The sequence below is a fragment of the Tachyglossus aculeatus genome, chromosome X4 (genome assembly GCF_015852505.1).
Source record: "Tachyglossus aculeatus isolate mTacAcu1 chromosome X4, mTacAcu1.pri, whole genome shotgun sequence".
NCBI classification, from domain to species: Eukaryota; Metazoa; Chordata; class Mammalia; order Monotremata; family Tachyglossidae; genus Tachyglossus; species Tachyglossus aculeatus.
This window is the reverse complement of record NC_052098.1, coordinates 61,519,317-61,591,405: the sequence shown is the minus strand read 5'-3', so window position 1 is coordinate 61,591,405 and position 72,089 is coordinate 61,519,317. Positions and strand designations below refer to the sequence as shown.

Sequence of the window (72,089 nt, the reverse complement as noted above, 5' to 3'; positions counted from 1 at the left end):
TGGTAACCTTGAAGAGCACATTCGGGCTTTTTTTTTCTTTTTAGTTGGAGTGAAGAGAGAAAAACCTTAACTTCAATGGGTCGAGAAGAGCTGCAATCATACCCACAGTGTAGCCTCTCTAATTTGTCCACTTTCAAACATTGTATGTCTCTTGTATCTAACTGTTGTATTTTAAAATATCTTTTCAAAATATGAAATTGCCCTGAAAACATATGCTGTGAGATGAACCTATCGGTCAAGGAAGCAATCACCAGGGTGTCTCTCCTGTGTGTTCCACCAGAGATGTCCAAGGAAGGATAATTAAATGGTAACTCCTCCCCAGTAGTTCTTGTAGCTCTTCCAGAAAAGAGACTTTCTGTTGAATGAAATAAAAAGCCTCTGTCAAATCTTTTATATGTAAAGGCTGAAGGCATTTTCTACTGGGGAATGTCACTATTCTTCCCAACAAGCACAAATCCTTTACACAACTTTTCCCTTCTCTCATTCTCAGAGATAGATATGAGCCTGAATTACTTACTATCCCTCCCTTTTATGAAACAGAGAAAATTTCTCTGTAATATTGTACCTGGCATGTGAGCAATAGAGAATTTGCCATCAATGCCAGATTTAAATTTTAGAATTTGTTTGATCACACCCTTATAAGACTGTTGATGAGGGGACTTAGCTGTCTATTGTGGGGCTCATTCTATTGTGGGGTTCATTGATAATAATAATAATAGTATTTGTTAAGCACATATTATGTTTCAAGCACTATACAAAATGCTGGAGGAAGATACAAGATATTTAGGTTGGACACAATCTCTATCCCACCTGGGGTTCGCAGTCTACGTAGAGAGAGTAGGATTTAGTCCTCATTTTATAGATGAAGAAAGTGAGGCACAGAGAAGTTAAATGATTTGTCCAAGGTCACACAGCAGGCAAGTGGCAGAGCCTCCATGGAAAAGATGATTTTGTTGACCAGGTAAAATTTCCTCACTTCTGAGTCCTGGTAAAGTAATACAATTTATTGCTTTGTGTTACTGTGTGTATCTCCTTCATCTATTACAATATTTACTTTTCCAAATTGAAGATTTAAGGGATTTACTTGCCCTTGTATGTTCAGTGGAAATACCAAATGGTTTCTGCTGCCATCCGCATTAAAGTTTTACAATATGTATTTCTAGACAATGGTCTTAAAGGTCATAGATTAACCCAAAAGGGTAACTTAAAGGAGAATTAAACCACACTGAACTGCGTTGTTCAAGTTTTGACTTTGTATACTCAGGCTTTGACTATCTACTCTCCCTGGCTATTTCCCTGTGAATTTTATGCTACATTGCTTTCATGCTCTGAGAGACTCAAAAAGGAAGTCCTGAGTGTTTATAGTCTAGGATGATTTAAATAATAATAACTGGGTGTGTCACTCTTGATTCAATACCTTTTGTTTAGCCCTTAATCCAGGATTTTAGTTTCCATAGCCATAAACCTAGCAATTCTGATAATTTATCTTCCTCCACTCCCATACCACAGTTCTTGAATTCTAAATTCAGAGGTCCTCCCAACAGTTAGATCTTTTTGGCTACCCAGTAAACCCTCCTTAAACTACACAGTAAAGTTGGACATTTGCTTAGCAATCAGTAATTAGCTGAAACCTGAAAAGAATTGTCAGGGAATTGAAGATTTGACTTTACTTCCGGCCTCTCTACCCACCCACTGCACTCTTCTCTGTTTCCCTTTTTGCTTGCTTGTCCTCAGCATTCTCAGCTTCTGCCACCCTCTTACCTGTCCTCTTCCTCTTCATTTCCCCCATGTATTTCCCAGCAACCCATCAGTTTTCTTCCACTCTCTTGTTCTCTTTTTTAATTATGGCATTTGTTAAGAGCTTACTTTGCATCAGCAAACACTGTTCTAAGCGCTGGGGAAGGTACAAGTTAATTAGGTTGCACAGAATCCCTGTCCCTCATGGGGTTCACAATATAAGTAGGAGGGAGAAGAGGTATTCCCATTTTACAGTTGAGGAAACTGAGACACAGAGAAGTTAAGTGACTTGTCACTTGTCACGGCAAGGAAATGGACTGAGCTGGGATTAGAACCCAGGTCCTTCTGATTCCCAGGCCTGTGCTGTCTCCATTAGGCCATGCTACTTCTCTCAGGCCTCCTGAAGTGCCCTGGTTGTTACTCCCTCCTCTCCGTCATTATCATCATCAGTATTGAGTGCCTACAGTGTACAGATTAGCATTCTAGGCACTTAAACTACTAGTACTACAGCTCATCATCATCATCATCAAATGCGGTTGAGTCATTTCTGATCCATAGCCACTCTATGGACATATTTTCTCCAGAAAGTCCTACCTTTGCTCTTCTGTAGTCATTCTGGTATGTATATCCATAGAGTTTTCTTGGGAAAAAAAATTACGGAAGTGTTTTACCATTGCCCTCTTCCATGCAACAAAAACTAAAGTCTCTGCTGCTGTCTTTGATCAACATTTTGATCACTTGATCATCTGCCTTTGACTCTTTCCCATGCTGCTGCTTCCCAGCCCAAGTGAATCAACTTTGAGGCTTCAGCTTAGACCTTTCCATTATGGGTAACCCTGATGAGAGACTATCTCTCAATGGCATAGCTCTAAGCTTCATTGGCGTACACAAACTCTCCTGCCATGATAAGGTATTGATTCATAGGAGATCACAGCTCAAGTGCTTAGTAAATACCACTGCTTCTAGCAATTAGTAATTAAAATTAGTAAAAAATTAACAATTTTTGAGTACCTGAGTGCAAGGCACCATACTGAGAGCCTGGGAAATTAAAATGCAAGACCTGTACCAGACCTCGAAGAGTTTATAATACTAATAGGTTTTGTGCAACCGCATGTCCTAACAGACGGGCACCCATTTAAAATTATGTATTATATTTCATCCATTACCACTTTTCCTGGGATGGTTGGGGGCAGAGGGGAGGGAATTTGATTTAGGGAGTTAGAGCAACCTCACCTACAACTTTGAAACTTCCCTAACCTTACCATGACCACTCTATCCCCACCCCCCAGTCAGTTTATCCCAGTCCTCACCTTCCAACACACCTCCCCACCCACTGCCTCCATTTTACCCTTCCCCAACCCTTTCACCATCCCTCTCCTCCACCCCATCCCTGTCATCCTGCCCCAGTGCCACCCCTTATCCCCCTCCCCAAGCACTTAGCAAAATACTTTGCACACAGTGAGTGCTCAATAAATACCACTGAATCAATGAATAAATGCGACATCTGGAAACTTGGAGATTGCACTACACACTCTCTTCCAAAACATTTATGAAGATGCTAAACAAAACACATCCTGGAATCAGTCACTCTTCCCTAATCTTTTTCACTTCTGTAAAACAGAAGAGTTTGTTCTATAAAGGCAATTTTCTAAAATGTAGTGACCATTCATTCATTCAATCATATTTATCGAGCACTTACTGTATGCAGAATACTGCACTAAGTGCTTGGAAAGTACAGTTCAGCAATAAAGACAGACAATCCTTGCCCACATCAGGCTTTCAGTCTAGAAGAGGGGAGATGGACATCAAAACAAGTAAACAGGCATCAATAGCATCAATATAAATAAATAGAATTATAGATATATATACACATCAAAATAAGTAAACAGGGATTAAATGTAGTAAGTCACATTGCCCAGGTGGGACACCTATCACAACCTGCTGCATGGAGTTAGGACCCTTTTATGCTCATGCCAAAAACCAAAACAGCACCTAAATCAATCAATCAATGCCAAGTTTTGAACTAAGAGCTGGGGAGAATACAACAGAAGTAAGATATGTGATCCCTGCCCTTAAGGAGTTTGCAATCTAATGAAGTGGACAGACATCTAAGAATTATTTAAGAGTAGAGGCATCAGGAGGAAGAACAAGGATATGACCAAAAATAGTAATAATAATAATAATAATAATAATAATAATGGCATTTATTAAGTGCTTACTATGTGCAAAGCACTGTTTTAAGCACTGGGGGAGATACAAGGTGATCAGGTTGTCCCACGGGGGGCTCACAGTCTTAATCCCCATTTTACAGATGAGGTAACTGAGGCCCAGAGAAGTTAAGTGACTTGCCCAAAGTCACACAGCTGACAATTGGCAAAGCCGGGATTTGAACCCCTGACCTCTGACTCCAAAGCCCGTGCCATACTGCTTCCCTTACAAATATATTGTGCCTTTGAGTGTGAAGAACAACCATTTATCTAGGTTAGTGGGATAAACTAGTACTCATACATCAGGGTAAAATAGCCAAATAAAAATGGAGTACACAAATTCATTCATTCATTCAATCGCATTTATTGAGCACTTACAGTGTGCAGAGCACTGTACTAAGCACTTGGGAAGTACAAGTTGGCAACATATAGAGACGGTCCCTACCCAACAGTGGGCTCACAGTCTAGAAGGGGGAGACAGAGAACAAAACAAAACATATTAACAAAATGAAATAAATAGAATATGTACAAGTAAAATAAATAACTGGAGTAATAAATACATACAAACATATATACATATATACAGGTGCTGTGGGGAAGGGAAGGAGGTAAGGCGGGGGGAGGAGGGGGAGGGGAAGGAGGGGGCTTAGTCTGGGAAGGCCTCCTGGAGGAGGTGAACTCTCAGTAGGGCCTTGAAGGGAGGAAGAGAGCTATCTTGGCAGATGTGGGGAGGGAGGGCATTCCAGGCCAGGGGGATGATGTGGGCTGGGGGTCGACGGTGGGACAGGCGAGAACGAGGCACAGTGAGGAGATTAGTGGCAGAGGAGTGGAGGGTGCGGGCTGGGCTGGAGAAGGAGAGGAGGGAGGTGAGGTAGGAGGGAGCGAGGTGATGGAGAGCCTTGAAGCTGAGGGTGAGGAGTTTCTGCCTGATGTGTAGGTTGATTGGTAGCCACTGGAGATTTTTAAGGAGGGGAGCAACATGTCCAGAGCGTTTCTGGACAAAGACAATCCGGGCAGTGGCGTGAAGTATGGATTGATGTGGGGAGAGACAGGAGGATGGGAGATTGGAGAGGAAGCCGATACAGTAATCCAGATGGGCTAGGATGAGAGCTTGAATGAGCAGGGTAGCAGTTTGGATGGAGAGGAAAGGGTGGATCTTGGCAATAATAATAATGATAATAATGATGGCATTTGTTAAGCACTTACTATGTGCAAAGCACTGTTCTAAGTGCTGGCGGGGATACAACGTGATCAGGTTGTCCCTCATGGGGCTCACAGTCAATCCCCATTTTACAGATGAGGTAACTGAGGCTCAGAGAAGTGAAGTGACTTGCCCAAGGTCACACAGCAGACATGTGGCAAAGCCAGGATTCAAACCCATGACCTCTATGGCAATGTTGCGGAGGTGAGACCAGCAGGTTTTGGTGACGGCTTGGATGTGAGGGGTGAACGAGAGAGCGGAGTTGAGGATGACACCAAGGTTGTGGGCTTCTGAGACAGGAAGGATGGTAGTGCCATCAACAGTGATGGGAAAGGCAGGGAGAGGGCAGGGTTTGGGAGGGAAGACAAGGAGTTCAGTCTTGGACATGTTGAGTTTTAGGTGGCGGGCAGACATCCAGATGGAGATGTCCTGAAGGCAGGAGGAGATGCGAGCCTGGAGGGAGGGAGAGAGAGAGCAGGGGCAGAGATGTAGATTTGGGTGTCATCAGTGTAGAGATGATAGTTGAAGCCGTGGCAGCGAACGAGGTCACCAAGGTAGTGAGTGTAGATCGAGAACAGAAGGGGACCAAGAACTGAACCTTGAGGAACCCCCACAGTAAGGGGATGGGAGGGGGAGGAGGAGCCTGCAAAAGAGACTGAGAATGAACAACTGGAGAGATAAGAGGAGAACCAGGAGAGGACGGAGTCTGTGAAGCCAAGGTTGGATAGCGTGTTGAGGAGAAGGGGGTGGTCCACAGTGTCGAAGGCAGCTGAGAGGTCGAGGAGGATTAGGATAGAGTATGAGCCACTGGATTTGGCAAGCAGGAGGTCATTGGTGACCTTTGAGAGGGCAGTTTCTGTGGAATGTAGGGGATGGAAGCCAGATTGGAGGGGGTCAAGGAGTTGGTTTTGAGGAATTCGAAGCAGCGTGTGTAAACGACTCGTTCAAGGAGTTTGGAAAGGAATGGTAGGAGGGAGATGGGGCGATAACTAGATGGTGAGGTGGGGTCAAGAGAGGGTTTTTTTAGGATGGGAGAGACATGGGCATGTTTGAATGCAGAGGGGAAGGAACCAGTGGAAAGTGAGTGGTTGAAGATGGAAGTTAAGGAGGGGAGAAGGGACAGAGCGAGAGATTTCATAAGATGAGAGGGAATGGGGTAAGAAGCACAGGTGGCCGGAGTAGCACTTCAGGGGAGGGAGGAGAGCTCCTCTGAGGATACTGCTGGGAAGGATGGGAGAGTAGTGGAGAGCATTGAGAGCCTGGGGGTTGGAAAAGGGGGAGAGGAGAGTGACTTTGGGGAGGTCAAACCTGATGGATTTAATTTTATTAATGAAATAGGAGTCCAGATCGTTGGGGGTGAGGGAAGGAGGACGGGGAGGAACCGGGGGCCTGAGAAGGGAGTTGAATGTACGGAAGAGCTGACGGGGATGGTGGGCATGGGTGTCAATAAGGGAGGAGAAATAGTTTTGTCTGGCAGAGGAGAGGGCTGAGTTAAGGCAGGAAAGGATAAACTTGAAGTGAATGAAGTTGGCATGGTGTTTAGACTTTCGCCAGCAGCGTTCAGCAGCTCGAGCATAAGAGCGAAGGAGGCGGACAGTGGCAGTGATCCAGGGCTGTGGGTTAGTGGTATGAGAGCGGCGAAGGGAAAGGGGAGCTAGCGAGTCTAGCTGAGTAGAAAGGGTAGAGTTGAGAGCAGTAATCTGATCATCAAGAATGGGTAGAGAGGAAAGGGAGGCGAGGTGGGGTGTGAGGCGCTCAGAAAGATGGATGGGGTCAAGAGAGCAGAGATCTCTGTGAGGGAGTAATATGGATTTACAGGGGAAAGGAGTGTGAGTGAGGAGGCAGGTGAGAAGATTATGATCAGAGAGAGGGATTTCAGAGTTGGTGAGGGTGGACACGGTGCAGCGGTAGGAGATGATGAGGTCAAGGGTGTGACCAAGGTGGTGAGTGGGCGAGGTGGGGTGGACCAAGAGGTTGGCAGCATCAAGGAGAGATGGAAGGCAGGCGGCAGAGGAGTCATCAGGGATATCCATGTGGATGTTGAAGTCTCCGAGGGTCAGAGTGGGCATGGAAAAGGAGAGAAGGAAGGTGAGGAAATGATCAAAATCGTTAAAGAAGTTGGAGGTGGGGCCGGGGGTGGTGGTGGTAGATGATGGCTACAAGAATCTGGAGGGGGTGGTAGAGGCGAATAATGTGGGCTTCAAAGGAAGGGAAGGAAAGTGAAGGGGGAGGAGGGATAGTGTGAAAGCGACAAATAAAATCAGTCAATCAATCAATCGTATATATTGAGCGCTTACTGTGTGCAGAGCACTGTACTAAGTGCTTGGGAAGTACAAGTTGGCAACATATAGAGACAGTCCCTACCCAACAGTGGGCTCACAGTCTAAAAGGGGGAGACAGAAAACAAAACCAAACATACTAACAAAATAAAATAAATAGAATAGATATGTACAAGCAAAATAAATAAATAAATAAATAGAGTAATAAATATGTACAAACATATATACATATATACAGGTGCTGTGGGGAAGGGAAGGAGGTAAGATGAGGGGGATGGAGAGGGGGACGAGGGGGAGAGGAAGGAAGGGGCTCAGTCTGGGAAGGCCTCCTGGAGGAGGTGAGCTCTCAGTAGGGCCTTGAAGGGAGGAAGAGAGCTAGCTTGGCAGATGGGTAGAGGGAGGGCATTCCAGGCCAGGGGGATAACGTGGGTCAGGGGTCAATGGCAGGACAGGTGAGAACGAGGCACGGTGAGGAGATTAGCGGCAGAGGAGCGGAGGGTGCGGGGTGGGCTATAGAAGGAGAGAAGGGAGGTGAGGTAGGAGGGGGCGAGGTGATGGACAGCCTTGAAGCCGAGGGTGAGGAGTTTCTGCCTGATGTGCAGATTGATTGGTAGCCACTGGAGATTTTTGAGGAGGGGAGTAACATGCCCAGAGCGTTTCTGGACAAAGACAATCCGGGCAGCAGCATGAAGTATGGATTGAAGTGGGGAGAGACATGAGGATGGGAGATCAGAGAGAAGGCTGGTGCAGTAGTCCAGATGGGATAGGATGAGAGCTTGAACGAGCAGGGTAGCGGTTTGGATGGAGAGGAAAGGGCAGATCTTGGCAACGTTGCGGAGCTGAGACCAGCAGGTTTTGGTGACGGCTTGGATGTGAGGGGTTAATGAGAGAGCAGAGTCGAGGATGACACCAAGGTTGCGGGCTTGTGAGACAGGAAGGATGGTAGTGCTGTCAACAGAGATGGGAAAGTCGGGGAGAGGGCAGGGTTTGGGAGGGAAGACAAGGAGTTCAGTATTGGAACTGAGAAGGGGGGGAGTGATTTTGGGGAGGTCGGACCTGATGTATTTAATTTTGTTAATGAAGTAGGAGGCCAGATCGTTGTGGGTGAGGGAAGGAGGAGGGGGAGGAACTGGGGGCCTGAGAAGGGAGTTAAATGTACGGAAGAGCTGGCGGGGATGATGGGCATAGGTACACAAGTACTGGAAATAAGAAAACAATACATAAATTCTGCATGGGTGTAGAGTTGACATGACAGAGGTATTGTGAATTAATTGCGGAAGGCTTCCTTGGAGAGGCGGGATTTGAGAAAGTTTTTGAAGGTGGATAGAGCTGTGACCTGGTAGATTTGAGGGGGAGGGAGTTCAAGGCCAGGAGAACAGTGTGAGCAAGGAGATGAAATACAATTAGATTAGACCCAATCTGTTTCACATGAGTCACAAATCCTAAGAGGGAGGGTGAACACCTAGAACCCTCTTGTGACAAATCCCAAGGCCTGGACTTCATTTTGTTTGGCCAAGACACCATTTGCTCAAAGTGGGCACGGCAAGTACGCCACTATCCCTGGGTTAGGAGATGTGGCTGACAGTCCTCGACTGCATCTGCTGACCCTGAGGGGATAAGGAAGTGGTATTTGCTCACCCCTCTTAGAACCAGGTAATAATAATAATAATAATGGCATTTGTTAAACGCTTACTATGTGCAAAGCACTGTTCTAAGTGCTGGGGAGGATACAAGGTGATCAGATTGTCCCACGTGGAGCTCACAGTCTTTATCCCCATTTTATAGATGAGGTAACTGAGGCCCAGAGAAGTTGAGTGACTTGCCCAAAGTCACACAGCTGGCAATTGGCGGAGCTGGGGTTTGAGCCCATGACCTCTGACTCCCAAGCCCATACTCTTTCCATTGAGCCATGCTGCTTCTCTGAGGGCCGAGCAACTACCCCAAGTGGAAAGAAAATGACTGCACTTGACCAGATACACCTATATGAATCAGCAACCCAGAGTGTAGGATGCACACTCTGTGATGGCGCTGCTAGGAAGAAGGGGCAGCTGGCTGGTCATTGTGCATATATATGTAGGGTCTGATTTGACCAGGGTGTCCATGCTGCCTGTTGCCACTGGACAGGGTTTTACATAGCCCTAAGGGGTCTATGGTTTTAAGTAGAGATGAACTAGGTGAGCCCAACCTAATGGCCATGTTAATGGCCAGCTCTGCACCAAATGTGCACCAAATCTGCACCAATCCAGTCCCCACTGTTTTCAAATCTACAGCAACAGCAACAGCAGTATATAAGCAGCAGTATATATGATCAGCAACAGCAGTATATAAGCCCGTTGTATCAGGCACTTGGGGCCTTTTCCCTTAAGGAAATGAGCCCGTTGGGTGCGTTACCCCCTATTCGGTCTTCGGCCTTACCAATAAAACTTTATTAAAACTTTCAGCAGTCTCATGCTGTCTGGCTAATTCTTTAGTCGTCCGGCGATCTTGGTGGCCATACGGAACAACCGCCGCCATCATTATTATTATTCATTCATTCAAACATATTTATTGAGCGCTTACTGTGTGCAGAGCACTGTATTAAGCGCTTGAGAAGTACAAGTCAGCAACATATAGAGACGGTCCCTACCCAATAATGGGCTCACAGTCTAGAAGCAGCGTGGCTCAGTGGAAAGAGCAAAGGCTTTGGAGTCAGAGGTTATGGGTTCAAATCCTGGCTCCGCCACTTGTCAGCTGTGTGACTTTGGGCAAGTCACTTAACTACTCTGTGCCTCAGTTCTCTCATCTGTAAAATGGGGATTAAGACTGTGAGCCCTACGTGGGACAACCTGATTACCTTGTACCCCCCCCAGCGCTTAGAACAGTGCTTTGCACATAGTAAGTGCGTAATAAATGCTATCATTATTATTATTATTATTGGAAGGGGGAGACAGACAACAAAACAAAACATGTAGACAGGTGTCAAAATCATCAGAACAAACAGAATTAAAGCTATTATTACTTGAGAAGGAAAATATAGGGTTAATCAGAGGAATGTGAGGTGTTGTGTCTAAGTGCTGAACACACATCCTAACACTCAGTTTACCTAACACTTTGATTTGTGGCCTTACACAAAGGCACTAAGCAGTCCTGCAGACAGTTGAATGGACCCAGGACAGGACTAAATGTTTGTCAACTGATAAGATAAGCAGGGAGGTAACTGGCTGATAAGCCTTGGGGGCCCAGCTGCACATGTAAGCTGGACAGCTAAATGGTACATAAGACCTCGGGAAGATCAAGGGAGTTGAACCTCAGCCTTGGATCCAGAAATGCCACAGGTGACACCAGGCAACCTGAAACAATGTGAGAGCAGAAGGTCCATTTAAGAAACCGGGGCTCTTTCAAGCCAAAAGGACACTGTTATGGCATTATTCATCCTTCATACCTTTCTTCATGACCTATTCTCCTATGTGTGTACACATGAGAAGCAACATCGCTTTGTGGCAAGAGCTCGGGCTTGGGAGTCAGAGGAGGTAATCCTGGCTCCACCACTTGTCTGTTGTGTGACCATGAGTAAGCCACTTAACTTCTCTGTGCTTCAGTTACCTCATCTGTAAAATGGAGTTAAGACTGTGAGCCCCACGTAGGACAATCTGATTACCTTGTATCTACCCCAGTACGTAGAACAGTGCTTGGCCATACCATAATTATCATTATTATTATGGATTGACTGCAATTATCCTAATGAATCCCTCTTGCATCCCTGTAGTGGTAATATTATAAAGTCAAAGGCTTTCTTAACAGTATTGTGTGTATTATGATCTCTATGTTTCTATCTCACATGTATAGTACTTCAGAATCCAAGTAATCCAGGATCTTGCGACCCCCATTTCAAGACACTTCTAGACCGTAAGCTCTTTTTGGCCAGGGAATGTATCTGTTTATTGTCACATTGTACTCTCCCAAGTGCATAGTACAGTGCTCTGCACACAGTAAGCACTCAATTCATTCATTCATTCATTCAATCGTATTTATTGAGCGCTTACGGTGTGTAGAGCACTGTACTAAGCGCTTGGGAAGTACAAGTCAGCAACATATAGAGACGGTCCCTACCCAACAACGGGCTCACAGTTTAGAAGGGGGAGACAGACACAAAACAAAACATGCCACACCACCTCCCAACACCAAGATAGATCTGTAGAGTTCCATTTGTTGATAAGGACAACAAATTGGCCTTGCCTTAGGGTTGGTTCAGGTCTTGTCGGTCATACACACAGAGACACATTGAGAAAAATCTAACTGATGATAGCATCATCTTGAAAATTAGAGCATGGGCATGCACACACACATACACACACACATGCATAACTCATATACACACCACCGTTCATTTATTCAATTGTATTTATTGAGCGCTCACTGTGTGCAAAGCACGGTACTAAGCACTTACCACCATGTATTTGAATTTAAAGGCTGGTGAATTTGGTAGCAAATGCATGCAAATTATACAGAAATCAATATTTGGAGCCAAGAGCCCGGGTATTTTCTTTTTTTTTCTTAAAAAAAAAAAGAGCTTGGTCCACTGACTTTAATAGGGAAGATAAAAGTCCTGCCAACTTGACAGCAATTTACCAGTGCTTCTTCACACCCAGAAAAAAGACTGGTTCTGGGCTCCTCAGTGTTCCTATCTGAGTGATGATGTGGCCTCTGTGGCCAACTTAGTTGTCTTCAGGATCTGCAACTGCTACAGGGCTAGTCAGGGTGGAAAATCACGACCAGGCCTATCTTCTTTGGTATCAAAGAAAAGAAGCTCAATTTTACACTTGTTGACTAACGTGGACCCTGGAGAAGATGAGGAAATTGACATTATTGGCCCACCCAGCTAAAGGAATTTACTGGAATAAGTCAATTGGCCTTTTTTTTTTGGTTTGTTAGTTTAATATGATGGAATGATAAGGCATATCTTACCCTTTCAGCAAAAGGAGGGGAAATGTTATAACAAATCACCATTTATGGACAGTACTTGTGCTCATTTGGTGCCAGAGGGAGGCATCCCAAATGTCATGGCTAATGGTCTGAATCCCACCACACCGCACTATCCCCTGATCTCACATCTCAAACTCCAGGAGTCATAGGAGATAAACTCTGTTTAAGAGATTCAGGCATTTCATCTGTTGGAGCACATCAGCTACAAGTAATATGGGGAAGATCCCTGAATTCCAGTTCTGCTTTAGGCTTTCTGAGTGAGGAAAGTCTGGGGTTTTGCAAAAGGGTGTACAGGAGAAACCATCTCATCCTGGCCTTTTGTGACACTCTTGGACCTACAATAAAAAGAAATAACAAATTGGTCACAGTGGATATGCTTTCATCTGCAAAGAACACTCATGTTCATTTCTGGAAATCACACTAATCTCAGAAACCCATTGGGAATGTTGGTTCTTGGCTTCCCTGACCAAGTGGAAGTTGCTATACAAAAATTTACCTGGGGAATGATTCAAGTACCCATACTTGATGGAGCTCTGAAATTTTCTTTCAGCGTGGTCTGTCACCAAGATGTGGCAAAAACTTACAAGGACAGGGTTGGTATGGTAATGGTCCACAAACAGCATTCCGATCCATGAGATGTATCCTGTGATCGAAAAGATTATTTTTCCTCTGAAGCTGCAGAAAGGTCTGTTAACTCTGTACCAGATCAAAGCTATCTAGCAGAGACTAGGCCTGTCCTATCTCTCTTGGCAAGGACCAGGCCGGCTTCTGCCTGGCCTGATTGGTTAGGCCAGCATGCACCAATGCCCTGCGAATTCCCAGGGAAGGGTGCATGTGACATCCTGAGGGACTTATGACACTCACCCATATCAGCCCTTTCATAACCATTCTGCAGGATGGTCCTGTCTAGCCGGGCTATCAACCAAGTTCCCAAGATGCAACTGAAAAGCAGTCTAGAGAGACAAGCCCCTAGGCCCAGGAGGATGTTGTAGAAGAACAAGAAGTAGTTGAAGTTGTGGAATGCTTTCCTACAAATAGGAGAAAATTGAAAGTTGCATAACTCTCTGGACTCTCATAAGGATCACTTTATTGCCTTTGATTTGGGAGTTCATGCCATAAGAAGAGTCTCACGTAGTAAGGACTAGATTGTGGTTTAGGCAGAGACTGGAGACTAGGTCTTCTACCATGAATATTAGTTTGCTTATTTTTAGTGTCAACATCATCACCATCATCTTTATCAACTAAACTGTATTGAATGAGTGCTAATCTCTTCAAGATTATTCCTAGTTTCTATTTTCTAGGGACCCCTTTACCCTTTGAATCCTATCCAGCAGTGTGGGCCATTCATGGATCTATGAGTCTTATGCACCATGCCGCTTGGGGTAGCTCCTATATTTCTTCTCCCAAGTATGCTCACTCCTCTCCTTTCCCCTGTGCTGATTCTGTGGCTATGTTGGGAGAAGGAGAAGGGCAGGTGTAAATCATCCTGAGAAGCAGCGTGGCTTAGTGGAAAGAGCACGGGTTTGGGAGTCAGAGGACGTGGGTTCTAATCCCGGCTCTGCCACTTGTCTGCTGTGTGACCTTGGGCAAGCCACTTAACTTCTCTGTGCCTCAGTTACCTCATCTGTAAAATGGGGATTAAGACTGTGAGCCCCAAGTGGGACAACCCGATTACACTGTATCTACCCCAGCACTTAGAACAGTGCTTGGCACATGGCTTAACAAATACCATAATTATTATTATTATTCTAAAAACAGTATTTGAGGGGGTTGGGAGCTTCAGACCCTGGGAGCAGAGTGGAGCCTCCAAAGCTGAGGACCAATGCTCTGATTAAGGCCTCTGGGTAGGAAATCTTGATCTACTTGGGAATAGTTTCTTAGAGCAATCATGAAAACAAGCATAGGCCCTCAAGCCCAGCCAGCGCTCAAAAGAAATTAGTATCATTAGTGCAATTTAGTATCATCCACCTCTTTGTGCTCCTCTCTTTGCTCGGCTTCCATGGGAATCTGTGTTTGTGGGGGAACCAAGTAGATCCCTTCACTGACCTGTGGTTCAGGGCTAACGGTTTCTGCTTATCGCTAGGCCCAATCTTTGGTTGAAGGAAAAATCTGCCAGCGATCCAAATTTGCAACACCATGAGCCCCACAATGATTGAAATTGTAAGACTGAAAGAGACAGAACAAAACATAGCATGCTTTTAAGAGATGCTTTGTGGAGACTTTCTGTAGTGACATGGGGAAGCACTGTCAAATCCTCTCACACATCCCCTTTGATCTGCAGAGGCTGAGGAAGTAGAGGGAGCTAAGTTAATTCTGATGACTTCAAATCTATGTCCTCCTCTTCATTCCCCCCAAATCAATCAATCAATGGTATTTACTGAGTGCTTACTGTGTGCAGTACTAAGTTTTTGGAAAAGTACAGTGCAACAGATTGCTTAAAGTTTGGATGGTTGAGATATACCGAATGTATTCCCAGTACAGTGCTCTGCACAAAGTAAGAACGTAATAAATTCTATTACTACTACTACTACAGAAGTCCAGGAGAGACTCAGTCCCCAAGGGAATAGGCTGGGGAAGGACAGGTGTTGGAACCATTACCTATGCTGACTCGCCAATCATGGAACAACTCTGTGGGGCAAAGTACCTCAAGAGGACTACAGCAGCCTCTCTGGCCAGGAGGGTGGTCAAATTATTCAACCTACTAAACCGGTCAAGAAAATAATGGGAAAAACAGCTCCCCAAACCCTGAGAAATAAGGGTTTGGTAGAGGTGAACAAGGGGAACTCCAAATTCTCTCCCCTCTTTGTAATCAGTGAGTTAAAGGTAGTTTAGATTGGGGTTCCGAGGAAGGGGAAGAAGATTTTTAAATATGAAAATACTGTGAAAGTGAGATTTGTTGACTGAGAGAATATGCGAATAAGAAGTATTGTCACTTACATCCCAATGCCCAAATCTTTCAGCATTGCCAGCCCTTGGTTGTGTCTTACTGGTAAAACTAAACTGTATGTGAACATCACACCAAAGAGACACTGGACCACATGGATGATGAGGTAGCCTGGAGAAAGAAAGACCTGCTTCTCAATATGGCAGGAGGAAGAAAAACACCCCAATTTCTTCTGAGCATACAAAAGTCTGGCACTTACCCCATAAAATGTATGCTATTTGCCAACCTGAGTATCTTGCTATGGCCGCCTGAGGAAAAACACAGTTAAGTCAAAAGTTTATTGTGCATTATTGGAACACACACAACAAAATGCATTGTGTGGAGGCTAGAAAAAGTGTTTAATTGGCAAGCTTGTGCATTAGAGAAAATGACTCAAGATCCAAATGCAGTTAATGAAGTTCTTCTTAGTTGCAAGGGCAGAATAGAATGTATTTCAAATACTGTATCTAAAATAGATCAGTACTGTCCATAACAATCAATCAATCAATCAATCAATCAATCGTATTTATTGAGCGCTTACTATGTGCAGAGCACTGTACTAAGCGCTTGGGAAGTACAAATTGGCATCACATAGAGACAGTCCCTACCCAACAGTGGGCTCACAGTCTAAAAGGGGGAGACAGAGAACAGAACCAAACATACCAACAAAATAAAATAAGTAGGATAGAAATGTACAAGTAAAATAAATAAATAAATAAATAAATAGAGTAATAAATATGTACAACCATATATACATATATACAGGTGCTGTGGGGAAGGGAAGGAGGTAAGACGGGGGGGTGGAGAGGGGGACGAGGGGGAGAGGAAAGAAGGGGCTCAGTCTGGGAAGGCCTCCTGGAGGAGGTGAGCTCTCAGCAGGGCCTTGAAGGGAGGAAGAGAGCTAGCTTGGCGGATGGGCAGAGGGAGGGCATTCCAGGCCCGGGGGATGACGTGGGCCGGGGGTCGATGGCGGGACAGGCGAGAGCGAGGTACAGTGAGGAGATTAGTGGTTGTGAATGCCTAGAGCTGTGTGGGCTGACAGAAGCATGGTTTCAGTTTGGACCAGGGTTCACATTTCTGAGGTACTATCTACATATTTTTAAAAAAACTAATAGTATTTGTTAAGTGCTAGCAAGCCAAGCACTGTTAGAAGCACTGCGATATAAACAAGTTAATCAGGTCAGACACAATCCCTATCCTGCATGGGGCTCAGGGGCTCAGGATAGTCCTTAGACTATGGGCCTCTTGCAGGAGGGGGGCTATGTCCAACCTGATTATCTTTTATCTATCCCAGTGCTCAGTACAGTGCATGGCACAGGGTAGGTGCTTAACAATTATATTATCATTATTACTATTATTATGCAGGAGAACTCCCTATTCTTTGAATATTCTTAAAAGTTAAGTTAGAACTGTAGGGCTCTAAAATTTCATTCTTAACTTAGAGAAAATACGCTAAACTGACTTAAACATTAAGGCCTCCTACTTAAGACTGTGAACCCCATGTGGAACAGGGACTGGGTCCAACCTGAGTAACTTGCATCCAACCTGAGTAACTAGTATCTATCCCAGCACTTAGTACAGTACACATAGTAAGTGCTAACCAGTACTGCCCACCACCCCCAAGCCCCCTGGAAAAAAAAGGCAAATAGGGTTTTGTCCGAATTATCATCAAATATGGTGATACTTAATATTTTATTAAAATACAACTTCATTAGCCTTTGGTGTCACTGTAGGGACTCACTTGCTTTCATCAAACATGTTACAACCAAAAGAAATGACAAAGAAAATCACGCTAGAGCAATAAGAAGGATAGCACATTGATAACATTTCAATTAAAAAATGCTAAAATGAGGTCTTTTGGACATATTTCTTGATTCACATGGAAAATGAGGTCAGATCTTGTGGAATTACTACATTGTTTCTCAATTATACAAAGTCCCACTGGAGTCTATCATGTGTGTGTATGTGGAGGAGTTATAAGGGGAGGGAAGGGAACATCAGAAATGTACACCCAATCTTGCCTTAATGCACTTTTTCACTACAAATTTGGCTAAAATTCAATTAGGGAATGTTCTTTTATTAATATAAGCCTGTTTGGGCTCCGCGTGCTTCAGTATCGGAAGAAACTGCTTATGAGCTTGGCATCATAATAGGTGAGTAACACAGTGTAGGTTTTCCTTAACACATTGTTTTGCAAGAAAGCAATCCTTGTGTTATGGAAGAACTGAGTATACTTTGTCCTTCAAAGCAGTACAGTGTGTGATTTAGCCAAAGAACTGAGTCAGACATTTTAAAAGACAAGATGATGACAATGCTTACCACGCTTTCAGAAGAGGAAGGACTGTGAAATTTCAGAGGAAGAAATTTTTTCTCTCCTGACCAGAGCCTCTTAATATGTTTTCTAGATGAAAATGGAAAATTAAGTAAGGCTACTAAATCTAATTTTCGAAAACTAATGAATTTGACTAAAGATGCATTTGACTAAAAAAGCAGGTGGTGTAATGTCAGGGTGGCTTAGTGGAAAGAGCCCAGGCTTAGGAAGCAGGGGTCATGGGTTCTGATCCCGGCTATGCCACTTGTCAACTGTGTGACTTTGGTCAAGTCACTTAACTTATCTGTGCCTCAGTTACCTCATCTGTAAAGTGGGGATTAAGACTGTGAGCCCCACATGGGACAACCTGATAACCTTGTACCTATCCCAGCACTTACAACAGTGCTAAGCACATAGTAAGTGCTTAACAAACACCATCACCATAATTATTATTATTATAATTCACATTTCGCATTGCTCTAGATCCACAATCAAACAGTATATGAATTTAAGGGCCTCAAATCTGAACTCTCACAATACAACTCACTCTTATAGAAATTTTGTAAAATATACACTATACATATATATATATATATATGTGTGTGTGTGTGTGTGTATACATGTCATTAAGTAGCCATTGGAGCCATTGATGGGATTTATTATGTCCAATAGTCTTGGCTCTTCCCTCTATGGTGCTTTTGGATGACTGAATTGTCATTCAGAGAAATTTCATAGAAAAAAGAAAAGTGTCTCCAGGGGTGGCACATGCCACCAGTTACTTTTTATCCTTAGGACTGATTTCCTTCAAAAACACAGTGACGGAAAACTGAAAAATTCCCTTTATTTCTCCCACCTGGGCCCTGGGTTCAATGGGAGCTGAAAAGACATCAATACATTTTCACTATGTGCAAATAACTTTTGTCGGTCTCCCCCATTACACTGCAGACTCCTGAGGGCATGGAGTTTGTGTGTTGCTTCTATTGTACTCTCCCAAGTTCTTAGTAGCCTGCCTAACAGTATGCACTTGATAAATCATCATCATCATCACCATCATTAGTGGTGCTTACTCAGCACTTACTGTGTGCAGAGCACTATATTAACACTTAGGAGAGTACTACAAATTTTCCTTGTCCACAATGAATTTAGCGCTATTCATTCATTCATTCATTCATTCATTGAATCGTATTTACTGAGCACTTACCATGTGCAGAGCACTATACAAAACACTTGAAAAGTACAATAAAGCAATAAAGAGAGACAATCCCTGCCCACAGTGGGCTTACAGTCTTGGGGGGGGGGGGGGGGGGCCAGACATCAAAACAAGTAAACAGGCATTAATACAAACAGAATTATAGGTATATACATATATACATAAGTGCTATGGGGTGGGGAGAGGGGGGAAGAGCAAAGGGAGTGAATCGAGGTGATACAGAAGGGAGGGGGAGCTGAGGAAGAGGGGGCTTAGTCTGGGAAGGCCTATTGATTGATTGCTATTGGTTGATTGATTCCAGTTCATTTTTAGAGTTTAAAATATCATGTTCTATCCTAGCTCTATCAAATCCAAAATAGCCGAGTTCCAGCTCCTTCCTCTTCTCCTTCTTTATCCATTATCCCTTGACTTTCTGGCAGCTTGGGCGTCTTTCAGATTTTGTTAAAAACATATTAGATAGCAGAGTGGGCAACCTTTTCTGTTGTAGTGTACTATATGTCACTATGATGCCTTACTGACTGAGTCCTGCTTGGTTTCTGCACTGTTGTGATATTCACAATGGGTCCTTTGGAAACTGAAGAAGGTCAAATGTCAATGACAGCAATTCTTTAGAAAAAAGTAACATTCAAAAAAGTCTGATAGGAAGACTGACCAATAACGGACAAGGACATGGGATAGCTCAGACTAGCTGTATTCATTCATTCAATCGTATTTATTGAGCACTTACTGTGTGCAGTGCACTGTTCTAAGCATTTGGGAAGTACAATTCAGCAACAGAGACAACCCCTGCCCACAGTGGGCTCACAGTCTAGAAAGGGGGAGAAAGACATCAAAACAAGTAAACAGGCATCAGTAGCATCATTATAAATAAATAGAATTATAGATCTATACACATCATTAATACAAATAAATAGAATTATAATTGTAAATATGTACATATGCACAAGTGCTATGGGGCGGGGAGGTGGGGTAGAGCAAAGGGAGCAAGTCAGGGTGATGGGGAGGAGAAGAAGAGCAGAGGAAAAGGGGGGCTTAGTCTGGGAAGGTCTCCTGCAGGAGGTGAGCTTTCAGTAGGACTTTGAAGGGGGGAAGTGTGCTAGTTTGGCAGATTTGAGGAGGGAGGGCATTCCAGGCCAGAGCTGTATTTATTCTAGGTTGACTAATGCTAGTTTTCCCTTAATAATAATAGTAATAACTATAGTAATTGTGGATTTGTTAAGGATTAAGTTCTGGATACAATAAAATCAGGTCAGAAACATTTCCTGTCCTACATGGGGTACATAGTCTAAGGAGGAAGGAGAATATGTATTTTAATTCCCATTTTACAGATGAGGTAACAGAGGCACAGAGAAGTTAAGTAGTTTACCCAAGGTCACACAACTGGCAAGTGGCAGAGCTGGGATTAAACCCCAGGTCTCCTGACTCCCAAGTCTGTGCTCTTTCTACAAGGTCACAACTGCCTGTCTCCACTAGACCTTGAATATAATGAACAAGACCAGAAAGTGTCAGGGTGATATAGTGTCATTCTGTCTGGTGGTTTTTAAGGGACTCATCCTTACACACTAGTGGTATGTAAATATCAAAGATCATAGCAAAAGAGGGTAACTCTGGGAAACTCTACCTAGTGTAGGGTTGGGCATTTATAATTGAGCACCCCAGTTACAAACGCTAATAGCTGAGTTTGTTTGCACACTATTAATAGACTGGTCACTTAACTGAACGCTCTTACCTGTAGCAGGCTAGAATGTGAAACACATAGCTAATACTTGTGAAGGAGGCAGGAAAGCTAGTCCAAGTCCAGACACCTGGAAAAAGGATATTGTCTCAATATCATCTAAAACACTTCAGGCACTAACTCTTCTGACACAGTTAATCAATCAAGTGTGCTAACAAATATTAGCATAACCACCTCCCCATTCTGCCAATTGACAGGACCCACAAAATTCTTGCTTTCTGCCTTAGAAGGAGTAGTGATGCTCTGTCCATCACAAAGTAGAGTATGAGTGGTGGGAGGAGGCAAAAAGGAACATCAGCTTTCTGGCTCCAGTTTCTCTTACCTCCTCCTACTGCTGTTGTTGCTCTGCTCTATGCCCATCTGAGAATCTCAGAGTATACGCGCATGTGTTTTAGGGTTGTGTGTGTCCACATCTGTAGCTCCAATTATCTATCTGTTTCTGCCCATGTCTCCCTCTGTTTACCTTTGGTTTTGTATCTCTCTGCCTTTCTTTCTGCCCTTTCATCTGCTCCCCTCCCCCTCACTACTGAAGTCTTGTGCTCTAGGAGCTCTCTCCTCTGACTTGGAGCTTCCAAAAATATGTCACTTCAGTAAGTGCATTTTGGCACCAACCCCTTTGATTTGATTCATCTCCTTGGGTCAATATTGTGAGTTGAATGTGACTTCTTTCTAAATTCATCCAGAAGGATTACTCAGACTGCAACTGTATTGTTTCAGGGTTTACTGATCATGAAAATCTTTAACTTGTGGTGCACGTTTAGTCTTGCATGTTTTTTTACTCTCCTTAATATATTTACATAATGATGGAGCATTTTGCACCCTCTACTTGATTAGTTGAAAATATATTCTCTAATTTCCTCTTTGCAATCAACCTCAACCTATGTGAAGAAGGATGCAATTTACTATAGATTTGCTTAGTACAGTACTCAAGCATTTAGTACAGTGCTCTGCCCACAGTAAACACTCAACAAATACCACTGACTGACTGGCTCATGAACTTTGTGACCCTGAGCAAACTGTATCCACCGCAGGGAAGGTATATTTCTTTCCCACTTTCCTTTATTGAACTTCACAAGGAGTGAAACTCAATGGGTATAAAGTATGGATAACTGTTTTCTTTTCTATTTTTATTTACGTGAATTACGTTGCTCAACTCAGCTGTGCAGTCGAGGGATAACATACAAAACTTAAACACTATAGAGTCCTACAATCCGCATTTAGTTATGTGTACACTTACTCATCTGGAGAGGAGAAGTATGACACTTTCCCCTTACAAATTTGCACCCGGACCTCCCCACGGTAGAGGGCAAAACAGCAAGAAGTAAGTGCCTGTGGGAGCTGGGCCATCAGTAGATGAAGGTTTCTTACTCTGAAGAACCCCCTTGGGGGTCTTGTGGGGTGGACAGGCTCTGTAGGAATCCTGCAGTAATAACTGCCCGACATGGTAGGAGAAGACCGAAGTGGCTACCAAGGTGGTCTATGGATGTAAGGCACAGCATCGACACTACGCTCACTATGGCTATAAATGGTAGGTTTTGTATGCAGAATTATTGCCTGCCCTTCACAATGTGCTGCACCCCTGCATGCCTGCTTGCATACTGTGCTGTCTATGCCCCAGCAGAAACATGAGTGGCAGAGAAGAAAGAGCGTAAGTCCTTCTAGACTGTAAGCTCACTGGAGGCAGGGAATGTGCCTACCAACTCTGTTATACTGTACCTTCTCAAACACTTAGTATAATGCTTGGTCCACAGTAAGTGTTCGATAAATACGATTGATTGACTGATTGACTGGCGTTGTGCAAGTTACTAGCCCTACAATCAATTCCTTCTCTCAGGTACTTGCTCCAAAAGCCTGTGGGATTGGTCAAAGGCTCATCCATAATTTACTTCAGCAGCCTCAATTGCCTTCTTTGTTTCATGTCATACTCCATGACACCTTCCCCCTTTCTATACTCTGCTAAAAAACTTTGATCAGGCTTGTGGTGGTTTGAATTTTCAGTTTAGCAGCATTAATTCCAAAACATATTTGGCATTCAGAAGTTTATATGCAGATCAATCAATCAGTGGTATTTATTGAGTGCTTACTGTGTGTAGAGCACTGTACTAAGCACTTGGAAGTCAACAGAATTAGCAGAGATAGTCCCTATCCACGGTCTAGAGGAGCAGAGAGATATTTATATAAGTAATTTATAGTATAAAATTTAATGATATGTACATAAATGCTGCGGGCTTGGGGTGGAGTGAATATTAAATGTCCAAAGGTCACAGATCCAAGTGCACAGATGACACAGAAGGGAGAGCAAACCGGGAGAAAGAAGGCTTTATATATCCATTATCTCTAACATATCCTGGTTTTGTAAATTGACATCCTATGGCAAGATTATCTGTGAATTCTAGAAATGTATTTTAAGTAAAATACAATCTCAGCCTCCAGAGAGTCCCAATACCTAATAATGGATTTACCTTTGGTGACTTGAATCAGATCTCTGATTTTAAGAACAGCAGGCATCAGCATACTTGTTTCATTATCTGAAATGATGTAGTTCTCGAGCTCCCTCTCAAACACTTCCAGCTCTTGAACAACGTATATGTACACGCAGAATTCTATAATAATGAACTGAGGAGGGAAAAACACCGGAAAGTGCATTAGAGATGTTGCTTTTCTTTAGCCATATAGTAGTTTGGAGTATGGAGGAGTGGGATAGGTGCTGGGCAAAAATTCTCTTCCTGAGACTGTTGGCCTGCAGGAGTTGAGGTTTAGTCAGTCAATTAATCAGTGGCATTTATTGACTGCTTATTGTGTGCAGAGAAATGTGCTGAGCAATTAGGACAGTACAATAGAGTTGACAGACACAATCCCTGCCCTCTAGGAGTTCACAATCTAGTGGGGGAGAAAGATATTAAAATCTAATCCAGAGAGGGGAAGCAGCAGAGTACAAGGATAAGTGCCAGGGGGTGGGTATCAAAATGCTTATATTCAATCATATTTATTGAGCGCTTACTGTGTGCAGAGCTGTACTGTACTATATGCAGAGGTGATGCAGAAAGGAGAGAGAATAGGGTGGGAAGATGAGAGACTAGTCATAGGTGACACCATCATTACAGAAGAGACAAAGAATAGTATGGGGAGATGAGAAATTAGAAAGTCTTCCTAGAAGTAGGTTGAAAACTTTTATTGTCATTGTGCTTCACTTTTGATCAAACCCATAATAAACATCCCTAAGGATAGGATTTGAGTTTTTCAGTGATTTGTATTGTACTTATCCTGCTTCACCCCTGAGCTGACTCAATACCTTGCCTCTGAGAGACTTGAAGAGTGTCTAGAAAATAACTTTCAGAAATGAGTGCACAAATCCAGGACTTTTTTTGGTTTTGGGGGGTGGTGGTGGTGGTGGTAGTGGTGGTGGGGGTGGGGTGGGGTGTGTGTGTGTGTGTGCGTGTGTGTGTGTGTGTGTGTGTGTGTGTGTGTGTGTGTGTGTGTGTGTGATGAGTACACCAAAATGTATCTTGGTCTGTGTGTAGAGGAGAGGAATTTGGGATGTTTAGGGCTTATCATTAAAGCCAATACATGTATTTGTTCTTATCTAGCTGAGGCCTCCTTAATAGACATTTCAGGGATCAGAACGATGTTAATGTTTTCTGCTATTGTAGGAGCTGGCAATTTTAGTCTGGGAAACATGAAGGAATATTCAATTAAGGTCTAAAATAACCTGTAAAGGCACATTATCCTAGATGGCACACATCAACTCATCATCTTTGCTCCAAATTAGGTCCAACATTAAATTTCTGCACTTGAACTGAAATTTCAACACCTGCAATAGTATTATATTGGATATTCATGGAATAGCAAAGGCATAGTTCTGAGCTACAAAAAGCAGCATGGCCTAGTTGATAGAGCCTGGGCCTGGGCGACAGAAGGACCTGGGTTCTAATCCCAGCTCTGCCACTTGTCCGCTGTGTGACCTTGGGGAAGTCACTTACCTTCTCTGTGCCTCAGTTACCTCATCTGTAAAATGGGGATTAAGACTGTGAGCCCCATCTGGGATAGGGACTGTGTCCAATCTGTTTGGCTTGTATCTACCCCAGCCCTTAGTTCAGTGCCTGGCTTAGCAAATAACATTTAAAAAGAAAACAAAACTAAACTAAACAAAAAGCTACTTACGAGGTACAGGCAGATTAAGGCTAGCACAGCAGTACCAATCATTCTGCTGGGGAACTGAAAAAACGGATCCCATTCATATATCCTACGTTGAAACCAAGACTTTTCTTCTTCTCTGTGAATGAATACATGCAAACAAAACTGAGATTGTTGATGAAAGAAAGCTCAACTACTCTTCTAGCTATTTTAAGACCGTGTCATACAGGAGGGAAAAATTTACTACATTTGAGCAATGTAAAATAATTTTCAGATGATCAAGCATCATGTAACCTGCGCAATCTCTACTTGTGAATTCTATTTGTAGGACCTGATTAACATTTAGGCAACATTTGTATGTGTTGGTTTGTTTGGTTGTTGCTTAATTCTGATTCAGGAGAGTCTTCGGATAAAAAGTTTTTGTGATTCAATTAGCAGAGATATTTCAATTTGCTCATTTTGTAGTGATAAGGTATAGCAGTTTGCCACCCTGAACAGGGAGTTTAAAAATATGAAATCCATGCCCTTGCTCAAATACAAACATGCACACACGCTCCAAGACACCTGCTTTTTCTTGGGGGTGTACAATGGAATAAATATACATGATCCCTGCTCTCAAGGACCTTACAATCTAGAGGAGGACATAGACACTAAAATAAATTACCAATAAGAGGAAGTAATAGAGCATATCACATAAATTCATAAGTACTATGGGGGCTATGGTAACCTAAGTGCTTAGGTGGCAAGAAAAAGCAGAGTTGGAAATTGGGGAATACAAAGTAAGAAGATCAGCTATTACTAGGGAAAGGCCTCCTGGAGATGTGATCGTAGAAGGGGTTTGAAGATGGGGAGAGTTGTGGGCTATCAGATGAAAATGAAGAGGGATTTCCAGTCAGTGGGGAGGGTGTGAACAACAAATCAATGGTGGGAGAGACAACAATGAGATTAGTGAGTAGGGTTGCTTGAAAAGAACTAAGAGTGGGTGAAGTGGTGGAAGAACTGGGGTGAAGTGGGGGAAGAGAGTGGATAAAAACAAGGAAGAGAGTAAAGTGCCTTAAAGCCAGTGTTCATGAGTTTGTGCTTGATGAGAAGAAAGGGAAACCATTGGAAGTTTTGAGGAGTGGGGAGATGTATAGAGAATAGCAGTTTAGAAAAATGTTCTGGGAAGTTGAGTGAAGTATGGACTGGAGACTGGAGGTGGGGAAGTGAGGCGGTGGGGACAAGAAGGCTGATGCAATAATCACAGGGATGTAATGAGTGCCTGGACCAGAGTGGTGATCATTTGGATGGTGGATTCTGGAAACGATGTGAAGGAAAATGTGATAGGATTTGGCAACAGACCGAATATGAAGGTTGAAAGAGAGGAAAGAATGCCAAGGTTATGGGCTTGGGAGACAGGGAGGTTGGTGGTATGGTTAACTGTGATTGGAAAAGTGGTTGGAGGAAAGGATTTGAGGGAAAGATGAGAAGTTTTGGACATATTGAGGTTGAGGTGTCAGTGAGAACATACATGTAGACGTGTCTTGGAGGCAAGAGGAAATGCAAGATTGTAGAGCATAAAGATGTCAGGGCTAGTGACGCAGATTTGGGAGTCATCTATGTAGCGGTGGTATCTGGAGACATGGAAACCGATGATCTCTTCCATAGGAGTGAGTGTAAAATATGAGGAGGGGACCCAGAACAGAGCTTTGGTGGAGATAAGGAATTAGAAGGGTGGAGTTAGGAGTTAGGGAATTAAGTAATGATAAGTAGAGAAAGAGCCAGTGAAAGAGACTGGGGAATGGCCAGAGATGTAGGAAGAGAAACAGGAGAAAACTATTAGAAAACCAAGTTTAAGTGGTATTTACAGGAGAAGAGAGTAGCCTATAGTGTTGAAGACAACTAAGAGGCTGAGATGATAGCTTCAGGAGGGTTAGTTTCCAGGAGGTGTAGCTTTGAGGGGGCATGGATTCCATATGTGAGAGCTCCCTCTCACCCTACAGTGAGGATTTAAAAAGCTCTGGTTTCCAGCAGAGATGCTAAGACTGATCAGAGTACAAAATGTTCCCAACTGGATCTCAGTCATTATGGTCTAGTGGAAAAAGCGCGGGGCTGGGATTGAGGAAATGATGCTGATGGCATTTATCGAGAGCTTACTAAGTGCTAAGCACGGGAGGAGATACAAAAAGACTAGATTACTGCATCAGCCTCCTTTCTGATTTCCCATCCTCCTGTCTCTCCCCGCTTCCGTCTATACTTCACTCTGCTGCCCGGATTATCTTTGTACAGAAACACCCTGGGCCTGTCACTCCCCTCCTCAAAAATCTCCAGTGGTTGCCTGTCAACCTACAAATCAAGCATAAACTTCTCACTCTTGGCTTCAAGGGTCTCCATCACCTTGCCCCCTCCTACCTCACCCCGCTTCTCTCCTTCTACAGCCCAGCCCTCACACTCCACTCCTCTGCTGCTAACCTCCTCACTGTGCCTCGTTCTTGCCTGTCCCGCTGTCGACTCCTGGCCCACGTCCTTCCTCTGACCTAGAATGCCTTTCCTCCACAAATCCACCAAGCTAGCTCTCTTTCTCCCTACAGGGCCCTGCTGGGGAGCTCACCTCCTCCAGGAGGCCTTCCCAAACTGAGCCCCCCCTCTTTCCTCTCCTCCTCCTACTCCCCTCCCATCATCCCCCTCCTCCCTCTGCCCTCTCCCCTTCCCCTCCCCACAGCACTAGTATATATTTGTACATATTTATTACTCCATTTATTTTATTTGTACATATTTACTACATTTATTTTATTAATGATGTGTATATAGCTATAACTCCATTCCGATGGTATTGACACCTGTCAACTTGTTTTGTTTTATTGTCTGTCTCCCCCTTCTAGACTGTGAGCCCATTGTTGGGTAGGGACCGTCTTTATATGTTGCTGATTTGTACTTCCCAAGTGCTTACTACAGTGCTCTGCATACAGTAAGCACTCAATTAATATGATTGAATGAATGAATGAATGAAAATAATCAGGATGGACACAGTCCCTATCCCACATAGGGCTCATAGTCTAAAGGGGTGGTGAAGACAGGCTTAGTACAAGAACTCCGCAAACCATCAATCCTCAGTAAGTGCTATTGATTGATTTATTGGGGCCCCACACTCTCAAAACTCCACCACGGTTTCACCCCCAGGCTCAAAATGAAAAGTTAGCACTCCCTCCAGCAGAGCTGCCTAGAGACTATAAAGAGCTGGGGCCAAGCTTCCACTCAACACCTTCTCCCTCCCCATCTCCCCATGCTTTCAAGCCTTCTTGGTTTTACCGGTAAGTTTTCAGAGTCAATCCAGTTCTGTCTACAAAACCTCCATCCTTGACTGCACGGCACAATTCCCACCAACACTAGAATAGTGTTTAGTTTCTATGACCTTAGGATGTTTGCTATTCACCCCACCCCCAACCCCCTAGCACTTGTGTACATATCTTTAATTTATTCATTAAAATTATTTATTTATTCATATTAATGTCTGTCTCCCCTTCTACACTGTAAGCTCATTATGGGCAGGGAATGTGCCTGCTAATTCTGTACTCTCCCAAGTGTTTAGAACAGTGCTTCGCACAGAGTAAGCACTCAAGAAATACAATTGATTTATTTATTGATAGTTTGAATTTCCTTCATGCCAATTCAGGACAAAAATTGATTTTCACTGAAAAATGATCTTCAGGAAAAAAATAACATTTGCCCCATGTAAACATAATGATTCTCTCTCTCTCTCTGTCTCTTTTCTCAACGCCAATGTTGGCAAGTTATGTTGCCAACTTGTACTTCCCAAGCGCTTAGTACAGTGCTCTGCACACAGTAAGCGCTCCGTAAATACAATTGAATGAATGAATGAACTCCCACCTGCTCAGCCTTCCTGTGGTAGCAAAGATGGTGATATTACAACTGGCCCTATGGGGAAGCTCTTGGGAAAGAAAGAAAGGGCAATAGGGTAGGAGTGAAGTGGGAGGTAGGAGTAGCCGGTAGAGCCTGGGCAGGAGAGGGGGAAGTTGCCAGTGCAGTTGAAGTCCAATTCCTTGCCAACCACATATATGGCTTGTGGGCAGTCATTTGGCCAACTTCATATTTTGCCATGTGGTTAATGAGAAACCATGTCATGTGGACAGAAAACTGGACTGGAAGTCAGGGGAAATAGGACCCATTCCTGGATCCAATTTTGACAAGCCACTTCAACTACTTTATGTCTCTCTTTCCTCTTCTGCAAAATAGGACCAATAATTTCTGCTGCCAGGTTTCTACCTAGAAGTGTGAGGATTAACTTAGTTATGTCGTCTAAAGAGATCAAACTAGAACAGTACCTGGTAGTATTAATTTGTGAGCTACCAATGAAAATGGCACAGGTAGTCTCTTTCACTGATGTCTGCCCAATTATAATAATAATTGTAGCAATAATAAATGGCATTTGTTAAGCATTTACTATGTGTCAAACACTATACTAATCAATGGGATAGATAAAAGAGAATCAGGTGGGATACAGTTCCTGTACTACATGGGGCTCACAGTATACGTAGGAGGGAGAACAGGGGAATTCCCATTTAATAGATAAGGAAACTGAGGCTCAGGATATCATGTCCATGCAGGACCAGATCATCCACATTAAGTGATATCTGCAGGAATCAAAAGTTGGAGCTAAGGCCAAGCCTTCACATTTTATCAGTTTTTCTGTGTTTCTGAGGGACTCCGCCTTGGTGGTGGAAGGCAGCTTCAGAAGATCATTATAATCATTTCCATGTTTTCGAGATTCCCTTTGTGAGAAGGGTAACAAGAGCTTTTCTCAGCTAGGATGCTACAATAATGTATATGGGGCAGTTGGACTATTCTTGGATTTCTTCAGGTCTGATAATCCACTTCCAAGTTTGCATTCTTCTTAACTGAATCTTCAGAGGCCAACACAGGTTTTGTTGGCAGGCCTTCCTTTTGTTCTACTTATGTGGAAGTTCTGAGGTGTTAATGAGGGAATATTTACAAGTAGTTTTCTTGGTGGTCAGAGTCAGTTTTTTAAAAAAAGTTCAGTCCATGTCTCCCCACTCTTCAAGAATCACTAAGCGTTGCCCATCCACATCTGCATCAAACAGAAATTCTTTACCTTCAGCTTTAAAGCACTCAATCAGCTCACTCCCTCCTTACCTTGCTGATTTGCTACTACAACCTAGCCCGCGCAACTTACTCCTCTAATATTCATTCATTCATTCAATCGTATTTATTGACAATCTTCTAGACTTCTAGGCTGTCTAGACTTTTAGACAGTCTTCTAGACAGTGAGCCCATTGTTGGGAAGGGACCGTCTCTATATGTTGCCAACTTGTACTTCCCAAGTGCTTAGTACAGTGCTCTGCACACAGTAAGTGCCCAATAAATACGACTGAATGAATGAATTGAGCGCTTACTGTGTTCAGAGCACTGTACTAAGTGCTTGGGAAGTACAAATCGGCAACATATAGAAACGGTCCCTACCCAACAACAGGCTCACAGTCTAGAAGGGGGAGACAGACGACAAAACAAAATAAGTAGACAGGTGTCAGTACCATCAAAATAAATAGAATTATAGCTATATACACATCATTAATAAAATAAATAGAGTAATAAATATGTACAAATATACACAAGTGCTGTGGGGAGGGGAAGGGGTATGGCACAGGGAGGGAGTGGGGGTGATGGGGAGGGGAGGAGGAACAGAGGAAGAAGGGGGGCTCAGTCCGGGAAGGCCTCCTGGAGGAGGTGAGCTCTCAGTAGGGCTTTGAAGGGAGGAAGAGAGCTAGTTTGGTGGATGTGTGGAGGGAGGGCATTCCAGGCCAGGGGTAGGACGTGGGCCAGTGGTCAACGACGGGACAGGCAAGAACGAGGCATAGTGAGGAGGTTAGCGGCAGAGGAGCGGAGTGTGTGGGCTGGGCTGTAGAAGGAGAGAAGGGAGGTGAGGTAGGAGGGGGCGAAGTGATGGAGGGCTTTGAAGCCAAGAGTGAGGAGTTTTTGCTTGATTCAAAGGTTGACAGGCAACCACTGGAGATTTTTGAGGAGGGGAGTGACATGCCCAGAGTGTTTCTGTACAAAGATAATCCAGGCAGCAGAGTGAAGTACAGAATGAAGCAGGGAGAGACAGGAGGATGGAAGATCAGAAAGGAGAAGCACTTGATATTCACCCAACCCTGAACCCTACAGCACTTACTTACCTATCCATAGTTTATTTTCATATCTGTCTCCCACTCTGGACTGTTAGCTCCTTGTGGGCAGGGAATGGGTCTATCAACTCTGTTGCACTGTACTCTCTCAAGCACTTAATTCAGTTTTCTGCACATGGCAAGTGCTTAATAAACACCATTGATTGACTGATTGATTGACTGACACCCAGTCCTATGGATTTCTACTGGGCCATGCTGCAATTGTCTGTTGAGCTAGTCCAACACTGGGTGGTACTTGCACAGACCCTGGCAGGAGATGGGTTCAAAGTTTCCCTATGGGAATGAGAGAGGGAGAAGAGAGTGTGTCTGCTCCATTCTGTTTCAAATTTTTAATGAGCCTGATAAATTCAACAATCATCGAGAGTCCTGCTGTTTCAGCACCAAGGAACAGGTACTTGGAGAGTCAGAAACCTTAGCTAGCAGAGGGGAATTACAAAGGAGAAGGTCCATCTAAGACTAATTAGTAGGATGGTCACAGATGGACCCTCCAAATTCTGGACAAGGAGATGTCACCTGTGTTATGCTGGGCATGCAGTGTAACATGATGCTGTCACAGAAACCATTTTGTGGAAGTAAACCTGAGTTTAAATGATCTTACAGCATTTCTCTGGGGGGGAATCTATGACCCTCCCACTTGCTCCAGAGCCACTGTATTCCCCTCTGAGGTCCTGATGAACCCTAGTGGCATGAGACTTGGAAGGAGGAGCTGAGGCAGAGGGAACCTTCGTGTTTAAAATAGAAAAAAATGGATACAAAAGCAACTGGTTCCTAATTGGTACCAGACAGAGGTATTTGGACTGCCGGGTATAAACCTGGATTCATTCATTCATTCAATCGTATTTATTGAGCGCTTACTGCATGCAGAGCACTGTACTAGCCACCCTGCAGATTAGAAACTGAGCAGGCCCAATAGTCACCCCTCCCCCCCGTCTTAGAAAGAATAGCAGGATGGCAATTGGGAACTCAGTGAGGATCATAGAAAAGTAGGTGGATATAGGTAAACAGCTGAGTCTTACTGAACAAGGGGCTTCCTCAAGAGTCGTTTGACATGCTTGGCTTGGTGAACCTCCAGGAAGGGTTTCTCTTCCTATAAGAAAAGATTGAATACTTTTGCAGCTCCTCTTCATAGAAGAGTCAGTGATGAGGATATCTATGTTTTCACCTGGAAGGCATCTTTGTTAGAGTGAATGTGGCAGATTCTCAGGTCTTTGGGGATTAAAATTCTGGTTGCCATTTTGTCAGCCCATCTCATTCAACAGGACCAGAAAGAAGTAGGCAAAGAGACATAGGAAAGCAAAGGGAAGGGAAAGAGAGTGACAGGGATTAGAAAGAGAGGGCTCCTTTATTGAACAAGCATTGGGCTCACCAAGAGTTGAGAGAAAATGATGAAATTTTCCCTATGCATTCATTCATTCATTCAATTGTATTTATTGAGTGCTTACTGTGTGCAGAGCACTGTACTGTACTTGGGAGAGTACAATGCAACAATAAACAAACACATTCCCCACCCACAATGAGCTTACAGTCTAGCGGTGTGGGACATAATATAAATAAATAAATTACAGATATGTACATAAGTGCTGTGGGGCTGGCAGAGGGGGATAATAAAGGGAGCACGTCAGGGTATCGCAGAAGGGAGTGGGAGAAGAGGAAAGGGGGGCTTAGTCAGGGAAGACCTCTTGGAGAGGGTGTCTAAAGAAGTGTTTCCTCACATGGGTGGTAGGGAGTGGATTTGGGATCCTCAGAGAAGTCACAGGAAGTGTCCAAGGAAATCACAAAACTGCAGAACTCTGATTGGGAATTTGGTGGGGTCACAGACAACTGCAGGCTGTATGAATACAGATTTTCTGGAGCTCCAAGTGGGACACAGGGGAGGGCCTCCAGAGGCATGATGTCCAGATTAGGGGCCCACCCCCTCGAACACATAGATATACTTTCGATACCTAATCCAGTCACATTCACAAACACATACACAGATGATACATACCCAGTCACAGCAAAAAAATACAGAGACTCAGTGTAAGACACACCCTTCTACCAAGAGGAAGCTGAGTAGAAACAAATGTAGAAGGTTAGAAGCAGAAGCAGCCAAGCTGCCAGCTTCCAGTAAAACAACCTTCTCTGGGATCTGTGAAAGTTGAGAAAAATAGGAGGAACCCAGGGAGTTGGCACTGTGGCTCTTGCTCATCTGCTGCAGCTACTCAACTCCCCATAATTCTTGCTCTTGTCACTGATGCCATGGTTGTAAGTGGAACTTTTCCCTGTATCACCAGCCTAGGGTGGTTAGTGTGACCAGGGAGCAAAATGTATTCCAACCTTGCCCAATAAAGGACAAATAGTCCATCTATGTATTCACAGGGTGAGTCAGGCCACTCCATCTCCTGTCTCATCGCTGCCACCTCTCACCCCCACTCCCTCTAAATTTGCTGTGATTTCAAGAGGAAAAGGAATGAAGCAATTTTTTGTGGGATATGGTGGGCGGGGGAATTTTTGGAGTTCTTGGGCAGAGAGTTATAGGATGAAAAAATAGATAATTTCTTAATTAGAAGATAAAATAGAGAAATTGCAAAGTTGGAAATACTTGATGGAAAAAAACAGAGCTACTCACACTTTGTATATCCCAGCCTAGCTGAATCCTCAAGCCTTTTATAAACATGTAAACAAAGCGACCTAAGAGGAAAGCTAGACACAGTAAGGAAGGCCAATAAAAAATAATTGTTTGGTAGTTGCCCAGAAACTGCAATGAAAGACAAAAAAAGTGACTTCAGAACTCATATATTCAGCAAGTGTTAAAATTAATGTGCAATATGCACCAAATCCCATTTTCCTTTTAGCCTTGGTCACAGGAAAGGTATCAGACTCCACTATTGACTCTACTCCTCCCCCCAAACTGTAACTGAAATCTGGGAAAGTCTCCAGTAGCACTAATGAGAGATATTCCTGACTGACTGGTTCTTCATTTGCCCCCTGGATTTTAGCGTTTTGCTTGTCATGCTGAGTTTTGCTTCCAGCATATTCCACATAACACACACTTGAGAGAGAGCTATGGATTAGGAAAGCAGTAAATTTGCAGTTCTCATTCCTATGCTTGCCTTTTTCCAGGCATGGTAAATCCCATTCTAGCTTCTAGCTTTCTCGGTTAATCATTTGACCTTCATCTGACAGCATAGGGGCTAACAAAATTTTAGTGACATGCTAAGGATGTGGTTGAGTACACTAAAGTTGTAAACATTATGGCTATTCCCTGGGCTGCAAATCTTCTCACATGCAGTGTCGGAATTGGTACCGTGGTTTTACTGACTGAATCACAATCTCAGTCTTTCAAATTTGGGTAAAGAGATTCTGGTAACTTTCCCTAAGGGACTGTGATAATCATAATAACAACAAGAACAACAACAACAATAATAATCATAGTACTTGTTAAGCAAGTACTCTATGGTAAGCACCTTAATAAAGCTGGGGTTCATATAAAATAATCAGGTCAGATACTATCCCCGTCCCTTCCAGGGTATTTGTGTCTTTTCTCACTTAGAGGTTGTATTTGCAAGCCTAAATTCAGGGTACAAATGAATATGTCGAAATACTGTTTATATCTTCTAGCTTACCTGTCCATGTGGGCACTGAACAATGTGCAGGACTGTAATTGCAAACCTGTAAAACATAATTAGGGTCATTACCACTCTCCCAGTTTAACAACACACCAGTGGGTAGGATCTGCTCTGGAATGGAGAAGGTCTGCACTTTGACCCCTTTTTCTTTATCTGAAAAGAGGGGCCTTTAGGGCAAAAAAGGAAACAAAACACAGTTCTTTGATTAGAGCAGGGTCTTTGCTCTACCTCTTACTCGAAATGGATAGTTATCTACTGCTACTTTCTTTTAGAGCCCTGCTCAGGCTCAACCAGTGTGAAGTGGTTTTTGCATTCCCTTGCCCCCACAGACCTCTTTGTTCTTCCCCTGTATCCATACCAACTCTATATTGGGGAGGTGAGGATGTAGATGGGGGCATTTCAAAAATATTTACAAATAATAAAGGGTTTTTATTGCCATGAATGAGATTGGAAATTTTGCAATTTTCCAGCCCATGAAAGACCCCCCCCCCCCCACCCCCAACTCCCTTTGGGGACTATATAAACATTATTATCCATTACCGTATAGGGATGTCAGATCAGTGATACTTTATTGGGTGACCAGCAGGGGGAATGGAGTATTTTCTGGACAACTTGCCTGGAAAACTGCATCAATTCGGCACTACAGAGCAAGGGTTGAGTGTGAAGAAGGGACACTGAGGCATGGAGGTCCATGAAGTAAGCGCTCAATAAATACAATTGAATGAATGAATGAAGGGTAACAATTTTTTGTAGGAATTTTTTTATAATATTTGTCTCAGAGGACAATAAAGAGATGAATATTAATGAGTCTCACCGTTGCTGGCTAAATAATATTTATTGAATGCTTACTGTGTGCAGAGCACTTTACTAAGCACTTGGGAGAGTACAGTATAACAGAGTTGGTAGACATGTTCCCTGTTTACAATTAGCTTACAGTCTAGAGGGGGATACAGACATTAACATGGATAAATAAATTACAGATATGTACATAAGTGCTGAGGGCCTGAGGGAATAAAGTGTGCAAATTCAAGTTCAAAGGTGATCCAGAAGAGAATGGGAGATGAGGAAATAAGAGCTTAGTGGGGGAAGGCCTCTTGGAGGAGATGAGACAATTACCCTCCTCCCCTCCAAAGCCTTATTGCAGGCAAATCTCCTCCAAGAGGCCTACCCAGACTAAGCTCTCCTTTCCTCTTCTCCCACTCCCTTCTGCATCTCCCTGACCTTTCTCCCTTTCTCCCCTCCAAGCCCCACAGCACTTATGTACATATCTGTAATTTATTTATTTATATTAATGTCTGCCTCCCCCTCTAGACTGAAAGCTCATTGTGGGCAGGGAATATGTCTGTTTATTGCTCTGCACACAGTAAGTGCTCACTAAATACAATTGACATTTTAAGGATGTGGATGATTACTGAGTCTGCTTCTCCAGGAAGAAAGAGTTCCTGGGGACACAACCATGTACTCCCTGGAAATGCCTTTGACTCCTTCCTGGTCCTCTTGGAGAAGAAGACTTATGCCTGACTTGGCAGGATCACTGGGCTGTTGGTGCTCTCTGTCCCTCCCAAGCACCCAAGGCAGGTGCATACCAGGGGATGAGCGGCCAAGAGTGAGTAGCAGTCTGGCTTGAGTCCCTGAACCCTTGGCATACCTATGGAACACCAAGTTCTACAGGTTTGCTAGGAATTTGGGTTAGCCTTGGGCAGTCTTTGTTTCAGGGCTTAGTGGTGTTTGTCTGGATGGGAAGGCTCCCCAGAGGAATTGTCCCAGCCCCCACCCTGTGAGTGTTCCCAAAACAAAAAGTGCCTTGGGACAAACATATGCTCTTAAATTCACTGCCAGGCCGTCCAAGGCCTCCCTGAGTTCCAACCAGGCCTACGATACCAAACAAAGTATACTGGGCCAAAAGTGACCAAACGACCTAGTTTCCCTGGGACAGTCATTTTAGATTTTTTAGGATACATTTATGTATCTAGTAACCAAATCTCCCTAGAATACTGCTACTTAAAAAAAAAGTCAGATTGAGATGTTTGAGTACCTCACCCACAGGAAGGGTGATAAAAGCTGGGAGACATGAGGTCATGTACGCATGCACTTCTCTACGTGGAAGTGAACAGATGGAGAGGAGAGAGACGGGGAAGAGGATCAGGAGGGGGAAATGGAAAGGAAGCAGATAGGGCTGTCATCAGCCCAGGAAAGGGTGCCCTGAAGGCTGTGTCCAACAGGGTCCCTGTCACTCCAACCAGACACTGAAGAAATAATGAGAATGGTAATAATAATAATAGTATATATTATGTGTTTACTGTATGCCAAACCCTCTACTACGCACTGGGATAGATACAAGATCATCAGGTCAGACAGAGGCCCTGTGGGGCTCACAGTCTAAAGGGGAGGGAGAACGGGGATTTCAACCACATTTTACAGACTAGACAGTAATCTCCTTGTGGGCAGGGAACAAGCATACTAACTCTGTTGTTTTGTACTCTCCCAAGCACTTTGTACACTGCTGTGCACACAGTAAGCACTTAATAAATATTGATTGATTGAGGGAAGGAACTGAGGCCCAGAGAAGTTAAGGTCATGCAGCAGGCAAGTGGCAGAGCTGGGATTAAAACGCAGGTCCCCGGACTCCCAGAGCCATGCTTTTCCCACTAGTTATGGCTGCACAAGGTAGGCCTGGGTGGACACTGTTCTAACTTCAGGACCACTGCTGCTTTGGTTTTGTCTTGCCTCTGCCTCACCCTGATGCTACTGAGCTACCACGCTGCCACTAACTGTGCCATTTTCCTGGCTTCCCCATGATTCTTTGCCACTTAAGCCAAGGTAGGAGAGGATAGAGGAGAGCAGTGAGGGGCTGGGGACAGTGGTGTGAGACCCTATAACACCAGCAAAGTGGCGGGCGAACCAGTGGAAGATGCTCTTCAGAAGATCAACTACTTAATGAATCTTTTATATGAGAAAAATGGAATATTTGTGCCATTTATACAGGGCCTAAAATTCTGAATTGTTCTTCTGGGAAAAGTTGATCAATAATGAGGGTTTAGCTGATAACCGTGACTAGATGAAAAATGCTGGTCCAGTATAGATTTTCCCATCTCAGTCCCCAAAATGAGCCCCCAAATTCTACAACTCAGCTTCTCTTCCTTGAAGGGATGAGAAACAAGTCTTTTCAAATATGCTCCACAATACCACCATGATCCATTAGCCCAGCTCTGCTTTCAGAGCAGTTTTTTTCCTTTGTTTTCTAAAGAAGAATTGTTCCTCTCCCACTGCAAGTTTACCATAATTGGAAGAGCAACAGCTACCAAATCTCTAAATTAAGTCCTTACTATAAGGCCACAGATGGTGCTACTGCCGTGAGTATGCATTTTTTCCTCATAATAATAATAATAATAATGATGGCATTTATTAAGCACTTACTATGTGCAAAACACTGTTCTAAGTGCTGTTCTTTGTTCAGCACCAAAAAACATATGAGTCTGAAAATGGCATTCAGGATTATGTAATAATAATAATAATAATGGTATTTATTAAGTTCTTACTATGTGCCAGGCACTATTTTAAATGCTGGAGTTGTTACAAACAAATCAGGTTGGACACAGTCCCTGTCCCATGGTCTCATTCCCCATTTTACAGATGAGGGAACTGAGGCCCAGCGAAATGAAGTGATTTGCCCAAGTTCACATAGCAGACAAGGGGTGGAGCTTGATTAAAACCCATAGTCTTCTGATTCCCAGGCTCATGCTGGCTTAGTGGCAAGATCACGGGCTTGGGAGTCAGAGATCATGGGTTCTAATTCTGGCTTTGCCACTTGTCAGCTGTGTAACTTTGGGCAAGTCACTTAACTTCTCTGGGCCTCAGTTACCTCATCTGTAAAATGGGGATTAAGATTGTGAGCCCCACGTGGGACAACCTGATTAACTTGTATCTACCCCAGCGCTTAGAACAGTGTTTGGCACATAGTAAGCACTTAACAAATGCCATCATTATTATTGTTATTATGTAGAGTCAACTGTTCATTAGGGTATTTTAATACTGAGTCTTCAAAGTCTGGCGAACACACACATTGACTATTCAGAATCTGTGGGTCGGGGCAGGGGTATTGTGTAGACAGGTTGTAGGAGATTAAAGTCCAAACACACAAAGGATGTGATAGGCTGAATTTTCTAAGGATTCAATGAGGAAGTACTAATTAGGGTAGATTGGAAAATGAACTGTAATACTGAAATGAGGGATTGTTTCAGTTCACTACACCTGCCTCTCGAACTGAAATGGGTTTTGCCAAAAGCATGAGAGCAAAGAATACACCCTAACTGCAAGAGTTTGCCCAAGGTACTACTTGAGGACGATGTGCTTCTTACCAAATTAAAGAGTAACCAAATCCCAGGAATGATCCTATCAGTCTGGATTCTGATGAAAGGCATGCGAAGAATGGAAAATATGAGAATCCCACTTCAGTCCCTCCTATTAGAAGAACAATGGCTGAAATGAGAGCAAAAGATGTAAGTCTTTTGAGTTTAAATTATTTCATTTTGTCACAAACCAACCACATGATTTCTATGTAGAGTGATTTTTTAGTTCTTAGTCGTTCCTGATAGGAGGCTCCATTAATAGAGATGACGTATTTTGCTTTGACCTTAATGACCAAGACTGTAATATTGGCTGTTCTTTTGAAAGGGTTAGGGCTAAAGTTTTTCAGCTACTTTTTTTTTCACCTGCTGTTTTTTTGATTCATAGTCTCTCATTTGCTCTCTCTTTATTGGTCCTACCTTTTCAATCAAGCAATCAATGGTATTTACTGAGCCTTTACTGAGTGCAGAGAACTGTAGTAAGCACTTGGGAAAGTACAATACAGAGGTTGGTAGACACAATCCTTTCCCACAAGGAGTTTACAAATCATTCTTTCATTCATTCAGTAGTATTTATTGAGCACTTGCTTTGTGCAGAGCACCATATTAAGTGCTTTGGAGAGTACAATATAACAATAAACAGACACATTCCCTGCCCACAACAGGGAATATAGCTTATAGTCTAGTGGGGGAGACAGACATTAATATAAACATATAAATTACAGACATGTACATAACTGTTGTGGGGATGGAAGGGGGGGTGAATAAAGGGAGCAAGTCAGGGTGACACAAAAGGGAGTGGGAGAAGAGGAAAGGAGGGTTTAGTCACAGAAGGCCTCTTGGAGCACAGGTACAATAAGGCTTTGAATGCGGGAAGAGTAATTGTCTGTTGGATATGAGGAGGTAAGGCATTCCAGGCTAGAGGCTGGATATCAGCAAGAGATGGTGACAAGATGGATGAGATAAAGATACAATGAGAAGGTCAGCATTAGAGGAACAAAGTGTGTGGGCTGGGTTGTAGTAGGAGAGTGTGATGTGAAGTAGGACAGGGCAAGATGATTGAGTGCTTTAAAGCCAATGTTGTTGAGTTTTTGTTCATTGAAGAGTTGGATGGACAACCACTGCAGTTTCTTTAGGAGCGGGAAAACATGGACCGGGCATTTTTGTAGAAAAGTGATCCAGGCAGCAAAGTATGGACTGGAGGGGGGAGAGACAGGAGGCTGGAAGGTAAGGAAGGAGGCTGATCCAGTAATCAAGGCAGGATAGAACAAGTGATTGGATTAATGTGTAGCAATCTGGATGGAGAGGAAAGGGTGGATTTTAGCAATGTTGTGAAGGTTCAACTGACAGGATTTAATGATGGATTGAATATGCGGGTTGAACGAGAGAAGGGTCAAGGATAACACTACTAGATAATTTAATTTAATTATCTGAAAAAAACACTAGTGATAGGGAACCCTTGGTTAATTTGGTCCCGGGACAGCAGCTTGGACTTCTCTGGGCCTCAGTTACCTCATCCAGAAAATGGGATTGAGACTGTGAGCCCCACATGGGCCAGGGACTGGGTCCAATCCAATTTTCTTGCATCCACTCCAGCACTTACAGTGCCTGGTATATTGTAAGGCCTTAACAAATCCCCTCATTGTTATCAATGCTTAGAACAGTGCTTGACACATAGTAAGTGCTTAACAAATATCATAATCATTATTATTATTATAAACATTAAGGACCACAGCCTGTAAGATTAGAGGGGAGCTTGTAGCTAACTGAAGGGGCAGGAGTAAAGATGGTGATGAACCCCCAATCTGGTCAGGTTTTGGGGGTAGGATGGGCATCCCCAAATCACAGTTTTGATCCGTAAATTTGGGATTTCCCCCAGGGTTGTGAAGGTGGGTAGAAAGATCATATTTAATTAGTGGACAACCCCACTGACCTACTCTCACAGCACCAACTCTCCCCTAGCAATAAAACTAAAACATGGAGTAACCTGGAGTAAGCAGAAAAGAAGCAATGCTTCCTCTCCCTGCCCTTCCCAATCCCCCTCCCTGAAACAAACACACACACACACACACACACACACACACACACTCTCTCTCTCTCTTATCCTCTCTGGTGTGTTCTTGCACCATTTTATTCCCATCAGGAGAGCATTTTTCTGAGGGGTCTTGAGCTAATTCGACTATCTGTTTGGGGCCTACTCAGTCTGGGCTTGTTTTTACGATTTTTGTTAAGCACTCATTATGTGCCAAACACTTTTCTAAATGCTGAGGTCAATACAAGTTACCCAGGCAGGTTGGACAAAATCCCTGTCCCAAACAGAACTCACAGACTCAAAATCTTGATTGGTTGTAATAAGATATTAGGAACACTGTAGTAGGCATGGAAATAACCAAGTAACAAACTAAGCAAACACCTCAGTTGAATTATTTGGCATAACACGGACATATGAATATATTTTTAAATAATATATTGTAAATTGCTTATTTATTTATATTAACGTCTGCTTCCCCCCCTAGATTGTAAGCTCATAATCGGCAGGGAACGTGTCTGTTCATTCTGTTGCACTGTACTCTCCCAAGTGCTTAGAACAGTGCTCTGCACGTAGCTAGTACTCAATAAATACCACTGATTGATTGATAATACAAATCACTTTCCTGGTGGGGAACAACAAAGATTATGCTCTAGATAGCAAAAACCAAGGAAGCAAAAAGCACTCACCATTACTGTTTTGGAACCAACCCTTTGCTCCTTCCAGTCAGATGAGAATCTATTCCATGTTTAAAGGACACCAGGAAAGGAACAGTGCTTATAATATTAATAATAACAATTACAATAAAGGAGAGTAGAATTACAATTAATATAAACAAGTTCTTTTAAGAGTCCAAGTACCTTGTGCCCATTTTGGTGCTTGTAGTGGCTGATAACCTTCAGCAAATAAGAACATGATTCTGTTGGCTGCAGCTCCAAATGCAATTCCATATGACCATCGGTTCCTGAATGTTCCAACAAAATCCAGGGGCCTGTGAGTAAAATAAGGGGCCAGATGAATTCAGAATAACAATAATAAAAGTAATGATATTTGTTAAGTGCATACTATGTGTCAAGCACTAGTCTAAGCTCCCGAGTAGACGCAAGATAATCAGGTTGGACACAGTTCCTGCCCCATATAGGGCTCACAATCTAGGCAACTTAAAAGTTGAATTCATTTTATCTTTCCTTAGATTGGAATTGCATGGGAATGCTACCTGAGGATAGACCATGCCATTGGACATTTTTATACTGTTTGGGTTTCTTCCCTGTTTGTTTCTCCTTCAATACATGCATAATAAAATATTGATTGGGTGTGGCCACTTCTGAATGCTCTTGATTGACTTAGATTGCCTCGATTTAGATTGTGAATTCCTTAAGGCCACATATTATTCATCCTTTATTGTAGTTTTTTCTCGATGTTTGGTAAAATCCTTTGTACACAATAGGTCCTCAATTAATGCCACTGAGTGAATGAATGACTCGGCTATGGTCCCAAGTGGCGATTGACATGGTTGGAGAAGCAGCATGGCTCAGTGGAAAGAGCATGGGCTTTGGAGTCATAGGTCATGGGTTCAAATACCGGCTCCGACACTTGTCAGGTATGTGACTTTGGGCAAGTCACTTAACTTCTCTGTGCCTCAGTTACATCATCTGTAAAATGGGAATGAAGACTGAGCCCCACATGGGACAACCTGATCACCTTGTAACCTCCCCAGCGCTTAGAACAGTGCTTTGCACATAGTAAGCACTTAATAAATGCCATCATTATTATTATTATTAGAGAAAGTATGTGAAAATACAGCTGCTGCCACCAGACTGTAGTTGAGTGTCTGAGTGTATATTTGGCTATCTGCTCCTTCTGTCTCTCTGTTTCTTCCACATGTCTCATTCTGCCTCTTCCTCTTCACTTCTCACCCTAGCAAAGCTAGTCAGCCAAAACTAGAGAGGCTGAGTTTTGGCAAAGTGAGTTAGTATTTCATTTATAAAAATAAACATAAACCTCTGGTTGACAGTTTGTTGGTAGGACCTATGAACCTCTGACCTTTTGGATTCAACAGGACTTGATCTAGGTGGAACTTAAAAGCAAATATCAATGCCACTGGTATTTGTGGCAGGAGAGCAATTCATCTATACAGTGAGGATTTTGAAGTGATTTTCAATCCATCAAAGTGATGGACAGCTGGTACTCTTGGAAGCTGGGAGGAGGTGATAGATGGGCCATAGCCAAGAGGATTGGATAGGATATTGCAAGGCAGGTAAACTGTGTGCTGTGTTGCGTGAAAGATAACCTGACTAGCTTTAGTTTGAAATGGGTAGCACTATTCTGTGAGGGTGGAGGGGAAGGGTGGTTGCCCAAGGGGAACAAATAAGAGAGAGAGAGAGAGACAGAGAGACAGAGAGAGAGAGAGACAGACAGAGAGAGAGAGAGACAGACAGAGAGAGACAGAGAGAGACAGAGAGTGTGTTCGTGTTCATGCCAATCCAACTCAATTCCCAATCCAATTTAATACAATTTCTCTTTTCAGATTGGGCTTATTGAGCAATGCAATGGTGTAATTGCCCACACTAGCTGCTGAAGTAGCTGAGTACTATCACTGGTGTAAGGGCAATCCTGGGTCAGGCTGGCTGTCTTGGGGGCTGAGAGATTTGGGAATCTCTCACTACACCGACACCTCCACTGAGTGCTTCAGTTTGAGTCTCCTGTTAAAAACTCTCCTTCAGAGCTGCGGTCCTTAGAAGGAAACATTAAAAATCTGGCATTGACCCATTTCTCAATTTACATCACAATTCCAAAGCGTCCTTCAAGGAGATTGGATTTGTCATCTCTCTGCTCCCGGAATATTCTTCTTTGAAGGAAGGATAACACCAAAATGATAAAAACCTAAAACGAGAAAAGACAAGTGAGTTTTTAAGAATGCTTTTTCAGCCCTTTCTAACAGCCAATAGAGACTTTATTACCCTTCCTCTGTCTGCTTGTTTTTTCCATTTTTGTTTTTGTAGTGGAAAGTTATATTTTCTTCATATTTCTAGCTTTGTACTTTCTAGTTTTACAGGGGAAAAGAAAAGAATGGAAGCTATTGGATTGTTCCAGCCAGTGAAATCAATCAATCAATCAATCATATTTATTGAGCATTTATTTTGTTCAGAACACTGTACTAAATGTTTGAGAGAGTACAATAAAATAGAATTGGTAGACATATTCCTTTCCACAAGGAGCTTAGAGTCTAGAGGGGGGAGTTTACAGTCTAGAGGGAAATGAAATAAAAGTGCCAGAAAGATGTTTTTACCAATCAATTAATGATATTTAATGAGCATTTACTGTGCCAAGTACAGAGCACTGTACTAAGTTCTTGGGAGAGTATACTACAATGTTGACAAGCACTCAAGGAGTTTACAATCTAATGATCTTATACTGGGTGCTGCATTCCACAGTCTTTAAACCTGGTTCCTCTTTTAGGGGAGCATGAGGAGCAGGGCTAGGAAATGTATTCCCACTGGCAAAAAGAGGAGGCCTAGGGGACCTTCACCATTAAATTATGAGAAGCAGCATGGCTTAGTGGAAAGAGCACGGGCTTGGGAGTCAGAGATCGTGGGTTTTAATCCTATCTCTGCCACCTGTCAGCTGTGTGACTTTGGGCAAGTCAGTTAACTTCTCTGGGTCTCAGTTACCTCATCTGTAAAATGAGGATTAAGACTGTGAGCCCTTTGTGGGACAACCTGATTTCCTTGTACCTTGTATCTACCCCCAGTGCTTAAAACAGTGCTTGGCACATAGTAAGCACTTAAGAAATACCATCATTATTATTTCTGCAGGGTTGTCCTGCATAAAAGCAGGATGAGTAGAAGTGTGGGAAAGAGCACAGACCTGGGAGGCAGGGGCCGTGGGTTCTAATTCCAGCCCCATCACTTGCCTGCCGAGTGATCTTGGGAAAGCCACTTACCTTCTCTGTACCTCAGTTTCTTCATCTGTAAAATGGCAATTAAATACCTGTTCTTCCTCCCCCTTAGATCCCCTTTTCTAGACTTCAAGATCCTTGAGGGGAGGGATCATGTCTACCAACTCTCCCAAATGCTTAGTTCAGTGCCGTGCACACAGTAAGCACTCAATAAATACCACTGACTGATTGACTGATAAGAATGTGAACCCCATGTAGGATAGGCACTACCTCCAACCTGATTATCTTGCATCTACTCTAGGGCTTAGGACAGTGCTTGGCACATAGTAAGAGCTTAACAAATACCAAATAATAATAATACCAGATAACAAATAACATTATTATTATTAGTAATACTAGTAGTAGTAGTCCAGTCTACGACCATATTCAGGATACAAGAGTCCTGTGGTTCAGTCTATTTGGGTATAAATCTTTGGGTCAAAGATGGTTCTGCCATTACTGAGACTGAGACTATATCTATTAGTGTGATTTTCTTGAGAGAGAACCTCTTGTACACTTAACACTTTTAAATAGAGTAGTGCACCTTTTCTGTAAAGAGAGCGTGTGACTCGCCTGTCCCGCCGTCAACCCCTGGCCCACGTCCTACCTCTGGCCTGGAATGCCCTCCCTCCTCAAATCCACCAAACTAGTATACTTCCCCCCTTCAAAGCCCTACTGAAAGCTCACCTCCTCCAGGAGGCCTTCCCAGACTAAGCCTCCCTTTTCCTCTGTTCCCCCTTCCCTCCCCATTGCCCTGACTTGCTCCATTTGCTCTACCCCTTCCCCTTATATTTATAATTATGATTCTATTTATTTTTATTAATGATGTGTATGTATCTAAATTCTATTAATTTACTATGATGCTACTGATGCCTATTTACTTGTTTTGATGTTTGTCTCCCCCCTTCTAGACTGTGAGCCCATTGTGGACAGGGGTTGTCTCTATTTGCTGCTGAATTGTACTTCCCAAGCACTTAGTACAGTGCTCTGCACACAGTAAGCGCTCAATAAATATGACGGAATGAATAAATGAATTACACAGGACAAACCATCACCACCACAGAAACAACACCTCAAGTTCATGTTCTGCTGGTTGCAAGATATTCCTTTCCTCTATTAACTCTACCCAATCATTATTTAATTTGGAATTTGGAACTGTGGTTTGTGTTTGCAGAAGGAAGCTTGACAGCCCGGCTTCCATGATTTACTTACTGATGGAATAAGTGAGTAGTGGAGAAATAGTCCCAGGTCTATTGAACTGTTACATGTGACATTTGGCTGAAAGGTCCTGAATAAAAGAAACACATTTATTAGTTCCTCCATTTGTTCTGGGATTTTGATTTGCATTTAGTTTATTGCATTTACACCTGAAGCACTGTAAGCAAAAGATGAAACCTTAATAATTGAATTTCGAAGAGGAATACATCACACACACACACACACACACACACACACACACACACCAACAGTTGACATGCTTCTTCAAAATCCCAAAAAAAATTTTGTTCTCTAAATAGTCCACAATTTAATCAATCAACAAGCAGTGTGTATTGAGCGCTTACTGTGTGCTGGGGAGAGCACAGTACAATAGAGTTGGTAGACACAATTCCTACCCACAAGGAGCTTACAGTCAAGAGGGAGAGGCAGGCATTAAAATGAATTGTAGATAGAGGAAATGGCCAAGTATAAGAATATCTATATTAGCACTATGGGACTGGGAGTGGAGTGAATATAAAGAGTTTAAGGAGTACAGATCTTAGTTCATAGGTGATGCAGAAGTGGGGGGGGGGGGAATAGGGGAAGTGAGGGCTTAGTCAGGGAAAGTTTATCAGAAGAGACGTGAATTTATGAGGGCTTTATGAAGGTGGGGAGAGTGGTGGTCTGTCAGGTATGAAGGGGGAGGCAATTCCAGGCCAGAAGGAGAATGTGGGTGAGGGACTGGTGGCAAAATAGATGAGATCGGGGTATTTATTCATTCATTCAATCGTATTTATTGAGTGCTTACTGTGTGCAGAGCACTGTACTAAGCGCTTGGGAAGTACAAGTCGGCAACATATAGAGACAGTCCCTACCCAACAACGGGCTCACAGTCTAGAAGGGGGAGACAGACAACAAGACAAAACATGTAGAAATGCTCTAGGCATGTTACTCCCCTCCTCAAAAATCTCCAGTGGCTACCAATCAATCTGCGCATCAGGCAGAAACTCCTCACCCTCGGCTTCAAGGCTCTCCATCCCCTCGCCCCCTCCTACCTCACCTCCCTTCTCTCCTTCTCCAGCCCAGCCCGCACCCTCCGCTCCTCTGCCGCTAATCCCCTCACCGTGCCTCGTTCTCGCCTGTCCCGCCATCGACCCCAGGCCCACGTCCTCCCCCTGGCCTGGAATGCCCTCCCTCCCCACATCCGCCAAGCTAGCTCTCTTCCTCCCTTCAAGGCCCTACTGAGAGCTCACCTCCTCCAGGAGGCCTTCCCAGACTGAGCCCCCTCCTTCCTCTCCCCCTCGTCCCCCCCATCCCCACTGTCTTACCTGCTTCCCTTCCCGACAGCACCTGTATATATGTATATATGTTTGTACATATTTATTACTCTATTTATTTTACTTGTACATATCTATTCTATTTATTTTATTTTGTTAATATGTTTGGTTTTGTTCTCTGTCTCCCCTTTCTAGACTGTGAGCCCACTGTTGGGTAGGGACTATCTCTATATGTTGCCAACTTGTGCTTCCCAAGTGCTTAGTACAGTGCTCTGCACACAGTAAGCGCTCAATAAATACGATGGATTGATTGATGTAGACAGGTGTCAAAACCATCAGAATAAATAGAATTACAGCTATATGCACATCATTAATAAAATAGGGTAGTAAATATGTACAAGTAAAATAAATTGAGTAATAAATATGTATAAATATATATATACAAGTGCTGTGGGGAGGTGAAAGAGTTAGGGCAGAGGGGGGATGGGGAGGAGGAGAGGAAAAAGGGGGCTCAATCTGGGAAGGCCTCCTGAAGGAGGTGAGCTCTCAGTAGGGCTTTAAAGGGAGGAAGAGAGCTAGTTTGGTGGGTAGAGCGAAGTATGGTTAGGTTGTAGTAGATGAGCAAGATAAATTAATAATAATAATAATGGCATTTATTAAGTGCTCACTATGTGCAAAGCATTGTTCTAAGCGCTGGAGAGGATACAAGGTGATCAGGTTGTCCCTCGTGGGGCTCACAGTCTTAATCTAATCTAATCTAAATTCTATTCTATTCTATTTATTTTATTTTGTTAATATGTTTGGTTTTGTTCTCTGTCTCCCCCTTCTAGACTGTGAGCCCACTGTTGGGTAGGGACCGTCTCTATATGTTGCCAACTTGTACTTCCCAAGCGCTTAGTACAGTGCTCTGCACACAGTAAGTGCTCAATAAATACGATTGATTGATTAATCCCCATTTTCCAGATGAGGTAACAGAGGCACAGAGAAGTTAAGTGACTTGCCCAAAGTCACACAGCTGACAAATGGCAGAGTCCAGATTTGAACCCATGACCTCTGACTGCAAAGCCCGTGCTCTTTCCACTGAGCCACGCTGCTTCTCTAGAGGGAAAGATAGAGAGATGGAGGAAAAGAGGGAGAGGGAGAGAGGGAAAGAGAGAGAGACAGAGGGAAAGAGAGAGATAAAGGGAGAGGGGAAAGAGAGACAGAGGGAAAGAGAGAGACAGAGGGAAAGAGAGAGATAGAGGGAAAGATAGAGGGAAAGAGATAGAGGGAAAGAGAGAGAGAGGGAGAGAGATAGAGGAAAAGAGAGATAGAGGGAGATAGAGGGAGAGAGAGATAAAGGGAGAGGGGAAAGAGAGATAGAAGGAAAGGGAGAGATAGAGGGAAAGAGTGATAGAGGGGAAGAGGGGAGAGATAGAAAGAGGGAGAGAGATAGAGGGAAAGAGAGAGATAAAGGGAGAGAGAGAAAGAGGGAGAGAGAGATAAAGGGAGAGGGGAAAGAGAGAGATAGAAGGAAAGGGAGAGATAGAGGGGAAGAGAGAGATAGAGGGAAAGAGATAGAGGGAGAGTGATGGACTGTGAGCCCGTTGTTGGGTAGGGACCATCTCTATATGTTGCCAACTTGTACTTCCCAAGCGCTCAGTACAGTGATCTGCACACAGTAAGCACTCAATGAATGAATGACTGAATGAATGAATAGAGGAAAGAGAGAGATGGAGGAAAAGAGATAGAGGGGAAGAGAGAGAGACAGAGGGAAAGAGAGAGATGGAGAGATAAAGGGAGAGGGAAAGAGAGAGAGAAAGAGAGATAGAGGGAGAGAGACTGAAGTAAAGAGAGGGGAAAAGGGAAAGCGAATAATTGTGTGTGTTTTGCCCCGCACGACCCGCTCCGCCCGGTCCTCGTGCAACTGCCGCCCCCCCCCGCAGGCCTGGAGGCCCACCTGGAGCCGGCGGCGGCGGCCGGTCATGTGCGGTGCGATGGGGGCTCCCGGGGTGCTGGGGGGGGGGGGGCGGCCCACCCACGTGGCGGCGGGACCCCCCGCTGGGTGGGGGGGGGGGGAGGCAGGCGCGGGGGCGCGCGCGGGAGGAGCCCGCACCCAACCGGCGCCGGGGGGGCAGAAGCAGGGGAGGCAATGGAGGACGCAGGGGGCCGGCCCCGCAACAAACCCCCGCACGGAGGAAGAAGAGGGGGCGGTGCCCCCCACCGCACTTTTGGCTCCCGATAACCGGGAGAAGGCCGGGGCGGCCCCGCTCGCTTCCTCCCCCGGCGGCAGCGCCGCCTTCCTTACCCGTGGACGCCATTACATTAGATTAGAAAGAGCTGATTGAGTACCTTAAAGTCAATGGTGAGGAGTTTCTGTTTAATGTGGGGGTGGATGGGCAACCACTAGGGGTTTTTGAAGAGTGGGAATACTTGAACCGAAACTTTCTTTTGAAAAAATGATCCGGGAAGCAGGTTGATGAATTAATGGTATTTATCGAGCTCTTACTATGTGCAGGGCACTGTACTAAGTATTTGGGAGGTTACAATGCAACGTAATTGGCAGACATGTTCCCTGCCCATAATGAGGTTTTAGTTTGGAGTGGGAGACACGCATTAATATGAATAAATAAGTAATTTATAATATAATTTGAAGATATGTACACAAGTGCTGTGGTTTGAGAGTGGGGAAAATAGCAAATGACCAAAGGCCACAGATCCAAGTACACAGATAAGTGAATAGTTCTTGCCTTGGCAAATTAGTTAGACAAATTAGAGAACCGGCATGACCCAGTGGATAAAGCAGGGGTTTGGGAGTCAGAAGAATCTGGGTTCTAATCCCGGTTCTGCCACTTGTGTAGTGTATGATCTTGGGTAAGTCACTTTACTTCTCTGTGCCTCAGTTCCCTCGTCTGTAAAATGGTCATTAAGACTGTAAGCCCTATGTGGAACAGGGACTGTGTCCAACCCAATTATCTTGTATCTACCCCGGCACTTAGAACAGTGCCTGGCATGTAGTAAGTGTTTAGCAAATACCATTAATAATAATAATAATTTAATAATCATGGTTGTGAAAGGGATTTCAAAGGATCTTCAAGCCTATCTATTCCATTGATTTCAATTAATCATTTAAAAACCTCCATAGAAGGAAAGTGCCAGGGATTGTCCCTGTTGCCGATTTGTACTTTCCAAGCGCGTAGTACAGTGCTCTGCACACAGTAAGTACTCAATAAATATGATTGAATGAATGAATGAACTCCCCCTTGGAAATATGTCCCAGGTTCTCAAAATCCCTGGCTTGAGAATCCCTTCTACTGCAGTTTTGAGACCATTCTCTTTCATCTTGTCTTAAATGGACTACAAAACAACTTCTCACCTTGGCACAAAGAATGACTGTAATTTAGTTCTCTCCTGCCTATTTCCAGTAGAGAAAACCCAGTTCTGTTAGCATCTTTCTTTTAGCACCTATTCTCCAGTTCTACAATCATTTCCTTCCCATTAACTATATCACACTGCATGTCCCAAGCTGAACACAGACCAATATTCTAAGAAATGACTAGTTAATGTTAAATATAAAAAACCTTGCAAAATGGCAGTTTCTGCATACTACACTTCTATTTATACACCACAGTGTCAGTAATGCTTGCTTTTTAAACTATAGTTTCATCAAGCTGACTCAATTATAGCTTTTGAGTACAGAAAACAGGGTCCATGCTATTAGTAGGCCAGCTAAATGTCCAGCAGTCCAGTGTTCTGTCTCTAACAATGACAACAGAGTGCTTGAAGGGAATTTTGACACAGGATTAGTGGGGTGGGGTAGGGTAGTAAGGGGGCAGAGCTGGAGCTAGGGGCACAAATGAGCTCTCCTGAAGATCCTCCTCCCAAGTTGGTTAGGAAGGGATTGGCGTGGGTTTAAGGCGAGGTCATGTTGGTAGGTATGCCAGCCAAGAAACGTGTTGAGGAGCTGAGGCTATTCCAAGAGAAGGAGACTTCTCTCATGTTTAGTGGTGTGGGGTAAAGAACACCACTAACGTGTGTTCCTATGACTTTTTTCTTAGGATTTATGATTCAAAATAATACACATCTTTAGTTGCCCTCCTCAACATCCTGTCTAACTGTTAGGGATGTATAATTTTCCCAGTACATTCCCAACTTTCTCTCTCTAATACTTATTATGGACTGCTCATCCATAAGTTTATCTAAATGTTCTTATATTTGCTATTTTCTGCTTGCACAACTTTCCATGGTAACAAATTATATATGCCTTGCACCTTTTTGGGAAAAACTGTTTCTTTTTGTTTGTTTTGAACCTAACACCTTCAAGCTTTAGTGGATGCTCTATCTTTAATTAATTAATCAGTCAATTGATTTATCAGTAGTGTTTATGGAGCTCTTTGTGCAAAGCACTGCACTAAACACTTGGGAGAGTACAATAAATTTAGTAAGCCTAGTGGATAGAGCTGAGACCTGGGAGTCAAAAGGACCTAGGTTCTAATCCCAGCGCTATCACTTGTCTGCTGTGTGATCTTGGGCAAGTCACTTAAGTTCTCTGTGCCTCAGTTACCTCACCTGTAAAACAGGGGTTAAGATGGTGAGATACAACCTGCCTAGCTATATCTACCCCATTGCTTAGTACAATGCCTGTTTCCTGATAATAATTGTGGTATTTGTTAAGCGCTTACTATGTACCAGGCATTGTACTAAGTAATGGGGTAGATAAAGCTAGTCAGGTTGTATCTCACCATCCTAATCCCTGTTTTACAGGTGAGGTAACTGAGGCACAGAGAAGTTAAGTGACTTGCCCAAGATCACACAGCAGACAAGTGATAGACCTGGGATTAGAACCTAGGTCCTTCTGACTCCCAGGTCTCGGCTCCATCCACTAGGCTTCCTAACTTTATTGTACTCTCCCAACAAATACCACAATTATTATTAGGAAACATGATTGCTGTCCTCAAGGAGTTTACAGTCTAGTGGGGGAGAAGGGAACTAAAGTAAGGTACAGGAAGGGGGAAGAGGTAAAGTATAAAGATACTGAGATTCTGAACTGAGAAGAGGCATGGTGTAGTGGATAGAGCCTGAGCCTGGGAGTCAGATGGACCTGGGTTCTAATGCCAGCTCTGCCACTTGTCTGCTGGGCGACCCTTGGCAAGGCACTTCACTTCTCTGTGCCTCAGTTACTTCATCTATAAAATGGGGATTAAGACTGTGAGCCCCATGTGGGACAGACAGGGACTCCGTCCAACCCAATTTACTTGTACCCACCCTAGCGCTTAGTACAGTGTCTGGAACATAGTAAGTGCTTAACAAATACCATTATTATTACTATTATTATTATTACTTCTGTTCTCATCCTGCCCACACCACTCATGCTTTTATAGATTTCATTCACATCACCTTCTCAGCCCTTATCTTTCCAGGCTAACGTAACCTAACCTTTTCAGAGCACTGTCATACAGAAGAAATTAGGGCCTCTAGATCTTTTCTAGAGTGTTTTCTGCCATTCATAAAGCCAATTCTGCCTCATCAATTATTTTCGAACTAAGTAAATAATATTACACTTGCCATTCATTCATTCAGTGGTATTTATTGAGCACTTACTGTGTGCTCTGCTGTGCTGAGCGCTTGGAAAGTACAAATCAGCAACATATAGAGACAGTCCCTACCCAGCAACGGGCTCACAGTCTAGAGGGGGGAGACAGACAACAAAACAAAACAAGTAGATGGGTGTCAATACCATCAGAATAAATAGAATTATAGCTATATACACACCATTAATAAAATAAATAGAGTAATAAATATGTACAAATATACACAAGTGCTGTGGGGAAGGGAAGGGGGTAGGGCCGGGGGGGCGATGGGGAGGGGAGGAGGAGCAGAGGAAAAGGGGGGCTCAGTCTGAGAAGGCCTCCTGGAGGAGGTGAGCTCTCAGTAGGGCTTTGAAGAGAGGAAGAGACCTAGTTTGGCAAATGTGTGGAGGGAGGGCATACCAGAACAGAGGTAGGACGTGGGCCAGGGGTCGACAGCGGGACTGTCCTTACTGAACTTCATTCCGATAATGATTATCACTACTACTATTGATAATATTATTTAAAATATTATGTTTAGTGCTTACTTGTGCTAATACTACTGATAATAATTGTGGTAATTGCTAAGTGCTTACTATGTGCCAAAGACTGTGTTAAGCCCAGGGGTAGATACAAGATAAAACATAATGTATTCTCCCAAGTGCTTTGCACACAGTAAGCACTCGATAAATAAGACTGAATTAATGAATTAATATAAAGGACCAGAAGTCAAAAACTATCAGTTGGATTCTCAGTCCCAAAGCTTCATCCAGGTGTAGGGTATTGGCCCAGGGATCTGAATCCCTAAAATGGGGCTAGCAGGCTGAAGAATAGGTGTGGCTCATTTTTGCTTCCATACCATTTCTGATCCAGTCCCTAGTTTTACCTGTTCAGTGCAGGGAAAGATCAAAAGGCCTATTTATGGAAAGCAGAAGAAAGCTGGTAATATCCCCACACATACACCTGTACTGAAAATTGGAAGACTGCCTATCCCTACATACGGAGGTTCATTCGTTCATTCAATCATATTTTTTAAGTGCTTACAGACTGCAGAGCACTGTACTAAGCACTTGGGAAAGTACAATGCAACAATAAACAGTGACATTCCCTGACTACAATGAATGTAAAGTCTAGAGGCAGGGAGAAAGACATCAATACAAATTGCTGTGGGGCTGGGAGTCAGAGGGAAGAGCAAAGGGAGCAAGTCAGGGAAACGGCAGTAGGGAGGTGGGAGATGAGGAAAAGTGGGGCTTAGTCTGGGAAGGCCTATTGGAGGAGATGTGCCTTCAAGGCTTCAAAGGTGGGGAAAGTAATTGTCTGTTGCCTTTGAGGAGGGAGCAATTTCCAGGCCAAAAGCAGAACATGGGCTAGGGGTTGGCGACAAAACAGGTGAGATTGAGGTACAGTGAGAAGGTTAGCCCTAGAGGAGTGAAATGTGCGGGCTGAGTTGTAGAAGGAGAGAAGTGAGGTGAGGTGGGCGTGGGGCAAGGTGAAATGTGCGGGCTGAGTTGTAGAAGGAGAGAAGTGAGGTGAGGTGGGCGGGGGGCAAGGTGTTTCAAATTCAGTGGCAAGGAGTTTTTGTTCGATACAGTGGTGGATGGGCAACCACTGGATTTTTTGGAGGAGGGAGGGGACATGTCCTGAACGTTTTTCTAGAAAAATGATCTGGGCAGCAGAATGAAGTATGGACTGGAGTGGGAAGAGACAAGAGGCTGGGAGGTCAGCAAGGAGGCTGATACAGTAATCCAGGGGGGAATAGGAAAGTGATTGTATTAATGTGGTAGCAGTTTGGTTGGAGAGGAAAGGGAGGAAGGTGAAACCGAGGACATGATTTGGTGACAAATTGATTATGTGGATTGAATGACAGAGAGGATAGTGCCAAGGTAACAGGCTTGTGAGACAGGAAGGATGTGCCATCTACAGTGATGGGAAAGTCCAGGGTAGGGCAGTTTGGGTGGGAATATAAGTAGATAAGGTTAACAATAATAATAATGGTATTTGTTAAGTGCTTACTATGTGCCAAGCACTGTTCTAAGCACTGGGGTAGATACAAATTAATCAGGTTGGATGAAGTCCCTGTCCCACATGGGGCTCACAGATGAGGGAACCGAGGCCCAGATAAGTTAAGTGACTTGCCCAAGGTCACACAGCAGACATGCAGCAGAGCTGGGATTAGAGCCCAGGTCCTTCTGACTCCCAGGCCTGTGCCCTATCCACTAAGTCACGCTGGGAAGGGGTTAGAGGTTTGGCTGCATGGCCTCCAGCAATGTACTGAGCACATTTTTTTTCCCCTCCAGAACAGCCCCATCTCCTGCACTCCTTCCAAGCACAGATTTCACGGACTTCCAAGACCTCTCCAAAATTGATAGGGTGGAATTCTGACCCAAAGCAAGGAATTCAGTGGCTGGAGAAAACACAGGGCGGTGGCACAGAGAGGAGAGAGGAAGGGAAGAGTGGAGGTAAATGAGAACTCTTTTTGAATACTTTGTAATCACTCCAATGACTTCACTATCAAGTCAAGAATCTTTTTTTTTGTAGTTGATTTTTCCATCCTCACCATCAATGAGGATTCATTAAATATCCCCAGTTTGTAAAGAATGGATGGGCAAGTTCAATATTGCAATCAAGTGTTGTTTAAAAGCGTCCTTCAGACTTCCTAATTCACCTAAGTGATATTTTAATCAATGAATCATATTTATTGGGTGCTTTCTGTGTGCAGCGCACTATACTAAGCACTTAGGAGAGTACAATACAATCAATCAATTGTATTTATTGAGCACTTACTCTGTGCAGAGCATTGTATTATGCGCTTGAGAGAGTAGAATATAACAGAATTAGCAGACACATTCCCTGCCCATAACGAGCTTACAGTCTAGAGGGAGTCAAAAATAGAAGAGGATGTTTCCAAATATATTTTCTCTTGTAAAATCCTAAAGTCAGCACATCCATTCCCCATGGAATAAGTTCCCAAGGCTAGTTAAACAAGAGCCAAGTTTGGAAAGTGTCCCCTCTAGACTGTAAGCTCGTTGTGGGCAGGGAATGTGTCTGTCATATTGTAACTTAGTTATTTTTATTGTTGTCTGTCTCCCCCACCCTAGACTGTAGGCTGTGGACAGGGAATGTGTCTGTTTATTGTGGCACTGTATTCCCCTAAGTGCTTAGTATAGTGCTCTGCACACAGTAAGCACTCAATAAATATGATTGAGTGAATGAATGAATGAAAGAAGAGGCACAAAGGTCAGGTGAAGAGAATGGTTGTGAAGGCCAGGTGGATGGATAGATCTTGTCAGATCCCAAATCCCCTTTGCAAGATGCTTTCTGCTTGCCAAATAATTTCATAACCAATAGATTTTCAGACCTGAGGATCTCATGGAAAATATAGGTAGGAGAAAATGACACATGCCAGAAAACTTGTCACATGGTCTGGAGCTGGTTTAGCTTGCAAGATCATTGAGAGCAGGGACTGTGTGTCTCCTGCTTCTTTAGAACTTAATAATTGTGGTATTTGTTAAATGCTTACTATGTGCCAAGAACTGTACTAAGCCCTGGAGTGGATACAAGATAATTAGGTCCCACATGGGGTTCACTGCCTAAGTAGAAGGGAAAACAGGTATTGAATCCCCATTTTGCAGATGAGGGAACTGAGGCACAGAGGGGCTAAGTGACTTTCCTAAGGTCACATAGCAGGTATGTGGTGGAGCCGGGATGAGAACCTAAGTCCTCTGACTCCCAGATCTTTCCACCAGGCCATCCTGCTTCATTAAACACTTTCCCAACTTTTCCAAACACTTAGTAAAGTGTTATTCCACCCAGTGGGTCTGTCTCTCCCTGTAGACTAGGCTACCTGGGGGCAGGGGTCGTGTCTACCAACTTCATTCATTCATTCATTCAACCGTATTTATTGAGTGCTTACTGTGTACAAGGCACTCTATTAAGTGCTTGGGAGAGTACAGTATAACAACAAATGGACACTTTCCGGCCCACGAGGAGCTCACAGTCTAGAAGGGGAGACAGATAAATTACAAATATACACATATATGTATATATGTGCTGTTGGGATGGGAGGGAGGATGAATAAAGGAGCAAGAAAGAGCTGTACAGAAGGGAGTGGGAGAAGAGGAGACGAGGCTTTTGTCAGGGAAGGCTTCTTGGAGGAGATGTGCCTTCAATAAGATAGTGGGGAAGAGCAAGTATCTGTCTGACATGAGGAGGGAGGGCATTCCAGGACAGAGATAGGATGTGGGCAAGAGGTCAGTGATGAGATAGATGATATCAAGGTACAGTGAGAAGGTTAGCTTTAGAGGAACAAAGTGTGTGGTCTGGGTTGTAGTAGGAGAGTAGTGAGGTGAGGTAGGAGGGGGCAAAGTGATTTAGTGTTTTAAAGTCAATGGTGAGCTTTTGTTGCATGCGGAGGTGGGTGGGCAACCACTGGCGTTTCTTGACGACTGAGTTTCTTGGTCTAAACGGTTTTGAAAGAAAATGATTCAGGCAGCAGAATGGAGTATGGACTGGAGTGAGGAGGGACAGGAAGCAGGGAGGTCAGCAAGGAAGGTGATAAGGTAAGTGCTTGCATTAATGTGATAGCAGTTTGGACGGAGAGAAAGGAGTGGATTTTGGTGATGTTGTGAAGGTAGAACTGACAGGATTTAGTGAGGACTTGAATAGGTGGGTTGAATGATAGAGGAGTCAAGGATAATGCCAAGATTACAGGCTTGTGAGACAGGAAGGATGGGAAATTCAGGGAGAGGACAGGGTTTGGAGAGAAGATAAGGAGTTCTGTTTTGGATATGTTAAGCTTGAGGTGTCAGGAGGACATCCAGGTAGAGGTGTCTTGAAGGCTGGAGGAAATGTGAGACTCCAGAGAGGGAGAGAGATCAGGGCTGGAGATGTAGATTTGGGTGTCATCAACATAGAGGTGATAGTTGAAGTTGTGTGAGCGAATTAGTTTTCCAAGGGAGTGGGTATAGATGGAGAAAAGAAGGGGGCCCAGAACTGAACCTTGAGGGACACCCAAGGTTAGGGGATTTGGTGCTTTCTATGTGCAGAGCACTGTACTAAGCACTTAGGAGAGTACAATACAATCAATCAATTGTATTTATTGAGCACTTACTATGTGCAGAGCACTGTATTATGCTCTTGGGAGAGTACAAGACAACAGAATTAGCAGGTTGGGTTAGGGGATTGGAGGCAGAGGAGGAACCCACAAAAGAGGCTGAGAATGAGCAGCCAGAGAGATAGGAGGAGAACCAAGAGAGGACAGTGTCAGTGAAGTCGAGTTTAGATAATGTTTCCAGGAGAAGGGAGTGGTTGACAGTGTTAAAGGCAGCCGAGAGATCGAGGAAGATTAGGATGGAGTAGAGGCCATTGGATTTGGCAAGAAGAAGATCATTGGTGACCTTTGAGAGAGTGGTTTCTGTGGAGGGAAGGGGATGGAAGCCAGATTGTTGGGGGTAAAGGAAAGAATTGGAGGAGAGGAATTTGAGGCAGTTGGTGTAGAGCGCTCACTCAAGGGTATTGGAGAAGAATGGTAGGAGGGAGATGGGGCGATAACTGGTGGGAGCCTTGGGGTTAAGGGAGGGTTTTCATAGGATGGGGAGATAATGAGCATGTTTAAAAGCAGTGGGGAAGAAGCCATTGGAGAGTGAACAGTTGAAGATGACAGGGAGGGAAGAATTGAGGGGGCAAGTGTTTTGATGAGATGCAAAGGAATGTGTGGAGGGGGCGGATTTTGAGAGAAGGCAGGATATTTTCTCTAGAGATACTGCTGGGAAAGATAGGAGAGTTGAAGAAAGGGCAGGAGATGGGAGGGACTGGAGAGGGGCAGGGGAGATTTTGGGGAGATCCTACCTGATAGTGTCAATTTTGTTGATGAAGTATGTGGCCAGGTCATTGGGGGCAAGGGATTGGGGAGGTGGGGGACAGGGGGCCTGAGGAGGGAGTTAAATGTCTGAAACAATTGGTGAGGGCAGTGGGCATGCGTGTTAATAAGGGTGGAGAAATAGTTTTTCCGGGCAGAGGAGGGAGCAGAGTTAAAGCATGCAAGGATAAACTTGAAGTGGATGAAGTTTCCTTCAGCAACGCTCTGCAGCTCATGCACAGGAGTGAAGGAGGTGGACTGTAGAGGTAATCCAGGCTGTGGGTTAGTGGTACGAGAGTGACGAAGGGATAGGGGAGCAAGTGAGTTGAGTTCAGTAGAGAGGGTGGTATTGAGAGTCAATTTGGTCATCAAGGGAAGGTAGTGTGGATATGGAGGCTAAATGGGGCAGGATGACTTGAGAAAATTGGATGGGGTCAAAAGATCAGAGGTCTCTGTGGGGGAACAGTACAGATTTATGGGGAGGAGGTATGTGGGAGAGAAGGCAGGTGAGGAGGTTGTGGTTGGATAGAGGGATTTCAGAGTTGGTGACGGTAGGGATTGTGCAGTGGCTAGAGATGATGAGATCCAGCATGTGTCCAAGTGTCCAACTCTGTTATATTGTGCTCTCCAAAGCATTTAGTAATAATAATAATGGTATTTGTTAAGCACTTAGTATGTGCCAAGCACTGTTCTAAGTGCTGGGGGAATCAAGGTGATCAGGTTGTCCCACATGGGGCTCACATTCTTCATCCTGATTTTACAGATGAAGTAACTGAGGCACAGAGAAGTTGAGTTGCCCAAAGTCACACAGCTGACAAGTGGGTGGAGCTGGGATTAGACCCATGACCTCTGACTCCCAAGCCCGGGCTCTTTCCATTGAGCCACACTGCTTCTCCTAGACTTCTCTGCCCAGAGTAAGTGCTCAATAAATTCCGTTGATTGATTGATTGAGGTGACAGGCGATTCCCAACCTCTGTTTTTCATGAGCAGTACAGATCATGCAGACATTTTCAGTTTTAAGTTTTCCCACGCTTTCATGTGAATGACAAAGCTATGGTCCTTCACCTTGACTTTCTAATTGGGATGTCAGTGGATCCAAATGAGCATTCTATCTGGATTAGTGTTAGCCCCCCAAAATCTGTCTATCCTTTCCTACATTTCCAGTGTCATAGTGATGCTGTGTCTGATTGCAGCAATTATAACCCAAAAAAGTACAGTACTTTTCCTGTAAATTGGATTTTCATTTCTTTGTAATTGAAAGCAGCATGGCCTAAAGGAAAGATCACAGATCTGGGAGTCAGAGGACCTGGGTTCTAATTCTGGCACTGGTACCTGTCTGCTCTGTGACTTTGGGCAAGTCCTTTAACTTCTCTGTGCCTCACTTTCCTGAACTCTAAAATGTGGATTAAATAATTGTTCTTCCTATTTAGATTATAAACCCCATGTGGGTTGGGGACTGGGTCCAACCTGATTAACTTGTATCTACAACAATGCTTAAAACATAGCAAGTCCTTAAAAAATACAATGCTATTACTACTACTACTACTACTACTACTACTACTACTACTTTATTTCTTATAGGTCCTGGGCCTGTGCAAATGGATAGAATAATAATAGTGGCATTTGTTCAGCACTTACTATAAGCCAAGCATTCATTCATTCATTCAATAGTATTTATTGAGCAGAGCTCTGTTCTAAGCATTTGGAAAGAACAATACAGCAATAAAGAGAGAGAATCCCTGCCCACAATGGGTTTACTAAATTACAGATATGTACACTGTTCTAAGTGCTGGATTAGATATAAATTTATTAGATTGAACACTATCCTGTCTCACATGGTGATCACACTCTTAGAGGGATTCATTCATTCAATCGTATTTATTGAGCGCTTACTGTGTGTAGAGCACTGTACTAAGTGCTGGGGAAGTACAAGTTGGCAACATATAGAGATGGTCCCTACCCAACAATGGGCTTACAGTCTAATATGTCTTCCAGTCCTGTGCTCTTTCCTCTAGGCCACTCACATACACCCTCACATATATGCACACACATTGTCATGTTGTGTTCCAAAATCTCACGCGCACATATACACGCATGATATTCTCCACAAAAGACAGTGGTTTCAGCAGGAGAAGGGGGCACAAAAAACCCACCCCGCTCCTACCTCTCCCAGCTGCTTGGCTTTTTGATTCAAGCTGAAAGGGCCGCCCCTACCACCGCCATCACCATTACCACCCATGGGGAGTTACTGGGAACTGGACGATTGTGTGTTGGCAGGCTCCTTGGAATCCCATAACCGTGGACTGCCGTCTTCTGGCAACAGTGTCAGCACTGGTTAGTGAATTCTAATAATAAAAGATTCTCCAAATGCATCACAGCTAAAAACCAAATGGGTAATCGATGAGGCCGCTTGACAATCATAGAGTCAAAGGTACACACTCAGTGGTGAAAAGGAGATGAAGTAAATAATGTATTCTTTACTGAAGATGTTCATTCAATAATAAATGTTGAGCACCTACTGGGTACAAAGAACTGTGGAAAGCATTTGGGAGAGTATAAAATCACATGCCCCGCTCTCAGTGAGTTTACAATCTAATGTTAGGAAGATTTCCACACCTAAAATATAATTCTGTAGCAGACACAGCAGAGAGGTAACTACACAGAATTTGTTGGCCCATTTTGATTAACTAAATATGAACAAATCACCAGGATTGAATGACATTCACCTTAGAGTTCTGAAAGGAGTCAGTGCCTACAGCCCATGTGATTATTTTGTATCTACCCCAGTGCTTAGCACATAATAATAATAATAACTGGAATTTGTTAAGCGCTTACAATATGCCAAGCAGTGCAGCAAGTGCCAGGGGCAGATACAAGATAATCAGGTCCCACAGGGGACTCACAGTCTAAGTAGGAGGGAGAACATGTGTATATATACATAGTTGTAATTATAATTATATTTATTTTTATTAATGATGTGTATAGATATATGTGTATATATATAATTCAGAACAGGTATTTTATGCCCATTTTACAGATGAGGAAACTGAGGTACAGAAAGATTAAGTGACTTGCCCAAGGACACACAACAGACAAGTAGCAGAACTGGAATTAGAACTCAGGTCTCCAGATTCCCAGTCCTGTGCTCTTCCTACTAGCCCACTGTGCTTCTCATATATGATTCCATTCCCTATAAAAACGATGCTCATAATCAATATCCCTCTAGACTGTAAACTCCTTGTGGGAGGGGAACATGTCTGCCAACTCTGTTGCACTGTACTCTCCCATGTGCTTTGTACAGTGCACCCAGTAAATGCTCAGTAAACATCTATGGCTGGCTGATTGATTGATGTCATGGAAGAGATGTTAGGGCTCTGTCACCTTGGGCATTGGAGACTAGGGATTGAGGGTGGCGAAGGAGCTTTGAAGACCCAGAGAAACTAATAGATGAACTTTTCTGGAATTACTTCTTTTGGTGTAAATCCTGAGGCCATGCCCAGGGGTCCTGGGATTAAACCACACCCAAAGTAAGATCTGACTATATGTCAAACCAGGTTAAGAAGGCTCATCAACCATTCAATCAACCACGTTTATTGAGTGCTTACTGTGTACTGAGCACTGTATTAAGTACTAGGGAGCTGTCTACAGAGTTGGTAGACACGTTCTTTGCCCACCAGGTCAGAAAGGAAAAGTCTCCCCACTCCTCTCTCTCAGGTGCGGTGCTGACACGCAGGGGGGAATTTGAGCAGGGAAGAAAAGAGGGAGGCCCTGTCCCATCCCTGCTGGAAGGGTGTGTTGCTAACATGCTCCCAAATACGAAGAAGGGAATTGGACAGGTCAAGAGACAACTAAAGGAGAGATTAACATGAATTAGTATTTCCTGGTTAGTGCAGAATGAGAGGAACAGACTGACCCTGGGAACTTTTATTTATTTATTTATTTATTTTGGGTGGGAGAAGAAATAATTGGCTTTTCTCTGCTATATGCTTTTAAGGACAGATTTTTACTTGCATTTAAAAATGGAGGGCCAATAGCTCAGTGCATACCCTAGTCTAGATACAGCTGTAGTTTTTTCCACATATATATTCCTGTTCTCTGAGCTAGACAGAAGGACTAAAAAAATAAACAAGGTTTCAGAATTCATTTCATTCCCTGGATAGTATTTTGGTAGGTCAGTGGTCAATCAGAAGCTTGTTGTAAAGACTGACTCATGAATCTGTTTTTCTGGGCCTGTGATTAGCTGATTGAGCCCTAATTTCAATGACAGATAGTTTAGTGAATTGCCATTTAGATGCAAGATAATATCTTTGAGTAGTTATTCCAGGTATATGGGCCTTCTAACATTTCCCAGGAATCTGCAAAGTTCTCTTGGGGTCCCAAGCCATTTATTATTATTATTATTATCAAGTGCCATCAAGTGTTTCTGATTCATAGTGACTCTATGGATATATTTTCTCCAGAATATCCTGTTTTCTGCCATAATCTGTAACCTTGATAATCAATCAATCAGTCGTATTTATTGAGCGCTTACTGTGTGCAGAGCACTGTACTAAGCGCTTGGGAAGTACAAGCTGGCAACATATAGAGACAGTCCCTACCCAACAGTGGGCAGTTCTTCCATTATCATTGTTATGGTTTCTATCCATCTAGCTCCAGGTCTGCCTCTTCCACGTTTTCCCTGGATTTTTCTTAGCATCAGTGTCTTCATGAGAGAATTAGTCCTCCTGATGATGAATCCAAAATATGCTAATCTAAGTCGAGGCATTTGGCCTTCCAAAGAAGACCTTGGCTTAATTTGTTCCAAACTCCATGTCATTGTTTTTATTAGCAAAAGCCTTCTCCGACACCACATTTTTGAACTACTCCTAAAATTGGTACTAATGCGCTAACACTGCCCCCTACTGACCTTAGCTGAATTTAGCTGTGAGAAATACTTTCTGTCAATTCGGGTGGCAGTATTGGGTTAATAGCTTTACATTTTGTTTTCATCCCCACGTGCAAGTTCCCCTGGGAGTCCTTCAAAGAAAAATAGTGGGCATCATCATTATGGCAGCAGCAGCCAAGACCACTAGCTTCTTGGCATTGAGAAGCAACGTGGCTCAGTGGAAAGAGCACGGGCTTGGGAGTCAGAAGTCATGGGTTCAAATCCCGGCTCTGCCAATTGTCAGCTGTGTGACTTTGGGCAGGTCACTTAACTTCTCTGGGCCTCACTTACCTCATCTGTAAAATGGGGATTAAGATTGTGAGCCCCACGTGGGACAACCTGATCACCTTGTATCCTCTGCAGCGCTTAGAACACTGCTTTGCACATAGTAAGTGCTTAAATACCAACATTATTATTATTATTCTGCCAGGAACACAGCAGTGACTCTGCTGACTCAGAAGCACAAATTCTAGGGAGTTGGTGGTAGTAACTAGGGACCACAGGTCTCTGCTCTCAGTTCTGGCTCTGATTAATATTTCCCTGTGCCTCTGAGGCAGTGTGGATGTGAGAGGAGGGGCTGAGTGAAGACAGGAACTTCAGGGGAAAACTTTGAGACCATATAAAGATGGCCTCTAAAAATGTTGGAAATCTCTATTTTTGCAAAGTATGACAGGTTTAATTGTAAATAGTTAAATTATATAACTACATAAGTTATTTGTTGTTAATAATGATGGTATTCATTAAGCTCTTATTATGTACCAAAGCGTATGCTAAGTACTGGAATTGGGCAGAGATCATGTCTACTTACTCCATTGTGCTCTTTCAAGTGCTTAGGACAGTGCTATGCACACAGAGAGCAGTCAATAAACAGTTATTGTTATTATTATTGTATTTTTTAAGTACTTGCTATGTGTCGAGCACTGTACTAAACACTGGGGTAGATACAAGTTAATCAGGTTGGACACAGTCCCGGTCCTACATGTGGCTTGCAGTCTAAGTAGGAGGGCATACACTGATAAAAATTCAAGTTTTACATATTTTATGGAATAACTGTGACCAAGTGGAAATAGCATCACTGGGACTCAGGAGATGTTTAATCCCCATTTTACAGCTGATGATGAGGATGAAACAAGATAATCAGACTAAAGACAGTCCCGTCACACACAGGACTAAAAATGGCCATTTATCTGTGGTGAGCAAGAGTGAATCCATGTTGTAGTGCAGAAGTCATTTCATAAGAGACTGTTCTTTGACCCTGTGAACAACAGTATTAAAGGAGGAGTTTGAAGAGGAACTGAATTGCTGAGGAGTTTTAGGAATTAGGAATTGAATTGCTGAGGAATTTGAGGAGAAACAGAAGTATCATGCAGAAGAGTTTCAGGAGAAACTGAATTGCCTTGCTGTTGGGCAGAAGAAAAACTGCCAGATGCTTCTTGCAAATATATGTTGCCAACTTGTACTTCCCAAGCGCTAAGTACAGTGCTCTGCACACAGTAAGCGCTCAATAAATACGATTGAATGAATGAATGAATAGCTCATGGGGTGGGTGTGAGGGGAGGGGTAGCCATCCCCCCTGGAATTTTGGGTAACGGGCTTGAAACAGCAGGCAATTGGAGCAGTGAATCATGATCCCCTCAGCAGCCCCCTGAAACAAGTGCCATGAGTGGATAAAAGGGGAGAAAGAACCGACCCCGAGAGCTGCAGCAAAGAAAAACATTTAAGAAATGCACTGCGGCCGCCGGGAACACCTAAGACTCGAGCCAGGATGACGTGCTGCAGGCAGCCGGACTCCTCAAACTCCTCCGATGTGAGACTATCAGCACGACGGGTAGCTATGTTTATTGTAGTAGTGTGTGTGTGTGTGTGTGTGTGTGTGTGTGTGTGTGTGTGTGTGTGTGTGTGTTTGCATGTGTACACATTTACCTCTTTTAATTAGACTAAGCATGGAATAAAGCTTTCCCCTATATACAGTAGTGGCTTAGTTTTACTTTGAACTTGTCAGCAACTGCCCAACCCAGTAGGAGCTTCCGGTTAATTCGTGCTGCTCAGTGAGTGAGGTGCATCCTTGGATCTCATCTCAGGGGAGCAGGAGCCTGGTTGAGGGGCGTCCTTAGCAGCCTGGGGGTGTCCAGGCAGAGCAAGGATCTCAGTCGGGGCTCACGATATAAACTGGCAATGCGGTGCATTCTTGGATTTCATCCCAGAGGAGCAGGAGTCTGGGTGAGGTGGATCTTTAGCAGTCTGTGGGGAGGCCAGGCAGGGCAAGGATCTCAGTTGGGGCTCATGACAGTATCTTCTACCCATTTTACAGATGAGGAAACTGAAGCACAGAGAGTGAGTTGGCCTTGGCAGAGACAGAGTTTGGACTAGAACACAGGTCTCCTGACTCCAAGTGATGCTATTTCCACTTGGTCACAGTTATTCCATAAAATATGCAAAACCTGAATTTTTATCAGTGTTATGCTAGCAATGATGGTTGGGGGTGAAATAACTAGGCAAATCTTCATATTCAGATTTGCAGGTTTAAAGGTGACAGTGAGAAACAGCGTGGCCTAGAGCAGGGGCCTGGTGGTCAGGAGACCTGAATTCTTAATCTGGGCTCTGCCATTTGCTTGCTATGTGACCTTCGGCAAGTCACTTATCTTCTCTGTGCCTCAGTTCCTCATCTGTAAATTGGGGGTGAAATGCCTGTTCTTCCTCCTCCTTAGGCTGTGAACTCCATGTGGAACAGCGACAGGGACCATGTCTGATCAACAGATGCAGTATCTACCCTAGAGTTTAGTACAGTCTTAGGTACATGGTGAACATTTAACAAATATCACAAAAAAGGGTGGGACATTATGGGCCAGAAATGATAAAACTCGACAGAAGTAGAAAAGGTTGCAGAAGTACATATCAATAACAAAACTGAAAATAATATATCAATACCAATTAACTGATCTGTCCAGACACTCACTTACTAGAACAAACCTGTCCAGGATCACACAGGAAGCTACTGGTAGAGTAGGAAATAGGTGACAAAGCCATTTGTGTCCTAAACACCAGCTTTTCACATTAATGTTAGCTAGGCACAATTTGCCAAATATGATCTGGACCCTGCAGACACCAGACAAGGAGGAACATATGTCATCACATGTCATCACATACTGACGTCATACTCGCCATTTGGTGGAAGTATGCTCAAGGCCACCCAAACCTGGAACATTCAGAGGGGTTCCTGAGCTTCTACTGACTCCAAAGACTAGGAGAAGCAGTGTGGCTCAGTGGAAAGAGCTCGGGCTTTGGAGTCAGATGTCATGGGTTCAAATCCCCACTCCACGAATTGTCAGCTGTGTGATTTTGGGCAGGTCACTTAACTTCTCTGTGCCTCAGTTACCTCATCTGGAAAATGGGGACTGAGACTTGGAGCCCCCCCTGGGACAACCTGATCACCTTGTCACCTCCCCAGTGCTTAGAACAGTGCTTTGCACATAGTAAGTGCTTAATACATGCCATTATTATTATTATGTCCCACCTCCTCTCTTCCATCCTCCCCTGGGTCCCGCTGAACATGGGCGATTATTCTTGGCTGCAGAATCTTGTGGCAGGAGCTCAGGTGGAGGGAGGCTGGGTGCTTAAAATAAATACCAAATATAAATGCATCTGTTGTCATAACCACACCAAACAGGGAACAGACCAGGAGAAAACTGGACTGTCCAGTTTAAAACCAGATGACTGGCCACCCAAGTCATGAAGCATTGCAGACATTTTAAAATAACCTTAGGCTCTCACTCTGACAGAGGAAATGGATCACCTTGAAGCTTCTGTGAAACTTATAGAAATACCTTAAACCAGGTTATTAGTATTATTCTTAACATTTCTCATTTTTACTTTCTTTAAAGCATTGTACTGTGCTGGGGAAAGGGACAAATATATTAATTCAGACCTGGTGCCTGGTCCACAGTAAGGTCAGTCTAAAAATGAGTGGGTGGGGACATGAGTGCCAACTCCATGGGGGCAATCGCCCCCAGAGGCTTTTTCATTAATTAATTCATTCAATCGTATTTATTGAGCACTTACTGTGTGCAGAGCACTGTACTGAGCGCTTGGAAAGTACAATTCAGCAATAGAGATAATCTCTGCTGCCTCGCTTATTCCAGGTTTCTGAGAAGACCTGACAGTGTCCAGTCAGGACTGAAAATACTGAAAATGATGGCTTTCTGTTACCTGTTAGCTCTCCTAAAATCCCTACCCCACTTTTCACCCCATAACTCTGTATGTATGTAACATAATAATGGAAATGAATAACAACAATCTCAATAAGAGCAGTAGTATATAACTGTTAGGGAGCAGTTTTCAGACTCTACTGTTCCGGTAGGGCAGATTACTAGTTCAACAGTTCAACCTACCCAACATTCCTTCCAAAACACTTGCTACAGTTGGAGTGCCTCACCAGTTTCTCCCCTCTACTGCCGCTCTTCCTAAGCCTTGTCTTGTCTTACGCCGTCGAATCATGGACACATCTCTCCTAGAACACCCCACCTCCAACGGCAATCACTCTGGTACTGTATCCATTAGACTTTTCTTGGTAAAAATATGGAAGTGGTTTACCATTGCCTCCTTCCGCACAGTAAACTTAAGTCTCTGCCCTCGACTCTCTCCCATGCCGCTCCTGCCCAGCACAGCTGAGTTCTGACTTGTAGCAGATTGCTTTCCACTGGTTAGCCACTGTCCAAGCTAAGAATAGAATGGAATGTACAGGCCTCTGCTTGACTCTGGGTGCTTAGTCGAGACTGGTAGAGCACTGGAAACTCACCAGGTGCAACCCAGAGAGGGGCCTTCCTAAGTAGGGAAAGCCAAAAATAGAACATTGGGAATTATGACTATAGTCTGTTGGAGCACTCTAGATTTTTGTGTAATATGCCCACATAGTTCACTTTCTTTCAGACAAAACTTAGCTATAGTATGCTAGTGATAGACGGACTGCAGATTACATTTTAATTGGCTGTGGAAAAGCAAGGTTTTACATGCCAGATAGGTCATCAGAACACATTTCTAAACTGTCACCCCAGAGTACACTAGGATGTAGCTTAGCCCAAAAGAGATGCATTTTTACCAGATGGGTAAAGCTCATGTTTTGGCTGAAGTTAGGGTTGACATTTTAACAGCATAATGAGAATTAAGGGATGAGTAGTGGTGATGCATAATATAATCCCTAGGGGTAGAAGGGGGGTGGGGGGGGGTGGAGGAGAGGAGTAGAAGGAGGGAGGGAGAAAACAGGAACAGGGGAGCAAGTCACGCAGTAGAGAGATGGTGCAGATGGGGTAGGGGATCCAGATCTCCAGTCCCTTTTCCACCTTTCCACAATCATCCCTGCCTCTCACTGGGCTGCTTTCCCTCCTACACAAACTGCACTGCTACACAAACATGGCAAATGTGGAAATTTGATTCAAAATGGAAAATTATTTTATTTTCCAGATATGGGGATGTTGTGACTGAGGTCATGCAAAGAATGGGAGAGAAGACAATTCAGTGTTTAAATTTATAAAAATTTGGCCTACCACTTGAAACCACCATCAACCCCTGGCCCACATCCTACCTCTGGCCTGAAATGCCCTCCCTCCTCACATCCGCCAAACTAGCTCTCTTCTCCCCTCAAAGCCCTACTGAGAGCTCAACTCCTCCAGGAGGCCTTCCCAGCCTGAACTCCCTTTTTCCTCTGCTCCTCCTCCCCTCCCCATCGCCCCTACTCCCTCCCTCTGCTCTACCCCCTTCTCCGCCCCACAGGACTTGTGTATATTGGTACATATTCATTATTCTATTAATTTTATTAATGATGTGTATATATCTATAATTTTATTTATCTATTTTGATGCTATTGATGCCTGTCTACTAGTTTTGTTTTGTTGTCTGTCTCCCCCTTCTAGACTGTGAGCCCATTGTTGGGTAGGGATCGTCTCTATCTGTTGCTGAATTGTAGTTTCCAAGCAGTTAGTACAGTGTTCTGCATACAGTAAGTGCTCAATAAATACAATTGAATGAATCAATGAGTGAACTTGTTACTCTATGTCAATGTATACTAGCTGTACAAAAGAAGATCATATACATCAGATACTTGTATATTGTTTAAAGAGTTGATCTGGGAACTGAATAGAAGACTAGGTCCCTGGAGCTTGGGGAAGTAGAAAGCCACTGAATCAGCCATTTGGTAATTGCAAGCAGAGGACTGCACTGAGCTCTTTTGGTTTAAATACACATGCAGAACCAGAGAGTGTTGGCAGGTTTGCCCAGGATTCCTAAGGATAGAGGTGGTTATTAGGGATATATGGATTATAATAATATTCCAATCCAGGATGCCACATAAATCAGTAGGTTTCCTGTGCTGTGATTTCATTTTTTCCTTAAAATCAATATATCAGCATTAGTACATTCCCAGATGTAATGCTTCATCAAAATTATTTTTGAACTTTATACTTTGTCAGATAAGCACTGTAGGTGAGAAACAGAATCTCTTCCCTCATTTCTACTTTTTAAATAAACGGAATCATAGATTATAGGTTTTAACCAAGAGCACAGTAACTCAAAAGTTATACAGATTCCCAGGTGTTCCACGATCTTTCCAACAGATTCATGACCCCAAATGAAAAAAAAAATTCCCTTGAAAATTAGTGCTTCAAATAAAGGCATTTTGTCTGGAGGGATTTGTCACCAATAAAACACTGTATTTTCATCATTTTTCTGGTTCAGTAATTAACATCTCCCCCTCCACCACAAACCCAACAAAAAACCTTACCATGTATAGGTTGAAAACATATTCGCCACAGAAAAGAGACTGAACTCCTATTGTCCGTATTAAGAACATAAATAAGAACTTATGTGAAACGGAAAAAGCTGATCAGACTCTTCTGGGATATTCTTCTTCCCTACCAAGGTGATTTTCAGTCTGTGCCACAAAGGCCCCTCCAAGAGGTTGCACTATCACATGTTCTCTTCACTGCACCCACATCACATTGCAAGAGAAAAAGCAAACAGTCAGTCAAACATTTACCAGTGAAATGAAATCAACTTCCTCGTTTTTTTCAGGATTTGCAAATTCTTTTGGCTGGGTCATTTTCATAATCGGAGGGAAGTTTTAAGTCGTCTGTACCACACTCAATCACAAATATAAAGCAAATCTATTTTTGTACCCCAAAATGTACCCACTTCCTGTTTCAATAGCAGCCAAAACTCTGATCCTGTGAATTCAGTACGTTGCCCAGGTTTAGAAAATCAGCCAAGTCCAATATCTTGAGCTGGTTGTAAAGGGTAATAAAATAAAAAATTAACCCAGAAGGTGAAAATCAAACATGGAGTCAGGATTCCTATTAGACAGGGAGACTAAGGAGAAGGAAAGATAATGGCAGCTCAAATGGTTAGTTTGGTTGGGATTTTTTTAAGGTGGTTTTGAATACTTTCATTCATTCAGTCGTATTCATTGAATGCTTACTGTGTACTAAGCACTTGAGAGAGTATAACAATAAATGGACACATTCCCTGCCCACAACGAGCACTTAGAACAGTGCTTGGCACATATTAAATGCTTAACAAATACCATAATTAATATTGAAATCATATAGAACTGCCTGGATAAACTTCAGTCCAGTTAAAGAGGAAGAACAGTTCAAGAATACTTAGTACAGTGCTCTGCACACGTAGTTGTTGAATAAATACCACTGATTGATAATTGATTGACTAGTGAAAGGGATGATACAATAATAGTAATAATAATAATAATAATTTTGGTATTAAGCGCTTACTATGTGTCAAGCACTGTTCTAAGCACTGGGGGAGATACAAGGTAATTAGGTTGTCCCACATGGGGCTCACAGTCTTAATCCCCATTTTCCAAATGAGGTAACTAAGGTGCAGAGAATAATAATAATAATAATAATAATAATAATAATGATGGCATTTATTAAGTGCTTACTATGTGCAAAGCACTGTTCTAAGCGCTGGGGAGGTTACAAGGTGATCAGGTTGTCCCACAGGGGGCTCACAGTCTTAATCCCCGTTTTACAGATGAGGTAACTGAGGCACAGAAAGGTTAAGTGACTTGCCCAAAGTTACACAGCTGACAGTTGGCAGAGCCGGGATTTGAACCCATTACCTCTGACTCCAAAGCCCGGGCTCTTTCCACTGAGCCACGCTGCTTCTCTGTCTACAGGGGGAGGCAACCTTTTTCTTTATTTATTTACATGGTATTTGTTAAGCGCTTACTAGATGCCAGGCACCATACTAAGGGCTGGACTTGGTACATAGAAGCAGCATGTCCCTGTGTGGGACAGGGTCTTTGTTCAACCTGATTAGTTTGTATCTACCCCAGCGCTTAGTACGGTAATACAAAATTTAGTACAGTACTCTCCCCCACTTCAAAGCCTTATTGAAGACACATCTCATTCTTTCATTCTTTCATTGTCCTATTTACTGAGCACTCATTGTGTGCCTTTGCAA

At 43.5% G+C, this 72,089-nt stretch overlaps 1 protein-coding gene and 1 long non-coding RNA gene across 6 annotated transcripts; one reads left to right on the top strand and one right to left on the bottom strand.

The window, feature by feature from the left end:
• Positions 1 to 11,858: 11,858 nt before the first annotated feature.
• LOC119948159 (stimulated by retinoic acid gene 6 protein-like) lies at positions 11,859 to 70,577 on the bottom strand. 5 transcript variants are annotated; one of them, XM_038770084.1, is made up of 19 exons: positions 70,393 to 70,553; positions 67,135 to 67,233; positions 46,032 to 46,107; positions 43,665 to 43,765; positions 41,743 to 41,873; positions 38,866 to 38,986; positions 34,505 to 34,550; positions 33,508 to 33,636; positions 31,916 to 31,986; positions 24,727 to 24,838; positions 23,028 to 23,181; positions 20,560 to 20,635; positions 17,629 to 17,710; positions 15,530 to 15,578; positions 15,324 to 15,441; positions 14,433 to 14,552; positions 13,251 to 13,414; positions 12,883 to 13,029; positions 11,859 to 12,721 (listed from the first exon to the last, which is right to left on the bottom strand). In XM_038770084.1, the coding sequence occupies exons 2-19, from the start codon at positions 67,170 to 67,172 to the stop codon at positions 12,585 to 12,587; spliced, it is 1,872 nt and encodes a 623-aa protein (XP_038626012.1). In that variant the 5' UTR covers positions 67,173 to 67,233; positions 70,393 to 70,553; the 3' UTR covers positions 11,859 to 12,584. The 5 variants fall into 5 exon arrangements, 4 of the variants coding, with proteins under 4 accessions (XP_038626012.1, XP_038626015.1, XP_038626013.1 ...); XM_038770086.1 differs by having other exon boundaries at positions 12,604 to 12,721; positions 12,971 to 13,029; positions 70,393 to 70,573; XM_038770087.1 differs by lacking the exon at positions 13,251 to 13,414 and having other exon boundaries at positions 12,971 to 13,029; positions 70,393 to 70,577.
• Positions 49,491 to 65,586, top strand: LOC119948161. Its single transcript, XR_005456627.1, has 3 exons — positions 49,491 to 49,637; positions 55,137 to 55,298; positions 65,259 to 65,586. It is a non-coding gene; the product is annotated as an uncharacterized LOC119948161 (long non-coding RNA).
• Positions 70,578 to 72,089: the final 1,512 nt, after the last annotated feature.

Coding starts and splice junctions, on each gene's coding strand:
- LOC119948159 (XM_038770084.1), bottom strand. CDS start 67,172: ATGTTCAGCGGGACCCAGGGGAGGATGGAAGAGAGGAG. Junction 31,987..33,507: donor TAGGCTGGGATATACAAAGT/GTGAGTAGCTCT, acceptor CTTTTCTTATAG/GAAGAGAAACCCTTCCTGGA. Junction 13,030..13,250: donor TTATGAAAGGGCTGATATGG/GTGAGTGTCATA, acceptor TTTCGATCACAG/GATACATCTCATGGATCGGA.